Raw genomic sequence first — 72,089 nt, forward strand, 5'->3', positions numbered from 1 at the left:
GTAAACAAACTATTAAAAGGTAAATATAAGCCTTTTCTTTAAATAATTTTTATTGTGTTTTATTAGTGACAAATTTGGGGAGAGGATACATATTCCAAAACTGAAAATACAGTATGAGAATTAACTGCACAATTACTAGACATGTTTTCCTTGGATATTATACAATTTGCAAGCACAATTTGTGAAAAAATAAATAAAATGAGATGCTTCCAACTGTGAACTAATTTGGTAGAATATATATATATACATACATATTGCTCTTGCATTCTTTCTTGTGGCTCAGTGACACATCTGAATGAATGGCTCATTAAGTATGCGGGCCCCATTGTCTCCTCAGGTGCGAACCACTAAATATGCATGATGGTGTTGGATCGTTGACGCCCACTCGCATATTGCCTTTCCAAACAGAAAGTGTCTTGCAAAACTTAAATCAATGTATTGTTTTATGTGAATGATTAGGCAGGATGATTTTCAGATCATTTTGAAGAAAAAACTCTAGGCGACGACATCCATTAGTCAAAAGTCTTGTGGACACATATTTAGTATGTGTTTTGTGGCCTTATTTCAGAAACTTTAGTTTTTAGTATTTTCAATAACCATGCATAAACATTATTCTCTCAAAAATACAAACATGTACATACATGTTGCTCACATATTATGGTAGCCCTGTTCGTGCTAAATAGAGTGTAATTATACCTTTGCCATTAATATGTTTATAAGCAACTGAAAAAAGCACAAATGTCAGGGCATGTCAGAACATCTCAAGGACCCCAAAAACCCCTTAGACCCCAGAGGGTTAAGGGAGCAAACTGGCCGAAAATCTCAAAATTGACCACTGCATGAAAAAAACTATGTTTTCAGCTTTACAGTGATAATAGGAGATTACAGTAACAGAGATTGTTTAGGCTTTACAGCAGCTCTAGAATAATGTTATTGTCCAGCAAAAGTTAGTTTTGATTGATTCACTTCCGTTGCAAAGATCATTAGTTATTAACTTAGGGGCCGCTAACACGACACCGTTCTAACAGAAAACTCTTAATGCGCTCTGGCCATTCATTCGCACAACAACGGTGCCTGGTGGCTCGAGAACGCAAACTTTGAAATAGGTTCCAAGGTGCAAGCCTTGAATTTTTTTGAAAAAAAGATTATCCATGTGCAAACTTCAAAAACGCAAACCTGTGAGAACGCTGACAGCATGCACATGCGTATTATGTGTTTAGTCTATAGGTATGAGCGTTTGAATATATATGTGCGCAGGCATGTAGTCTTTCGTTACAAATTGACCTCAACAAATTACTTTGCATACATTGCATACACACTATCTAAAAAAAAAAAAAAAACCTTTCCCTTTAAAACCTCACTTATCGGGCTTATGCTACTCTGAATAATGCTTGAACTTCGTATTTTGAGCACTTCTTGCGTTGTTGTTGTTTTTGCCTCTTCATGATGACTCGCTTAATTTAGTCCTAATTTTTAAGTCGCTTTGGATAAAAGCGTCTGCTAAATGACTAAATGTAAATGTAAATGTAAATCTAACACCATCCCTGTGTGTGTTGAGGGTCTGAATGCATTTGTCTGGAAAACATTAGTGGGGTGACTCAGCAGAAGTGCCACATATCCTGAAAAACATGGGTGTGTGCTTAATTTCAATGCTGTAGACCAGTCTGGCCTTAAAAATGTATAATACAGAATTATTTATCGCTTCCACCTAGCCATGTGAACTGGAATAATTTTGACGTTTTATCTGTGCAGAGGTAAAGGGAAGGGAAGGAGGCCTTCACAGGGGAAAGACTAGATGATTGGTCCTTCATAAGATCTGGAGTGAGTGAGTGAGTGAGTGAGTGAGTGAGTGAGTGAGTGAGTGAGTGTGTGTGAGTGTCGAGGCGCAGGTCCTTCATCAGATCTGGATACGGCCTGGATCCGGCGGACTGCAGTAAACCTCGGGATAAACAGAGAGACTAATATTAGCGTAGACGCCATTCTTCTTATGATGTAACGAGTACATCAGGATTTAAGGGAAGTGTTCCCGGTTCCGGCTGACCTGATCTATGCAGCCTAACATTGAATTATAGAAGTCTATAATGTGTTATGTGTATGCTAGGCCAAAGAGATGTGTTTTTAGTCTAGCTTTAAACTGACAGAGTGTGTCTGCTTCCTGGACAATGTTAGGGAGATTGTTCCAAAGTTTTGGTGCTAAATAGGAGAAGGATCTACCACCTGCAGTCGATTTTGATATTCTAGGTATTATCAACTGGCCAGAATTTTGAGATTGCAATAGGCGTGAAGGACTATAATGCGTTAAGAGCTCACTCAAGTACTGGGGAGCTAAACCATTTAGTGCTTTGTAAGTAATCAGCAATATAATAAAATTTATACAATGTTTAATAGGGAGCCAATGCAGTGTTGATAGCTGTAGTTTGTTTATTAAGCGTGCAGAGCAATACAATAACCCATAAGAGCATTACAATAATCTAGTCTTGAGCTCATGAACGCATGAACTAAATGTTCCGCATTTGTCATTGAGAGCATATGACGTAATTGATTAAGTGATTTATTATCATTAAGACGTGTCTTTTCTCCAGAGCTGCTTTGAAACGATCTGTATTGTGAAACGCACTTTACAAATAAACGTGAGCTGACACGGATTTGCACTCTATGTCTGCATGTCTTCAGTCAGAAAATACACACAAAGTGGCTTTGGTAAAAAAAAAATTTTAAAAATCGAATGTCACGATCGATTAATTGTCGATAATACATTTAATCGATAAAACGCATCGATCATCGATTAAGCAGGTTCATGCGCGTGCGTGCTGCTCAACCGCAAACCATGTATAGCGAGCACGTTGGAGTTATGTTTGGGACCATTTTACACCTTCATCATGACTATAAGTTTGCGTGTGCATTCACAGCCTTTTGTTTTGTGCAAATGTAAGTTGTAATGTTGTGTTTATTTTGTGTAGGCCTAAAGTATCTATATCTGATTTATCTCATATAGGATGCATTTGGTTAAGAATTAATGTAGTAAAGCTTACGGTGATCGTCTTCAGTTTCAGCGCGCGCAGCTCAAACGGCAATGCACGACTAATAATGACTATTGGACTGTCATATTACATAACATTATAAAGAGACCAATATTGTAATAAAATATTGTGAATTATTTGGGTTTAGTTGCCATAGTCGCATTGCTCCAGAAATAGCGTGTCCACAACATGAGTCATTCTGAATGGTAACTTAGTTCAAGTTCACTTGTGCATTCGCTTCATTTTGTGCAGATATCATTTGTAATATTATGTTTATTTTGTATATATCTGATTAATTTCATATAGGATGCGTTTCTTTGAGTTAAATAACGCGCTAGCAAAGTGCTCCAGTTTAACGGTATTTATTTAGCGCGCAGCTCAAACAGCAATGCACGGTTAATAATAACTATGATTAGGACTGTCATATTACATAATATGAGAACACTGTTTTATTAAATTGTTGTGAATTCATTGGGTTTAGTTGCCATTTTCAGCGCGTTGTTCCAGGAAGAGCACGTCCACAACAGTCACATATTCCGAGCACGCATCTGAGGCGTTGGTGACACTTTTCATTAGTCGTTATATTCGATTATTAAATAATTAATTTAATTAAATGATCAATCACATTGAAACATTTTACAATCCTACTAGCCCTTTATTTAGATTAAAAACCATTCTCATTCATTTGGTGAGGAACATAGTGTTTTGTGCAGTATTTGCACACCCTGTCATGCTGTTGGCCATATGCCACTGCAGCAGACTCATAATGCAGTGTTACGGCTAACGATTAATCAATTAATTGATCGTTAATTTAAACGACGATTGATCATGGGAATTTGTTAAAATTGACATCCCTAATATATATATATATATATTAGGGATGTGACATTACACACACGCCACACACACACACACACAAAGACATCCTTTGTGTTTAACTTAGGATAGAAATATCTTTTTAATGTATGTAACTCAGACTTGTATCTGACCTTCCTGTATGCATGTTTGATTAGTGTTGTTTTGATCATATAGTTATGATCTTCGAGTGTTTGGCTCTGAAATGTATTTTTGAAGAATGTTTCTACCAGTGGAATCGCATCCCGTAACCCGATCTCATTGGCAGGTCATAAAGTTTGACCACCAAGCTTCAGCAGCTCATCCAGCTCCTCTGCAAGAGAGATAACGGGGAGCGCAACATTCCAACACACACACAAACGTTTCTTTACACTCATCATGTAAGTCATTACTAAGATGTATTTGATAGGTTTGTGCGCTGCATAGCTGGTTAGCCCTGTTATGCGATGGTTATGATTTTCTGATTTGTAACTTGGGACTGTTTCTCCTAGGTAATGTCTCAAATAGAATCATGGTCTTGTAACCCGACCCCCCTTCCTAGAGGATAACACTTTACAACCCCCTGGAGACTGAGAAGTCACACACACACACACACATTCCAAAACGCACATTAACACACACACACACACACACACAAACACCATCCATGGAACTTTTCAGAGAAAAGTACCTCTAAATGTTTTAAATGTATTCCTTTTTGTGTTTAGATGTCTTCACATGCCATACTGGAAGTACTGACAATTTTATCGTGTGTTAATCAAACTTTAAAATGTTTGTAAGATGCATATGAATGTAACTTTATGTTTCTCCTACTTGTACCTGCCATCCTTGGTATCTGTCTGACTGTCTTGTTTTGACTGAACCAGTCATACATAGGAGATTACAGTAAAATGTATTGTTCTGTGTGTACAATCTTTCTAGGTAGAAATGATGGAATTTTATACCATCATAAACTATGCAAATAAGTTCTCCTGACAAGACAAAGAATAGCTTTTCCCGCTCGAGATACTCTAAGATGATTGGTTCACGTACGCGAAGCAGGCGTGAGCCCATCCTCTCCATAAGAGACTGACACAGAACTTTCTCTGGAGCACTTTTTTCTGTGAGAGGTTTTTCAAGATTCATGGCTCCTTCGGGAGCTTTTCTCCGTTTCTCTTTTATTTTTCTTTAAGTATTTTCTTTATTTTCGTCTTCGGACTCTTCCTACGTTCAGTGAAGCGAACGTAGCCGGCAACTTCAACTCAAAGAAAAGAACTCTGTTGAAATTCCCGCGACCGCGCTCAGCTCTCTTAAGGAAACACACGCACGCTGCGCTTAAGGAAGCACGCCCGAGCACATGGCTCTTTAGGGAACTCTCATCTCCGTTTTCTTTTCTTTACCAAGTTTTATTTTCATATTCGCCTCTCCCACCACAAGGGAGATGAACTCTGAATTATTTCTTTGGTAACTTCACGTTCGGTGAACCTTTAAATCTTCCTGCGACCGCGCTCGCCCGGAAGACACGAGAGAACTAGCTCCAAGAAAACGACACACGCGCCTTCTTTCCTCAAGCAAATACAAAGAGAACCATACGCAAGTATTGATTTGATTTGATTGATGTGATTCCTTGTTGTCTCTCTCAAAAGGTTGCATATGTGAGTTTTGCCATTCCGTGATCTCTCTCGGATCGCAGATTCTCATTCTCATCCTCACTCACTCTTTCATCCTCTCTCTCTCTCATCTGTTATCTGTTATCTGTTTGTCTTGTATTGTTTTACTGTTTGTTTTGTTATGCGCATATTTACTCTGTGTGAATTGTAGTTATGTATTCATTAGTTCCACTATTAAATTCCATATATTCCTGATTGTCTCTGTTTTAAATGCTCATATAACCAAGTCAATGAGATGTTTCGATCTTAAGCTACATGCTTTATCTTGTTACGATTTCAGTAACCTAAATTTTATAAGGACAGGAGAGTTGTTTCAATGGCCAGAAACTATTCTTCCTGAAATTATAAGTGATAACTTTATTGAGAAGTTGATAAGTTAATCTTACGGCCGTTTTGCTGGACAAACAACTGTTTGATAATTATATTAATTTCCATTTAGGGTTCTCTCACATAAATCGATCTGAAATAAGACTATTGATATATGAATGAGGAATTATAATTCGTTGTAATTGATTATTCATATATACAATCGGATCTGTTTTCAAATTCGATAATTTAATGTAACTGTAATATGCAATATATTAAACATATTCTAGATTAATTATTAAAATTCCCTATAGATCATTTGAGCTAATGTTAACATACTACCCAGTGCGGCTACAATATATATATATATAATTATTGCAATGTGGAATGTAAATAAAATCAAAGAGGTGAATTAAAGAGTTTTGTAACCATGGAATTTTACCATGACAACTTTACCCATTTAAAAATGATATCAATCCACTTTCTGCAGCTATACACAAAATTACACACTGAAATCATGTTTGATTGTTCTGAATCTGTAATCCTGGATTGCCTTTTGTGTGCTAAAAAGTGGTTACACATTACTTATTTTGGTCACAAAAATAGAAGCTTTTCCAGAGGTTTATTGGTCTTAAAGCTGACGGATTGAAGTCTTCATTATGTACATTCAGAAACAGAAGGGCTTGCAGTATCAAACAACAGGGCTTTTATTAAAAACAATGAAATATACAAATGTTAAACATCTGTCAGCATCTGCACTCAACATCTCACACAAAAATAAACACTTCACAATAAACAGAAATATGATACACACAGTGGCCCTCATTTATCATTCTTGCGTAGAAACGGGCGTATATGTTGGCGTAAGATTATGCTTACACTCCTCTCACCGCCTGATTTATGAAGCTGTGCGTACCTTTGAAATCCAGGTGTACGCAATACCTGCCCTTGATAAATGCCGTGGCTGAAAACGATCGTCATTAGAATAACACACCCCTATATATTCAAGTCTCCGCTTCCCCCACGCCCTCATTTTACGCCATGGACACACGGAAGACGGCAAAGAAGAGAAACTTCTCCGACGTGGAGATCGAGACCATCACCAGGGAAGTGGAAAGAAACAAAATTGTTTTATTTGGGAGTTTAAAGAGTGGGATTAAAGGCGCCCACAAAAACAAAATATGAGAATTGGTGTACGGTGGAAATCCAGTTTAAATAGCTGTTTGGATGAGCAAATGACCTATCACAATGCATTATTTTACAGCACGTGTTTTGAAACAATTAGCATTTAATTTCGTATCACGTCACATGTATTGGGGTGTACAGTAGTGATGATGATGTGATGTGGAGTACCATTCATTCACATTAATAATTGCATGACAATTTGTAATATTCTTCTTATTATTATGATTTTTTAGAAGTTATGTTATTTAGAAGAAGAATGTCGTTATTATTATTATTTGTATTATTATTATTATTATTTAAAAGAAGAAGAATGTCATTTTTATTATTTTGTCAGTCTGAATTATTTTTTGGTCATTGAAAGCCTTTCATTACTGAACCCAGTGCGCACCTGCCGGGCCTAACCCTGAAACGTCAGGTAAACGCACAGGCTCGCAAATGAAGGAATACATATGCCTACAAATCAAATGCTTTAGTAAAGTCACACAAATTAAACATTGAAGTCCATGTTGCACAAAAATAAACACTGAAGTTTATAATTACTATGTTGTTGTTTTTTTACAGTGGGTCATAATATATCATATCTTTTAGTTTGTCAGTGCGTTTTGTGGTGTTAGGAATTGTTTTTCTGCGCATTTCCGCACTAACTCAAAACGTGCGTACATGTACACCACCTCCTGAGCTGGCGTAGGATTTGAGCGTGCCGTACGCCAACGTCCATATTGATAAATCTCAAAGTCACCGTGGTTTTGGGTGTACGCCAGGTGTACGCTGGAAATTTGGTGTATGCACTTTTGATAAATGAGGGCCAGTGTGTGTAAACCTCTAGTCTGTGAATCAGAGGATGAAATTAAGCATAATGAAGCTCTGAGATCAGCCAGCCTCCTCCGCAGAACAGTCAATGCCGGCGTAGGTGAACTTCTCATAGAGCGTCGTGTTGACGTACGTCTGGACCGAATGAGAGGAGAAGATCATCAGCAAAACAACATGTAATGATGCTCTTCATCAGAATTGGAAGAGTAATAATCCCCCATGATACCTTCCTCTCCTCCAGCATACGATTGAGTGACATCAGGATCTGAGCGAATGACGGCCTCTCGTACGGCTTCTCCTTCCAGCACTGTTTCATCAGCTCATACCTGTAGAGCGAGACAGAGAAAGAGTTCATTCCTTTTGCTCTCGCACATGTGTGGCTGACCGGCGCTTCACACTTACACCTCGTCATCACAGTTGAGTGGCTTCTCCAGCCGGAAGCCCAGCGGGAGTTTCTCGTAGAGCTCAGCGCACGTCAGACCGCAGTACGGTGTTCCTCCTGCCAATCAAGAGCCAACCAATCACATGTCAGCAGGAACACCGCAGACATGCAACCGACCTCCAATACTGTAGGTGTGTCCCAAATGATGCACTAAATGTTCTCTATACCATCTAGTGTACGAGTTTTATAGGGTTATTTAGTCATTCAGTATCAGAGTCTGATAGCATGTCTTCATATGCTAGGTTTAATTAAACCTGCGATCAGTGAGTGCATGAAGTGTCCAATTAACTTGATGATTCATCATCCAGGTTTTTGAAGTGCTTTTTAGAATTTTCTCATTACTCACACTATTTATGCTAACCAGTGCATAAGCACATGAATTGGGACGCACCTACAGTAATATTGAGAATATTGAATAACATCCAGTGAACACAGACCTAAGCTGACCACCTCCCAAAGCAACACGCCGTACGACCACCTGCACAGACACAACACACGTTACTCTCACGCAGACAACACACGTTACTCTCACGCAGACACAACACATGTTACTCTCACGCAGACAACACACGTTACTCTCACGCAGACACAACACACGTTACTCTCAGCGCAGACAACACACGTTACTCTCACGCAGACACAACACACGTTACTCTCAGCGCAGACACAACACACGTTACTCTCACGCAGACACAACACACGTTACTCTCACGCAGACACAACACACGTTACTCTCACGCAGACAACACACGTTACTCTCACGCAGACAACACACGTTACTCTCAGCGCAGACACAACACACGTTACTCTCAGCGCAGACACAACACACGTTACTCTCACGCAGACACAACACACGTTACTCTCAGCGCAGACACAACACACGTTACTCTCACGCAGACAACACACGTTACTCTCACGCAGACAACACACGTTACTCTCAGCGCAGACACAACACACGTTACTCTCACGCAGACACAACACACGTTACTCTCACGCAGACACAACACACGTTACTCTCACGCAGACAACACACGTTACTCTCACGCAGACACAACACACGTTACTCTCACGCAGACACAACACACGTTACTCTCACGCAGACAACACACGTTACTCTCACGCAGACACAACACACGTTACTCTCACGCAGACAACACACGTTACTCTCAGCGCAGACACAACACACGTTACTCTCACGCTCACACAACACGTTACTCTCACGCAGACAACACACGTTACTCTCACGCAGACACAACACACGTTACTCTCACGCAGACACAACACACGTTACTCTCAGCGCAGACACAACACACGTTACTCTCAGCGCAGACACAACACACGTTACTCTCAGCGCAGACACAACACACGTTACTCTCAGCGCAGACACAACACACGTTACTCTCAGCGCAGACACAACACACGTTACTCTCAGCGCAGACACAACACACGTTACTCTCAGCGCAGACACAACACACGTTACTCTCACGCAGACACAACACACGTTACTCTCAGCGCAGACACAACACACGTTACTCTCAGCGCAGACACACGCACATTTCTCTCAGCGCAGACAGAACACATGTTACTCTCACGCAGACACACGCACATTTCTCTCAGCGCAGACACACGCCACACAACACAACAGACTGGAAGACTCTTACACGTCACTGTTGGTGGTGTAAACACTGTAGTTGAGAGATTCTATGGCCATCCACCTCACCGGCAGACGGCCCTGCAGAGAAACACACGTTAAATCACACGTTCATTTACACATTCACACGTTCTCCTTCAGATCTTTACCATTGTCTTCTTCACGTAAACCTCCTGACCTCTGGACAGGCCGAAATCAGCAATCTTTGCCATAAAGTTTTCTCCTACCAGGATGTTTCTGGCTGCTAGATCTCTGTGAATAAACTGCAAAATAAAAATATTCAGAAATGTTAATTAAATGTGCAGCGGAACCAGCAACTAACCAAATAAATGCACAGTCAAGTTACCTACATTAATATAACGCTTTTTACAGTACAGATTGTTTCAAAGCAGCTTTCAGGGCCGTGCACAGACCTTTTGAGGGGCATGTGTTGAAACTGAAAAAGGGCACCCCCTCCCTTTTTTTTTTTTTTTTTTTTTTTTTTAATTAAGATTATTTAGTAAGCCTACATAAAAGGATGAAAGGGTCACATCTTCATGACAAATTCAATTCAAATTCAATAACACAAAATAATAGTCTTAAAAGCTTTAGATTTATTCACAATTAATAACAACCATAAAACATTTTTTTTATTTTTTTATTTTTTTTATTTGACAGGGACAATGCAAACAAACATAGTGTCAAAGCAAAGCTTGTCACTGAAGTGCTGCATAAAAAGTTTATAGCAAAAGCTAATTTTCAACTCCTGTCCCTGGTTGGGCTTCTAAACACAATAAAATTTACATACTTCACTATTTCAATTTAAAACAATATAAACAACTCCTGTTCCTGGTTGGACCTTTATACACAATAAAATTTACCCATAAAATTTACATACTACACTACCTCAAAAAAATAAATAAAATAAAATTTTATATATATATATATATATATATATATATATATATATAAACAAAGATATATATAAACATGATGTATAGACATGCATATCATATACAACTCTTACCTACTTACAATAATTAAAAATGAGTACACTTTTGGTTTGTTTTTAACCAGTTTATACCAGTTAAACCAGTTTATTTAACCAGTTTTTAACCAGTTTTTAACCAGTAATAATAATATAGATAATATAGATATACAGGGTTTTAGGGCTTCTTTAGCCCTAAAGGGCTAAGGCACTAAAGCCCCCAAAAAAACATGTTTTACTACATTTATATATGTGAAGACGAGCGGAGAGTAGCCTATAGCAGTGGTTCCCAAACCTGTCCTGGAGTACCCCCAGCACCGCACGTTTTCTTTGTCTCCCTAATCAAACACACCTGATTCAACTCATCAGCTCATTAACCCATGTGATAATGAGCTGATGAGTTGAATCAGGTGTATTTGATTAGGGAGACAAAGAAAATGTGCAGTGTTGGGGGTACTCCAGGGGCACGTTCAAGTTCAAAACGGTGCGCAACGTTTTGCTACGGTTTCCGGGTTGAACGTCATGTTTCCTGGAAACGGCGTGCACCGGTGTGCAACGGGGTTTGAGAGGCGTTTTCTCTTGTTTGGTGGGTGTGTCAGAACTGCAGTCCAATCAGCAGCAACATGTATATAAAGCACACGGTATTAAAGTGAACTCGCACAATGGGTTCAAGGAAAGTAATTTACAAATGTCTTCGATGCAGCTCGGTATACGCAACAACTGAGGATATTAGAAGACATGTTTGTTTTATTGTAAAAATATAGGTTATCAACATAATGATGTAGTTGCTTATATTTTTAGCTTCATTGCAAGTGTATGACATTTGGTATAGAAATAAACAATGGTAATTAAGTGCTTTTCCTAAAAAGGAGAAAGAAAATACAGGGTATTAAAACAGTATGAACTACAAATAAAGTCAGTATGTGAGGCTAAATAGATGCGTTTTAGTCTGAATTAGGTAAGATGTGTGCTTCCATTTCAGTTTCAGCAATCCCTTCACTCGATTGGGATGTTCTCTTTTGTTCTGGGCGGCAAGTGCAGTAACTGTAACATCGGGCATATTTTGTAGTATTAAACACATATTTATACCGACTTCATCAGGCTCCGAAAATTCTTCACAAAGAATAGCCTTCTCAGCTGCCATAGTTGCAACTCTTGCGTCATCAGAACAGTGTGTTCAACGCATCACCGTTTCTGTTTAAAAAACGTTGTGCAACGTTTTGTCGGGGCTGAACGCAGCCCAGGACAGGTTTGGGAACCACTGGCCTATAGAATACTATATATTCAAAAATGAGCTAGATAGCGAATACGTGCATAGTAACAGCCTTGAATTAACCATAATTTAATATTATTACCATAACATGATTAAATGTTAATAAATTAAGTGCATCAGCAATCATAAATCAAAGAATAAATTTCTTAGAAATATATGTTACATAGGTCAAGTCAAGTCATCTTCATTTATATAGCGCTTTTAACAATGTAGATTGTTCCAAAGCAGCTTTACAGAGATACAAGGATAGTTTAAAGTAACAGAGATTGTTTTGGCTTTATAGCAGTTCTTGAATAAAGTTATTTTCCAGCTAAAGTTAATATGATTGATTCACTTCGGTCGCAACGATCATTAGTTATTAAAGGGTTATTTCACCCAAAAATGAAAATTCTGTCATTACTCACCCTCATGTTGTTCCAACCCCGTAAGACCTTCGTTCATCTTCGGAACACAAATTAAGATATTTTTGATTAAATCTGAGAACTGGATAACTCCTCCATAGGCTTCTAAGACATTATAACTTGCTGGCCCAGAAAATGTATTAAAGACATCGTTAATATAGTCCAAGTGACTACAGTGGCTCAATCTTAAGTTTAGTTAAGTCAAAACAATTAAATGATTATTAGGCTGCATAAATTAGGTCAGCCGGTACCGGGAACACTTCCTATAACACCCGTGACCTGATGTACTTGTTACATCATAAGAAGAATGACATCTACGCTAATGTTAGTCTTTCTGCTTATTCCGAGGTTTACTGTAATCAGCTGGATCCAGACCGTATCCAGACCAGATGGAGGACCTCCACCTAGACACGACCACAACGCATCCCTGAAGTGTCAGCAGAGCTTGTGTCAACTAGACTCTCATCGACACGACAGCCATCAGCACTGATCCTCAACAAACCCGTCTCCATCCCAGTGTGATGACTCTGATCTTAAACCAGATGGAACTGGATAATATTCTGATTGTTCCAAACCAATCTGACTTCTGACCTATAATGCTGCCTGAATCATAGTCATACACTGTTTGTTCATTGGCCAGAGAAGAACTGGCCCCCTGACTATGCCTGCCTTCTCCCAAGGCTTTTTTCTCCATTCTGCTCTGATGGAGTTTTGGTTCCTTGCAACTGTCGCCTTTTCCACCTTTGTTGCCATTGGCTTGGCTTGCTTAGTTGGGACATTAAATTTAACATTTAATTTAATATTCAACAATAATATTGATATGCCTGCATTGACACTATTATACAAGAACTGAACTGAGCTGGACGATGACATCACGGTTTACTCCAGAGTGGCTATATATATGTAAATTAACTAAATTAATAACTTTTTTTAAACAAAAATGAAACATCACTGAACTTACTTAAGGTGGACTGTGATGCTATTTTCTTCTGGAAACAAACTTTTTTGCATTATTTTCCTGTTATCTCTGTAAAGCTGCTTTGAAACAATCTGTATTGTAAAAAGCGCAATATAAATAAATGTGACTTGACTTGACTTCAATGGGGTCCAACAGGTTGAAGATCTAAATTGCAGCTGCCGATGAATAAGTCAGTTGCACTACCTCTGTGAAGCACCACGTAATCACGTTGAAAGGTCACGCGTGACGTAGGCAGAAAATACAGGGTAGGGTGAAAAACTCCTCCAACTCATTTTCACCTCCAACTTCAAAATCGCCCAAAGTCGTTGTTTAACCTTTTATTTAGTTATTTATTTTTTGTAAAGGGCATTTCACTTTGTCTTTGCACGTTCGCTTTGTAAACACTAGGTCTGTACACGTGTCCTTTCAACGTGATTACGTAATGCGTGAAGTCGTGGTGGTGCAAGATGAGCATTTGTGGTTAAAAAGTAAAAAAATGTTAATTTTGTTATAAAATGGCTGATGTTTTGTCTAGATAAGACTCTTATTCCTCCACTGAGATCGTGTCGAGCCTTTGAAGCTGCACTGAAACTGCAGTTTGGACCTTCAACCTGTTGGACCCCATTGAAGTCACTATATGGAGAAAAATCCTGGAATGTTTCTAAGGAACTAATCCTGGAAATAATCCTATTGCAGAGACCTATTAGGACAGCATGTTTCTTGCACTCACCTGTTTCTGGCTCAGGTAGTCCATGCCTCGCGCCACGTCCGCAGCGAAGTGCAAGAGCTGCTGCGAGGAGAGCGTGGACGCGGTGCTGTTAGCGATGGCAAAGGCCGGGTCCGTCTCTAACACGCGGCTCTTACGCAGGAAGTCCAGTAGGTTTCCGTGAGGAGCGTATTCAATAGCCAGATACAGGTAACCTGCAGCACAAGCAAACAGTGCAAATGAGCTCTGCTATGCAGTAGTGCCCTATCGAGAAGATCATGCGGTTGAGCCGCATACCTCTGTGTTCACACGCTCCCAGGAGGTTAATGATGTTCGGATGGTGACCCAGCTTACACAAGACCTCCAGTTCGCCCGCAAAGTCTCTGTGGTCATCCTTAGATGCATATTCTATTGAGAAGACAGAGAATAAGACGTCATGAGAAAAACTGCAATCGCTAGCACACATAATGACTCTAATGATGAATTCCTCTCACCTTTCATTCTCTTGATGGCCGCATCCATCCTTAGCCCGTCTTTCTTAATGCGAGCTTTCAAGACCTGTCCAAAGTTTCCCTCTCCGATCACGTCCTGGAACTTTATGTCGCTCCAATCAAGGGCCGGATAGGCCACAGACTGGCTGGAGTTGGGAACTTTCTTCGGCATGTTTAGAGGCATGGAGCTAAACTGGACCACAGGCTCCTCTCTCTGTGCGCACGGGAAAGACAGATATTTACAGACTCTGTAGGTCCGGTCCAGCAGACCTGAAGCTGCTAATGAAGGTCTTCAGGATCACTGGAAACCCGGCTGTAAGGAGCGGGATTGAACAGCCCTGCTATACAGTGTAAGCTGTGACTGAATTCAGTTGAATTCAGTTGTTTTCTATTGTGATCTCACCACTATGTTGTGAAAGGCCTGCACCATGCGTCTCTGGAAGGTGGCTCTCTTAAGCTGCAATACGATGCAGAAGGCTAGCAGGATGGTAATGCACGTCATGCCAGCGGAGCCCAGTATGGCGTAGAAGAGCATGTTTCCATGAGCCGTGAATCCGTGCAGCTCTGAAACACAACAGACAGAATTACAGTCTAGAATACGGCTGTAAATCACATTCTATATTGCAGAACATTACCTGTCAAGTGTTAAATAATGTAACATGTTAAATAAATGTTAATAATGTTACATTAAGTAACATAATGTGAATTAAACAGTATCAGCATTTTTATTTATTTTTCGCACATTTGTACCCATTTTGCTCAATAATATACATTTACTTTCATTATATTTTGTTAATTTGTTTGAATTTATTTATTGTTAAAATGGTCAAAATTTATAATTTGTGCCTGGATCACATGGCGTTAAAGTATTTGTCTGGTACAACAAACGCTGTATTTCATTGTTTTTTTGTGTCATGCAGAAGAGAAATGACCACAGTTTGAGGCTTATGTTCATCATAGTTAAGGATAAGATGGCTGCCTCATGTGGAGCTCCCCAGTTCTTTTGCTGTTTTTGTTTGTTTGTTCTGTGTTAAGTCATTCTTTTCTTATCAGTTTCACAAAAGACAAACTACTGGACATAAGGCAACACACACCAGACAAAATTTTTCCAGGCTTTGATTATTCAGACGTTTTGTTGAACGGTTTAATCTGAGGAGCAGCGGTTCTGTTCAACCACGTGGTCAGTTTGAATGTGGCTGTCTAACTATAAGTATCCATCCAGCAAATCTTCGATGCCTTCCTAACAAAACAGGTGAACTACTTCTCCTTACCCGCACAAAGACTTTTCAAACTCTTCATATCACTCTGTCCCATGTTCAGATTTGGGGCTCTCTGATCATTGTCTAGTTCAGGGGTGTCAAACTCAGTTCCTGGAGGGCCACTGTCCTGCGGAGTTTAGCTCCAACCAGTTCCAAAAACACCTGCCTGGAAGTTTCTAGTAATCCTGAAGACCTTGATTAGCTGGATCAGGTGTGTTTAATTAGGGTTGAAGCTAAACTCTGCAGGGTTGTGGCCTTCCAGGAACTGAGTTTGACACCCCTGGTCTAGTTCATCTTATACCGACTTACAGTCAGAAACTTAAATCAGCTAACCTAACCAGGCCAGAAACAGACTAACGAAGGAGATCAGTGTGGCTAAAAGAAGCTAATCTGAGAAACTGAAAATCCAGTTCTCAGCCAGTGACCCAGCATCAGTCTAGAAGAGTATGATGAACATCACCAATTACAAGACATGAGAATCAACTACTGGCTGAGGATCTGAATGTGTTTTACTGCAGGTTTGAGAATCCTAGACTCACACCCGCTTTGATCTTCACTTCACACACTCACCAGCACCTCCTGCAACCTTCCTCCTCCTCCTGCCAACCTGCGCTTCAGGTGTGTGTGTGGAGGATGTGAGCCGGGCCTTCAGAAAACAGAAGACTAGGAAAGCTTCAGGCCCAGACGGCGTCTCAGCTGCTTGTTTAAAAGCCTGCGCTAACCAACTGACCCCAATCTTCACGCAGATCTTCAATAGATCACTGGAGCAGTGTGAAGTTCCCTGCTGCTTCAAACGCTTCACTATCATCCCGATCCCCAAAACCCCCCAAATCACTGGACTTAATAACCGACCTGTCGCTCTCAAGTCGTTTGAATGACTGGTGTTGGCCCACCAGAAGAGCATCACTGGACCCTTGCTGGATCTTCTTCAGTTGTCTACAGAGTAAGCAGGTCTGTGGATAATGCAGTCAACATTATATCCTGCAACATCTAGACAGACCTGGGACTTATGCAAGGATCTTATTTGTGGACTTCAGCTTGTCTTTCAACCACCATCTTCTATCATCAAACTGACCCAGTTTTTCCTGCCCACCCCAGTCTGTCAGTGGATCATCAGCTTTCTGACAGAGAGGCAGCAGCTACTGGGGAAACTCACATCCAGGACCCTCACTATCAGCGCTGGTGCTCCTCAGGTGTGTGTTCTCTCTCTCCACTGCTCTTCTCACTCTACACACATGACTGCACCAGTCTGCATTTAGAGAAGAGTTTGAACAACTGGCTGTCTGGTGCAGTCACAACAACCTGGATCTGAACAAACTCAGAACAGTGGAGATGATGGTGGAGCCCCTGCTCTCCTCCTCTCAGCATCATGAACAGCACTGTGGAGCAGTGGAGCCATTCAGGTTCCTGCTCACCACCATCTCTCCGGACCTGAAGTGGGACAATCACATTGACTCGGCCAAGCAGAGGTTATACTTCCTTCGCCAGCTGACACCACTCTACTCAGCTGTCATTGAGTCTATCTTGTGCACTTCTATAACTGGTGTGGTTCAGCCACCAAGTCAGACATCAGGAGAATACAAAAAGCTATTAAGTGGCTTTGAAACAATCTGTATTGTAAAAAAGTACTATATAAACAAAGGTGACTTAAAGGACAGGCCTGCGGAGAGGATTATTGGTATCTGCTCACCCTCCAGGACCTGTACTCTTCCAGAGTGAGGAAAAGAGCAGGTAAAATCTTCACAGACTCGCTCATCCCGGCCACAGCCTGTGATCACTGCGCACTAGAACATCTCGGCACAGAACAAGCTTCTTACCACAGGCTATTTCCCTCTTCAACAGTTAAATGCCTTCCAAGCGCAATACTCCACTGTATAGTGCAATATCATTGTAAATTAATTTAGTCCTATTTATTAATATTATTATTTAAAACAGTCACCTTTATTTATATAGCGCTTTTTACAATACAGATTGTTTCAAAGCAGCTTTACAGAGATAACAGGAAAATAATACAACAAAGTTTGTTTCTAGAAGAAAATAGCGTCACAGTCCAGTTATAATAAATATTAATAACAAATACTGTAAATATGTTCATTATCTGTAAATGTTTATCCTGACTAAACCTATATGTGTCTTATCCGTAAATGTTATTATGTGCCTTGTTATATTTATATGTGTAGACTGGAAGCTACAATACCAAGGTAAATTCCTTGTGTGTGCAATAAAGCTCTTTCTGATTCTGATTTATAAACATTAAGTGATCCATGCCTGTAGAGGGCAGTGTTACTCTCTCAGTGTGTACAGCCAGTCTCATCTGCCATTCTGTGGTTCAGAAGGCTGCTCACTTTAGTCAACCTACAGACTTAAAGGAAGACCCAGAAATTATCATTCTGCCATTTACTTCCCCTCATGACTTTCTTTCTCTGGAGCAAACAAACAAACAAACAAAAACAAAAACTTAAGAAAGCATTTCTCTAAATATTAAATTTTTCACAGTCAAATAAAAGTAAGGTTTGAAAGGACGAGTGAATCCCGTCGGAGTGATCGATCACTTTAAGTTCCCACCCGGCAGCAGTCCGAACAGAACGTAGCTGTTAACCACCACGCTAACCACGCTAATGCAGGCTTGGACAACCCCTGCTGACCAAAAGCAGTTAACTCAATCCATGACTCCTTTTGACGTGATTTATTACCGGGCGGCCCGGATTAGTAGAAAGAAACAATTACTAAGCACATATATCCACGCAGTACTCAAAAAAGAAGAGAAACAAAAGACAAAAAGTCCAGGACTCAGGACCCATGCTTACAATTTCTTTTGCCGACAAATCGAAAATGAAACATCTGTTGAGGTGGAAGAGCGCACACTGGATAAGCTGTGCCGGACAACTGGTTTGTGAATCAGAAATTGATTACAATTCTGGAATCAGATACTTAAGATCAGAAATCGGATACTTGTTCAGAAATAGGGTTAGGGTTAGGCCTATATTGATTCATATAGGCCTAGCGTGCAAATACGAATTCAATTAAGTTGAAGGGACAAATAAACACAAAATTATGTTTTGACTGAATAATTTTTGTAACTTTAATAAGGATTAATCTAGGCTATATTTTATTTATAAAAAGAAAACTGGTATTATTTTACATTTGATTTCTTTAACTGATCAGTTGTATTTATTTGTGGTTTTTCTAATTTCTTTGCTGGTTCTTATTTTATTACTGACTGTTTACTTGTCTTTATCAATGTTTGAATATATATTAAGTAGTTTTTGCTGATATTTTTGTCAAAAACATGGCCAAGTTCCTTGAGTAACTGTTCTTTAGGCTGCTGATTTTTGTTCATTTAGCTGAAATGTTTTGCAGAAAGACAGTATGTTTGATATCTAAATGTTTGCCTTTTTTAAGAAGACTTTTGCTCAAGCTAAAGCCAATAGTGTTAATTGATTATTGCTAAAATTACGATTTCTGATGAATCCAAAACTGTACCTTTGAGCAGAATGTAACGTCCTAACTTTGCTTAGGGCCCCCAAAATGAAATGGTTGTGAGTTTCCAGAATATTTTCACACATAAATACACTGATTCACTTGAATACCAGATTCTGACTCCAGTAGTGGAAGCTTTTTGAGATGCACTGGATGAAGACACATAGGAAGGTTGAATCTCAAACTCACGTTTGCTCTCCTGCGGGGTCAACGTCTGGAGGGTGACATGTGGCCGATCCACACTCTCTCCCATGTTGTTGAGGGTCCAGAGCTCTAGCTGGTAGGTGCTGTCGGCCCTCAGGCCCTGGAGCTGGAAGCTCATGCTGGTCTGGTCCGGCTGCACACCAAGCTCCACCTGCTGGCTGTAGTCCTGCTCTGTCCGCTGGTAGCGGATGACGGCTCTGGAGACGGAGTGACCCTCGGACACACACCAGGTGATGAAGGCTGAGCTGTCACTGATGTTACTGATGGAGATGTTGGCAGGAGGAGGAGGAAGCTCTGAAGGATCAACACATAACCAATGAATTACTCGCCACTAGTACAAGTGCTACTTGTGCACATACATACAATGCTATATATGCTTCATTGTTTGATCGCCTTCATTGTTTGATCGTAAGTGTAAACTATCCTATTGCACAACTCTAAACTGGTCATTGTGCTCAATGAGGCATCAGCTTCATGAATTTCTGTGAAGTCTCTATCAAACAGTGTGTAATGTGAACAGAACTGTAGAAATCAATTGGCGACACCCAGGTGGAGAGACATCAAGAGAGCTTTCAGAGGAGATATACACTACCGGTCAAAAGTTTTAGATCGGTAAGATTTTTAATGTTTTTAAAAGAAGTATCGTCTGCTCACCAAGGCTGCATTTTATGCATTTGATTAAAAATACAAACAAAAACAGTCATATTGTGAAATATTACAATTTAAAACAGCTGTTTTCTATGTGAATATATAGTGAAGTGTAATTTATTCCTGTGATCAAAGCTGAATTTTCAGCATCATTACTCCAGTCTTCAGTGTCACATGATCCTTCAAAAATCATTCTAATAGGATGATTTGATGCTCAAGAAAAATGTATGATTATTATCAATGTTGAAAACAGTTTTTTACATTTTTATTTCATGATGCTATGATGAACAGAAAGTTCAAAAGAACAGCATTTATCTGAAATGGAAAGCTTTTGTAACATTAAACACTACCCTTCAAAAGTTTGGGGTCAGTAAGAATTTTTATTTTATTTTTGGGGGAAAGAAATAAAATAAATCAATACTTTTATTCATCATTACTCAAGGATGAGTTAAACTGATCAAAAGTTACAGTAAACACATTTATAATGTTAGAAAATATTCTATTTTAAATAAATGTTGTTCTTTTGAACTTTCTATTTATCAAAGAATTTTGAAAAAAGAATTGTACACAACTGTTTTCAACATTGCGCATATATGCACATACATTCAAACGCACATAACTATAGAACCAATTCTTAATACGCATGTGAACACCATTAGCGTTTATCACAGGTTCGTGTTTAAATTCTATGTAGAGAGAATGGTGTCATCTTAGCGGCCCCTAATTTAATAACAAATGATCGTTGCGACGGAAGCGAATCAATCAAAACTAACTTTAGCTGGAAAATAACTTTATTAAAGAACCGCTATAAAGCCAAAACAAGCTCTGTTACCTTAAATGATATGCTTATCTCTGTGAAGCTGCTTTGAAACAATCTACATTGTTAAAAGCGCTATATAAATGAGGATGACTTGACTTGACTTAACATTGAAAATAATAATGAATGTTTATTGAGCATCAAATCATCATATTAGAATGATTTCTGAAGGATCATGTGACACTGAAGACTGGAGTAATGATGCTGAAAATTCAGCTTTCATCTGAGAAATAAATTACATTGTACAATATATTAAAATAGAAAACAGTCATTTTAAATGATCATAATATTTCACAATATTAATGTTTTTTTTATTGTTTTTTATCAAATAAATGCAGCCTTGGTAAGCAGAAAAGACTTCATTTAAAAACATATATACAAGTAGATATACAAGTTTAGGAAATATCCAGATAATCTTCTGTAACAGTAACAACAGGAATCCATATACATGAGGAGATATAACATCATGTTATGCGCATACCAATAGACTGAACTCGTAATACACATGTGCACGTCATCAGCGTTCTCACAGGTTTCGCGTTTAAAGTCTGTGTAGAGTTTCCTGTTAAAACGGTGTCGTGTTAGCGGCCCCTAAGTTAATAACTAATGATCGTTGCGACGGAAGTGAATCAATCAAATTAACTTTAGCTGGAAAATAACTATATTCAAGAACTGCTGTAAAGCCAAAACAATCTCCCTGTATCTCTGTAAAGCCGCTTTGGAACAATCTACATTGTTAAAAGTGCTATATAAACGGAGATGACTTGACTTGACTTGACATGCTTACGGTCGCTGAGCGTCCAGGTGCTGGCGGTGGGACAGGGCAGATCTGTGGCGCTGCTGGTCGTCGTCACCCTGCACTGGTATTTGTGTCTGGGTTTCAGCTCGCTCAGATGAAGACTGGAGGAGTTTGACGCGAGCTGGAATCTCCTCAAGATTCCTGAAGCTCCGACCTGCTGACACGTGACCTCGTAACTCCAGGTGTCGTCGGGAGGAGCTGGGTCCCACGACAGGACCAGCAAGGTCTGATTGACAGGCGTCAGTTTCACACCCACGAGCGGCTCTGAGGACAGAACACACACACTTTAATATCTCATCATTTGGTGAGGGTTAGGGTTAGGGTTAGGGTTAAGGAAGAGTTCTTACCGAGCATCTGTGTGTAGAAAGTGGATTCGGGCCCGTGTTGGCCGGCTCCTCCTGGTCCACGGCGACTGAGCTGCACCAGTGTAGTGTAGGGCATCATGGGAGAAAGATTATCCAGCTTTACCAGAGAGCCGTTCACTGTACAACACACAGACAAATGTGTCTCTTTTTAATTCATATCTGGGATCGACTCAAACATCCAGCAACAGATTTACAGACTTTCCACATATTGGGTATCAATTCCACGCAGCAAGAATAATGAGGAAAGACACAAATGTGTTCATGACAGTGACGTTTAGATTGTTTTCTTATTCAGAACTAAACAACACTCTTCCCAATGATCTTTGTGGGGTTTTGTTTTCTTCTTTTGGTAGTATCACTCTCTCACGCTCTCTCTCTCTCTCTCTGCTCTCACGCTCTCTCTCTCACTCTCTGTCTCTCTCTCTCTCTCTCGTGCGCATGTGCGGAGTGGCTGTGGGGAGCGTGTGAGCGGAAGAGTGTGTGGCGTTCTTGAGTGAATTTCAAACTTTTCCTTCTTTTCTGGGTTTATTCCTTTTGAATATTGCTTTGAATTAGAGGACAGAGAGTCGGAGTGCTGACTTCTGTCAGCATAGCTGATAGAGATGGGCTCAAACTCCGATGGTTTTTCCTGTTTGTCTGCTCGGCATGCGTTTAAGTGCATGCCGGCAGATGCATCAGTGTCCATTGAGAACTTTTTGCTTGCAATTGGCAGAGAAATAGGTGCACAAAACATCATGTCTGCTTCTAGAATGAATAAAGCAATGGTTGTTTTTCTGAAAGAAGTTGAAATGGTCAATCATTTAGTGGAGTGTGGTTTGACTGTTCATGATGTTTTTATTCCTGTATTACCCTTGTCTAACCTCTCGAAAAAGGTAATGTTGTCAAACGTACCCCCGTTTATCTCTGATAAAGCGCTTGAGGGTATTTTAGCTCGTTATGGAAAATTGGTTGGGATGATTAAGATGATTCCTCTGGGTTTGAAAACCCCAGAGTTGAAACATGTCGTCATTCAGACGTCAGGCTGTTATGATACTGAGTGCTGAATTCGCAACACTTGAAGTGTTGGTTAAACTAATGGTGCTTGGAAAAGATTACACGATTTTTATCAGCACTGAGTCCATGAAATGTTTTGTTTGTGGAAAATATGGTCACATTAAAACAGCCTGTCCTCTGGTTAAAGAGGCTCAAATGGCAAGAAATGGAGTTGAATCTAATTCAGGGCAGATTTTGAATGCTCCAGAGAGTAGCGATCCGGCTGAAGTAACTGGTGAAAGCGCAGCGCCTGATCCGAGCGCGGAAAGGCCTGCGCTTACTGACATCGGAGAGCAGTTGCATCAAGGTTGTAGTAGTATTGATATCACTGAGACTGTTGCTAAAATAGCTGATGCTGGACAGAGTGAAACCAACGACAGTGGGCAGGTTATTGTTGAGTTAGAGAAATCTAGAGAACAAGATCTGCCTAAAGTGAGTGATGGCTTGAATGAGATGCAGGCATTAAGTAGTAACGTGTCTGACATTGTCGCAAGTACTTCAAAATCGCAAGTAATGGATAGTGATTCGGACAGTGATTGTTCAGAGTCGATTGCTGATGAATTGTCTGAAGCTAATTCACAGGAAAGTACTGTTGGGAAATTTGCAAAGTCTCAATATTATACTGTGGAACAACTTAATGACTTTTTAGATGCCACAAAAAATCAGAGAAAGTCAGAGATTGAAATGTTCTTTGTTGATTTAAGGCTTTTTGTTGAGTCCTCGCTAATTGCTATGAAAAAAGCCACTTTAGAGGAACTAGATCAGCCTAGGCGCTACCGACTTAAGTTTGTGAGTGCTGTCAGAAAAAGACTAAAAAAAGCCCTTAAAGAGTCATGATGAACAGGAAATATTGGATTATGTATCTTTTCTCTTTTTTAATCCTGATGGCATCCTTTAACATCGGATCTTTAAATATAAATGGCTGTAGGGATGTACAAAAGAGAACTACTTTAAGTATTTACACCTTAAAAAAGCAGATGTAACTATGTTACAGGAGACACATACCGATGCCTGTAATGAAGTTGACTGGACAAACGAATGGTCGGGGAACATTGGCCATAGTCATGGCACAAATCTAAGTGCTGGTGTTGCGTTTTTAATTTCAAAACGTGTAAAAAATTATCCAGATTTTCTAGAAATAATACCTGGCCGCCTATTGCGTGCTGATATAACAATAGACAATAATAGTTTTTCATTTTTTAATATTTAAAAATAATAGGAAGTGAACGAAGTGGTGTTTTTTGGAAAACTTTCTGAAGAATTATTGAAATGTCCTCAGGAAAACATTGTTATAATAGGTGGTGATTTCAATTGTACTGTAGATCACAAATTAGATAGAAACCATGAGGAACCTCATCCTAGTTCAGCGGGTGTTTTTAAATCTTTAATTAATAGACACAATCTGGTAGATTTGTGGAGAGAGGCTTACCCTCATGTTAAACAGTACACTTGGTTGAAAATGAATTCAAATAAGGTCTCTGCTGCCAGACTGGATCGTTTTTATGTTGAAAAGGGTAGCAAAGGAAGATTTTATGGCAGTTGTATCTCACCAACATCTATGTCAGATCACCATTTTATTTCTATGTCTATGTCTGTTCTGTTGTCTAAACCCTATCAGACACACTGGCACTTTAATAGCAGATTACTGCACGATCACATCTTTGTGCACTCTTTTGATCTCTTGTGGAAATCTTGGAGGGAAGAGAGATTTAGCTATACATCTTTAAATCAGTGGTGGGACTTGGGAAAGGTGCAGCTAAAAAACTTTTGCCAACAAAATACACTGCACAGACAATTTGAAAATGAAAATGAAGATTTTGGAACAAGAAATTCTTCAGCAAAGCTACATCAACGAAGGAGGCAGATTATTGTCAGCTGACATCATTACAGCGAATAAAAGCCTTTTGAAGAATTCTTTGGATGAACAGGAGAAGGAAACTCTTGTGAGAACAAGATATTTAAAGCACAATGAAATGGATGCTCCAACTGCCTTCTTTTTTGGACTAGAGAAAAAGCCAAAAGAGCAGACATTTTTCCATAAGCTGAAACTTTCTAATGGCAGTGAAACTACTGACCAGCGAGAAATTATAGCTTCTGCTATGTCTTTTTATGAGAACCTCTATCAGTCAGAACACTGTGAGGAAGCAGCAGTTGAAGAACTTCTTCAAGGTCTTCCACAGTTGTCAACGACTGAGAAGGAGCTGGAGGGATTTCCGACTTTTGCTGAGCTGTCGAGTGCTGTGCTGGGGCTGAACAGTGGCAAATCACCTGGACTGGATGGTCTGTCTGCAGAGTTCTACAAAGGGTTTTGGAATGTGCTTGGACAAGACTTGTATCATGTTTTTCTGGAGTCCTTTAAACAAGGTATTTTACCCTTGAGCTGTCGAAGAGAGGTGCTGACATTAATACCCAAAAAAGGAGATCTTGGATACTTGAAGAATTGGCGTCCTGTTTCATTACTGTGTACTGATTTTAAAATACTGTCAAAAGCTATAACCAATTGTGGTGTTGTAGGATGTAAAAGAATGAAAACAAAAAGCTAACTCCGAACATCTGTATTTAATGTAGCAAACATCAGTCAACAGGGCATTATCTTCAACCACTTTCACTTCTTCATCGTCTCACTCACTCACTCAGTTCCTTTATTAGGATTTCACTGCCCTCTAGCGAACATACTCAGTATCAGAATGATTCACAGAACAAAACATATTCCCTCTCTTTTAAGAACACTGCTTGAGTAAATAACCACTTTTCATATTATAAGATTATTGCAATAAAGGCGGCAACAGTAGTTACATAAGAAGGTGCAGTTTGAATTAACATAACTAACATCTGGCAGTCGAAAGTCTTTAACAAAATTCCTTACCACTCAAATTAAATGATTCCACCTTCATGAACTCAAAACACTTTTAAAGATGATTTCTTTCACAGTTTGGTTCAACCAAAAACTTAACCCTCCCAATCTTGATCAGTTACATTACATAGTCTTTGTGCCACTTAGGTCTGGATCTAAGACGTGGCTGTTTTGAAGTACCCTGAATGGGTTGTGTGTATGTTAGTGTACCATCTTGACCTCTACTCTCAGGCACAGAATGAGAGCGAGCCAAGTGTGTGTCATTCCATCTCTTCCCATCACTTAGCAGAAAGGTGTTTGGACTCACACGCTTTTCCACTGTTAACGAACCAGAGAGCCTGGGGTGTGCTTTAGGGACTAAGCGAGGAATTCTGACCCTCACTCTCTCCCCTTGAGCAAAAGATGGAATACATGCATGCCGCTTAATGTCTGTGTTTCATCTTGGCTTGTTTCCTCTCCACAGTGTCATGGACAGATGAATTCAACATAGGAGCAATTGGCAAAATGTCCAGTCTGGTACGCAGTTCGTAGGGTGAGGTTGAGGTAGTGGCATGGGGTGTCGCGCGATACACTTGAAGCCAGTTGGTCACAGCGTCCTTCCACGGCTGCGACTGCAGAATGGCTGTCTGTATGCAGCCCTTCAGAGCATGGTGAAACCTCTCAATAGCTCCATTGGCTGCAGGGTAGTACACAGATGTCTTGTTATGGTATAGCGAAGGCGGCTGATGTGAACTGTGTCCCATTATCAGTGACAATGCTTTCAGGATTGCCATGACGGCTGAAAACGGTGTTCAGAAAATCTAAGACACTGTCCGTTGTGGCAGATGGACAAAAGGCAAGTTCAGGCCACTTTGAAAAGTAGTCGGTCAATGTCACAGCATACCGACAGGCAGGAATGGCAGTCTCAAATGGCCTAACAATATCAAGGCCTAATTTTTTCCAGGGTCCATCATGGAGTGGAACAGGTTGTAAAGGAGCCGGATGAGTGCGAGCTGTTTTGTCGTTAGACTGACAAGGGGCACGGGCAGATATGTAGGTCTGAACCTGAGCGTCCATACCAGGCCACCAGTAAAGGTCACGCAGACGCTGTTTAGTGCGTACAATCCCCTGGTGGCTTTCATGGGCCAGGGTGATCAGTGTGTGACGCAGTGAAACAGGCACCAGCAATCTGGAACCACGGAAGATGTAATGGCCCAGAACTGAGAGCTCATCCCTCACTTTGTAATAGGGCGTTAGATTCTGGGCAACGGCCCGTATAGACGGAGGCCAGCCACGGCTAATTTGTTCACGAAGAGCTACCATTTCCAAACACAAGGAACAAGCACTCTCGAAGTCAGGAACTGGAAGGGAACTCAAAGTGGAAGAAATCAGAGCCACAAGTTCAGGTTCCCCATCTGTAGAAGGATCCGCTGGCACATGCAGAGGGAGACGTGAAAGGCAGTCTGCTGTATAGTTCTGTGAACCTGGCTTGTAAATGACATCAAAGTCAAAACAAAGCAGACGTGCCGACCAGCGGGCAATCCAGCCCTATTCATCCCTTTGGTAGTGAGTAAGGTTATGAGTGCCTGGTGATCTGTGCGCAAAGTAAAGCGTCGGCCCCACAAATACGTGCAACACTTTTCTGTAGCCCATAAGCATGCAAGAGCTTCTTTTTCCACAATTGAGTATTTACGCTCTGCCATTGTAAGTGTGCGTGAAGCAAACGCCACCAGTTTCTCTGTACCATCCGGCTGAATTTGTGTGAACACAGCACCCAGTCCATAATCACAGGCATTGGTCGAGATCACTGAGCGAAGGGAGGGGTCGTACAGGGCTAAGGCAGAGCTGGACACTAAGAGCTGCTTGACTTCATCAAAACTGGTCTGGGCCGATTCAGACCATGTGAAAGTCTCTTTATCCTTGACACATTCGCGCATGGGAGCTACCACTGTTGCAAAATTCGGAATAAACTTTGAGTACCATGAGGCAAGGCCCAAGAAGGATCGTAAGGCAGCAGCGTCAGATGGTGCTGGAGCTTTCAGTATGGCATTAACATGCTCTTGGTCAGGCAAAATACCATCTGCAGCAATGACATGGCCAAGATAGAGCAGTGTGGTCTTTCTGAAATGGCACTTTTCATTGTTCAGAACCAGTCCAGCCTCTTTCAGTTTTTGCAGGACAGTATGGAGTGTCTGATCGTGTTCGGCAGTAGTGGCACCGTAAACTATTAGATCATCTAGGTAGTTCTGGACACCAGGTACTCCTTCCAGAATAGTTGCCATCATCTTTTGAAATGCTAATGGGGCCAATGCCAGCACATATGGAACCCGGCAAAATCGAAATAGGCCCTTATGTGTAATGAAGGCCGTAATGTCTCTACTGTCCTTGTGGAGGGGCACCTGGTAGTACGCATTGGCCAGGTCGATAGTGGAGAAAAGAGTAGCACCTCGCAGGCTGGAGAAAAGCTCATCGACGTGTGGCAAAGGGTAGCAGTCAGTGATCACAGCCTTGTTTGGTTCATGAAGGTCAGTGCACATCCGTATGCCTCCATTCTTTTTTTTCGTAACAACAATGGGAGAAACTCAAGCAGAAGCATCGATTTCTTCTATAATGCCAGCCAGCAGCAGATGATCGAGTTCGGCCGAAACAGCATCCCTAACTGCGAATGGCAAACGCCGCAGTTTCTGCCGCACCGGTTGAACTGTAGGATAAATTTTGACCTTGTGCACAAACTGTTTCACACACCCTATCTCAGGTAGGGGGGCAGTGAGAGGTTCAGCAGTGGTTGTGGACAGAACAGGAGTAGCTGGCATTGCATCTGAGGTGGTAACCGTATCAGCATTAATACAGAGATGCAAGTTCCTGATTAAGTCCATACCGAGCAATGCAGTGCCGTCCTCTACTACGAAGAATGTGCCAGAAGTGCTCGAATTTGCTACACACACCTGGGCATGGAGACATCCAAGTACTGGAATGTGTGTTTGTGTGTAGGTCACCAGTCTAGCGGAAGGTGGAGACAAGGCAGTGGAGCTAAAATATTGTTTATAGACATGGTGTGGTAGTATAGAGACCGCAGAACCTGTATCTACAGTAAGTTGTATCTCCTTGGCAGCAGAGGCAGGTGTGTGGTGGCATTGCAACCACAAAAATATTTCCAAATATTTTTTCAATTAATACTGTTTTGCAATGGTGGCATTGCAAAACAGTCTCTTTGGAGCATGCTCATCAATATTGCCTGTATACAATATAGTCACATCAGGCAACTGCACCTCATGTACTTTACTGGTTGGAGCAGAACGACATACGCAAGCAAAATGACCCCTCTTGTTACAAGACTTGCATTGGGCATTTACAGCAGGGCATTGAGAGGAGTTGGCTAGATGCTTGTCAGAACCACACCTAAAGGTCTACGTGGAGAAGAAGTGGCCGTAGCATGTGGCTTAGCTGAGCGGTAGTGCTGTTTGTTTGTGGTTTTGTGCGATTTAGAGTGCACAGTCTGTGCTGGAATTCCTTTATCCAGAACACCTCTGTCTGAAATAAATTTTTTTGCTTGATCAGCAGCAGCTTCCATCTGTATTGCAAGAGTTACGGCTGTGTCCAGTGTTAGGTCTGACTCCAGTAACAACCTTTCTCTAATACTGTCACTCAACAAGCGTTCCAGTAGTTGATCACGTATCATGTCATCTGATTTGTCATCAAAACCACAGGTGGCTGCAAGAGCACGCAAGGCAGCTACATATTGCACAATAGTCTCATGTGGAAATTGAGCTCACTTCCTGAATGCATAGCGTTCGACAACAACGTTGACTTTGGGCGTAAAATGTTTCTCTAGTGCACTAACAGCAGAGGCATAAGTGTCACCTGTTTCTGGTAGGGCGTAAAATATCCGCTGTCCCTCCGGTCCTAGACAATGGAGTAATGTGGCTCTTTTGCGGATGTCTGGCCAAGCATATCCCCCCTCGCATTAATCACCAGCAGGTAGCTATTAAACATACGCAGCCACATATCAAAAGGCATCAATGGTTCTCCCGGACAGGGCAAAAACATCGCTGGCACAGGAACATTAACAGACATCCTCGTTGCCAATTTGTGGTGTTGTAGGATGTAAAAGAATGAAAACAAAAAGCTAACTCCAAACGTCTGTATTTAATGTAGCAAACATCAGTCAACAGGGCATTATCTTCAACCACTTCACTTCTTCATCATCTCACTCACTCACTCAGTTCCTTTATTAGGATTTCACTGCCCTCTAGCGAACATACTCAGTATCACAATGATTCACAGAACACAACACCAATAGGTTGAAGAAATGTATGGCAACTATAATTCATGAGGATCAGTCATACTGTATCCCCAAAAGAACAATTTTCGACAACCTATTTTTTATTACAGTTGCCAAAACACATCAAGTTGATATTGGACTCTTATCTCTAGATCAAGAGAAAGCTTTTGACAGAGTGGACCATTTATACTTACTAAAGACTTTGAAGGCTTTTGGCTTTGGTCCACAATTTATCTCCTGTGTTAAATTATTATATAGTGAAACATCTAGTATGCTTAGAATTAATGGTTGCCTGACTAGACATTTTGCAGTAACTAGAGGCATACGGCAAGGATGCCCTCTTTCCGGACTTTTGTACTCAATTTCTATTGAACCTTTTCTGTCATCTTTAAGGAAACGATTGCATGGACTTGTTCCTAGGTTTCCAGGAATTCCACCTGTAAAACTCACAGCATATGCAGATGATGTAACTATGTATCAGAAACAATGATGATATATCTGCTTTGATTTCTAGCTTGGAAATATTTCAAAAAGCAACATCTGCTAAAATTAATTGGGATCAGTGTACATCCATGCTACTAGGTGAGTGGCAAAATATAGACCCTCCTCGGCTTCCACAACAATGTAAATGGATTAAGGATGGTTTTAAGGTTCTTGGGGTATATTTGGGAACTGACCTTTACATGAAAAAGAATTGGGAAAGTCTAGCTGATAAAGTTACGGGTAGACTACAAAAGTGGAGGTGGATCCTTCCGAAGTTATCTTATAGAGGGACATGTTTAATTGTCAATAACTTGGCAGCCTCAATGTTGTGGCACCGGTTTACAGTGTTGGATCCTCCTGAAGAGCTACTTGTTACAATTCAAAAAAGTTTTGTAAATTTTTTCTGGGATGGGTTTCATTGGCTTCCTCCTGGGGTTTTATATCTCCCAGTGATTGAAGGAGGACAAGGACTCATAGATTTAGAAGCAAGAATTAAAACAATGAGACTTCAAACATTACAGAAATTGCTATACTGTTCAGATAAGATTTCCTGGATTGCATATAGCTTGTCTATTCTACAAGATATAGGAGGAATCGGAATAGATAAGCAGTTGTTCTTAATTGAAAAATCGTTTGTCTCAAAAGTAAGTTGTTGTCTTTTAAAGTTTTATGAGTCTGTGTTCAAAGCTTGGCAATTGTTAAAGAAGGTTAGAATGGAGAGTGAACATTATGGGGTTTTGGAACCATTATTCTTTAATTCTCTTTTTAAAATAAACTCATCGATTTCAAGTACAGTAGTTGATATGTTTTTAAAGACTGGAATAGCTACTGTAATGGACTTAATTGACTCTACAAAAGGTCAATGGCCTGCGACTGTTTCAATAGCTGATCAGGTTAGGCTTAGATCAGAAAGATATGTTGAAGGGTTAGTGGAGGATCTTAAAAAATCTTTTCCTCAATCTTTCTTGACCTTTGTAAAAACATTTTTTTGAAAATGGTGAAAAGTCTCTGACCTTTCCAGATCTTAGAGTAGAAAAAGGACTTGACTTGGATGAAGATTTAAATAATACTTTGTTATTAAAGGGATTTAAAGATGCATTGTTTCAGAATGTGGAAAAAAAGATGTTGTATGGAATGTGTGTGAAATCTTTGTTTTATGCTCAATTGAAAAGACGTACTGATACTAAATGGAGAGAATACTTATCAGTTTCTTCAGAACTAACTCCATCATGGAGGTGTTTGTATAAACCCCCTATTCCTAAGAGATCTGGAGATTTTCAATTTCAATAATGTTCTTGATACTGTTTTTCATTTTTTTCTGATTGTTTTAGATTAATTCCTTTGTTTGAACTGTTGGAAATATTCACTGAACTTTGGTTTATTTTTTACCAAAATCTGTTTATTTTGGGCTTGAAATACAAGAAGGAATGGAAAGCACAGGGCACTCTGGGTAACTTTCTATTAGGGCAGGCAAAGTTGGCAATTCTAAAATCCCACACATGTAAAAATGAGGGGGAAAATATTGATTTGGTTGGAATGTTCAAATCATTAGTAAAGTACCGGGTCGCTGTAGAATATGCCTATTGTAAATTAACAAATAAAATGGATTTTTTTGATGCAAGGTGGAGTGTGAAAAATGCTCTTGTGGTGAGAAATGTTTTTGGAGAGTTATGGTTTAATTGGTAAAATTGTGATTTACTATCATTATTACTATTTAATTTATTTCTTTTTTTTCTTTTTGTGTGGTGCAAATACTGTTTTTAAACTAGTTGTTTGATTAAAAGTTTTAAAAGTCAAAAAAAGTCTCTCTCTCTCTCTCTCACACACACACACACACTTTGTATACTGTATTTATATTCAATACATATCTGCAAAGATTATTTTCCAGTCCCTTCTATTTGCATTCTTTTCACCTTTGGAAATGACAAACTTATGACACTAGTTGCACTGTCCTTCTGTTTGTGCCAACACCAATAAACACATTTAGCTCCCCCTACATGTAGTGAAACACAAACATCAGATGCGGTCAGTGATTCTGGCCTTTTCCTCCAATCTGAAATGAAAGGGTCTTTCCGGAGCAATGACTTCACCCTCATTCTTCTGACTAGTCATAATAAGTTCTGTATATGACAACCATCAGAAATATGTTCAGCTCATCAGATTTCCATCATCTTTTTGTAATCTATTGCACAATGGAAATATTTATTACACTAGACAGTTTGCCAAGAGCAACACAGTCACCTATAACCTCGGATATGAAATGTTCCAGCTGTTTTACACAGAAACAGACCACACAAAAACACACACATTGAGAAACTCCGAGCACATTAAGCTCTGTTACCCTCAACGCTTCTCCATGTGGACTCGCCGGCCCGCCGGTAGACGAGCTTGACCGAGGTGATCGGTCCATCTCCCGTGAAGGGATCTTTATTGACCAGCAGAATCAGGTGATGTGGACCCCTGCCGCTCAGGACGGGCTGATTCTGAGCCTGCGGTGGAACTGACACAAGACAAGACTTATGATTTACATATGAAACGGCCTGTTAGTTGGCTTGCTCTGGAAATTAATGAATTAACTACTGCAGAAGTAAAATAAATATATTTTCCTCTCTCTTGATATTGCTTGTTTTATGCCAGTGATCTCCTGCTTTAGACTGCACACACGTTCTACATTAGAGGTCACTAATTATCAGACCTCAGATCCAGTCCCAAAGTCCGGGCTGCAATTCATATATTTATAAATTCACAGAATTACAAACTTTGGGCACTGATAGCTAAGCCATCTTAACATAATGAAGGACCCAGAAGTCACATTTACCATGACAAAGTGTGTTTACAAAGACTTTTTATTGTGGGACAGAGACGGCAAACATTATTTTAATCACAGTCACTAATCACTAAATGCCATGAAAATATTGTATTTGCACATTATGCAGTTAGTGCTCTATGTGACTGTGTATGTTAACAGCATCTCAGACACAGTAGAACCGCAGCAGGAATAGATTTACATGAACGTCAGAGCATTTGTGTTTTACAGTATTAGCCTTAGGAAAACATTGATTTCTGTCTGTCCAGTCGCTCAGGTTCTAAGCCAGTCAGAGCCATTTTTAACACCAGTGTGAAAGCACACATACTCATTATTATAACCTAATTCCCTCTCTCGGTTTAGTATTTTTTTATGTTCTACATGCAAACTGTAAAAGAAAACCCAGCAATCTTGGGGAGACTGTTTTGACTACTTATTGTTATTTACTTTAATATTAGCTTATATTAGCTTATAACGCTAGTATATGTGGCATAGAATAAGTAAAAGTAAATCGCTAGTTAATACCACTAACAAGGCTCAAAATAGCCTCACACTAACACGGTAGCATAATGAGGGTCCCTACATGCAAACCGAAGCATTGAGAACTTTGTAAGTGTACAGACAGTTTAATAAGAAGATACTTTATAAAGACAGTACATTACGCGTATAAAGGCAGGAGCCATCTTGGAAAACAGTCTCGACTAGTCGAGCCACGAACGCCGTGCTAAGTGAGATGAACTGTGACTTGGAATCTCATATGGTCCGTTGTTTCCGGAAGAAAGCACTAAACGCAACAGAGAAAATAAATAAATAAATAAAAATAATTATAAAAAATAATTTAAAAAACGTAATTCCTATCGACCAGCTCACTTAGCACGGCGTTCGTGACTCGACTAGTCGAGACTGTTTTCCAAGATGGATCCTGTCTGTAAACGCGTAATGTACTGTCTTTATAAAGTCTCTTCTTATTAAACTGTCTGTACACTTACAAAGTTCTCATTGCTTCGGTTTGCATGTAGGGATTATGCTACCCTCATTATGCTACCGTGTTATTTTGAGCCTTGTTAGTGGTATTAACTAGCGATTTACTTTTACTTATTCTATGCCCTATATACTAGCGTTATAAGCTAATCTGTTTTTAGACATAAAACTCTTTACATTCGCTTATCATGAAAACGCATCCCAGAGAACGATCGACTCGGTAACCATGTGTTAATTACCCCTAGGTTAATTTTTCACCGGAATTGTCCTTTAATATTCCCACAATGGACATTGTTAATTTCAAAGCCATGCAACATTTTGGCTTTTGAAACACTCTGTTATGATTGTTTGGAACTTTGCTGGGAAAGAAACGGAGAAGGTTGAATAATCTCACCTTTGACATTCACCATAAATTCCTTCTCCTCCTGAAAGTTTTTGGTTTTCACTTGACACAACCAGCGGCCAGCGGCAGATAAAGTGGTTTTCTCCAAACTGAATGTGGACGTTGTTTGATTGTTTTCTGTCTGTGTGTCCACTGCCTGAGAAAAACAAAAGAGACTATCAGATTTCTCAGAGATTAGAGGACAGAAACTCACGCTGAAACACTGTAATGATGATGTCACTGCGATACAACTCACATAGAGCGAGGATTTGTCGGGTTTGACCAGGGTTATTTCCCCGTGTAAAGGAGTGGGCTGGCCTGACGCAGAGCAGTTGATCGTGTGTGTGATGCCAGAGTTGAGCTCGATGTCTCTCAGACTGCTCATGATCACAGGTCTCATGTCTTTAGAAGAAACCACATGCAGACATGGATTGAGCCCGGAAATCTCCCAGAAACACAGGACAGTTTCACTCGCTTTGAATTAAAATGATTTTCACCTGGTGTCTCACAGCGAGCTCCATGCATGCCTGCACACACACACCCTCGGAATCGATTGCATTCGCCCCGTTCACACACACATTTCTGTTTACAGTCGGCGCCATAATAACCAGACGGACAAGCTGAAATCAGAAGACGTGTCCTCAATATATCTGATATATATATATTTTAAGTCATCATAATAATTCAGAAATATCACTTCTTAACTGATTAGGGTTGTAATAAAATACAATTCACATTTTATTTCATTAAAATAAAAAATAAAAAATATATATACTGTATATATATATATTTGAACTGTGTTTATTTTCATTGCACATAGCATTTCACTTCAGAACATCTTCAACAAAACTAGTTTACAGTACTACCATTATTAACACCCTTTATCCAGTAAAATGAGGGATATTAAACATCTGGTGTGTGTTAGACTCACCCTCGCTGCAGTTCAGGCCCTTCCATCCAGACGCACATGAGCAGCCGTACGGGTCCCTGAGGCAGAAGACCAGCGATCGGCACAGACCGTCTGCACAACGCTCCTTACAGCTGGGGCCAAAGCGGCCCTCACTACACACTGACACGAGAGAACACACACACACAAATGAGAGAACACACACACACACACACACACGAGAGAACACACAACGCTCCTTACAGCTGGGGCCAAAGCGGCCCTCACCACACACTGACACGAGAGAACACACACACACACAAATGAGAGAACACACACACACACACACGAGAGAACACACAACGCTCCTTACAGCTGGGGCCAAAGCGGCCCTCGCCACACACTGACACGAGAGAACACACACACACACATGAGAGAACACACACACCGCACATGAGAGAACACACACACACACACACACACACACACACACGAGAGAACACACACACACACCGCACATGAGAGAACACAGAACGCTCCTTACAACTGGGGCCAAAGCGGCCCTCACCACACACTGACACAAGAGAACACACACACACACACACAAGAGAACACACACCGCACATGAGAGAACACACACACACGAGAGAACATACACACACACACGAGGAACACACACTGACACGAGAGAACACACACACACCGCACATGAGAGAACACAAAACGCTCCTTACAGCTGGGGCCAAAGCGGCCCTCGCCACACACTGACACGAGAGAACACATACACACACACACACACACACACACACGAGAGAACACATACACACACATGAGAGAACACACACAACATACATGAGAGAACACACACACACGAGGGAACACACACAGCGCACATGAGAGAACACACACACACACACATGAGAGAACACACACACCGCACATGAGAGAACACACGACACTCCTTACAGCTGGGGCCAAAGCGGCCCTCGCCACACACTGACACGAGAGAACACACACACACACACACACATGAGAGAACACACACACACACACGAGAGAACACACACATACATGAGAGAACACACAACGCTCCTTACAGCTGCGGCCAAAGCGGCCCTCACCACACACAGACACGAGAGACACACACACACACACACACACACACACACGAGAGAACACACACACACATGAGAGAACACACACACACACGAGAGAACACAGACAGACACGAGAGAACACACACACAAACGAGAGAACACACACACACACAGACACGAGAGAACACACACACACACACACACGAGAGAACACAAAGCGCTCCTTACAGCTGGGGCCAAAGCGGCCCTCGCCACACACTGACACGAGAGAACACACACACACACGAGAGAACACACACACACACACACGAGAGAACACAACACACACGAGAGAACACAGACAGACACGAGAGAACACACACACACACGAGAGAACACACACACACACGAGAGAGCACACACACACAAGAGATTCATTTCTTGATTGCCGTTTTGACAGTGTCCACCTGGACATTTTAGTCATATTGGCTAATTCTCCTTAATTATTGCCTTGTTTTGATCTGTTTTCCTGGAAAAATTATTTATTTTTTATTTTAATTTATCATCGTTTATTTTGTTTTAAGGAGATACAAATTGTGCTTATATCAACTTTGAATGACATGGTAATGAAATTATATCACATTATTTTGGCAGTAAAATTTTGGGCGGTTTTTTCTTGTAGTGGGCGGGTTTTGGTGAGCTTTTGGGCTGGAAATCATCTTCCCAATCTGGCAACACTGCTCGCGTGACAGACAGATGAACTTCAGGTTTAAAGCAGCCGGGAGGGCTGACTGACATGAGTACAAGGTAGTTAAATTCACTACCTAAGTACCAATCTGCTATAGTTGACATATTTATTAGGCGTGTTACATAGGCGTAATTTGCGGGTGGGAAATGTCCCCACCACTTTTTAAAACATCTTGCGGCACGAATGTACCAATTCTACACATAAATTAAACATCTCCAGTTAACTAGCAGAGCATTCATTTCGTTCATTTGTTAAATAAGAGACGATCTAGGGCTGAAATGGGTTTTTTAAATCAAGTGATGAAAGTGCTCGTTGCCGCTGCGATCAGTGGCGCGATACAGTGTTCTCTCGTGTGGCTCGCGCACACGCCGCACTGTCTTCACTCGGACGCGCGCTTCAATCCGTTGCGGATACTCTATCTTCGTTCTGGTGAAATCACACATCATAATGCACACATGTCCCTCCTTGATATACAACCACTGATGAACATAATCAGTTTTGATGAGAAAAAAAAACTATACTGGTGCGGATTAGATTCCACAACCTCTGACACTGTTGGCGAAAGTTCTACCATTGGACCATTTAGGTGTACGTTGTTCGAATAGGCGAATCTATGTATTTTAGTCACACAAAAATTGTCAGCACTGACAACATATATTAGGCTACATCTCATTAAACGACAAATTAAACACCATGTAGCCTACTATTTAAATCGATTGCTGGACATCGTAATGTTATTGTACAATGTACATATATCTAATTTAGCAAAGTTACGCCACTGGGCGTGTATATAAGCTTAAAAAACCGAGGCCCCCCCGTATATTCACCAGGCCCACCTATTAATGACATTCTGTATCCACCACTGACACTGACACAAGAGAACACACACACTCCACACGAGAGAACAGACACACTCCACACGAGATAACACACACACTCTACACGAGAGAACACACACACTCCACACGAGAGAACACAACACTAAACACCATGGGATATTTGAGAACCTAGCCATAAAAACCTGTCAAAATAGGGTCTGATTCATAGACCGATCATGTAAACATTAGAGCTAAATATGTCCCTTGTAATAAACCGCTCTCTCTGAGTATACTGGCAAAGAATATGAGTGTTACCGGTTTGACAGGTGGGTCCTTTAAAGCCTGGAGGGCAGATGCATTCTCCCGTCCCGTCGTGACACACGCCTCCATTAGTGCAGGGCAGACACGGTTTCGTACAATTCACGCCCCATAAACCAGCCTTACAATCTGTTAGCATAACAACTGACCGTTACACAACATAAGCTTACATTCTGCTGGGATGTAACAGGAACTTCAATTGAAAGGGGAAGATAATATGAACATGATACTTTTCTGCACATTCAGCCAACGGTTTAAACTTTAAAGCAAAATAATTGTGCTGGAGTGTCCAGACAAATGTATTAGGGCTCCTCCCACACACTCCTAAAGAAATACTTAACCAATTGGATGGCCAATAAAGACATTTTATAGTGCATATTACAGTGAGGAGCAGTATCATGAATCTTTATGATCATGACACATTCAATCTCAAATATTTCAGTCATCGCTTGTAAATTAAATGTCAAGTGTGTACTTTTTGCCCCATTACTAGAGAGTGTGTTCAATTATTGTGGCGTTTCATAAGAAAGCATGAACTGAAGGACTTACTCCTGACAATCAGTCGGGTCATTGCTGAGCTGAACAGAGCTTTAGAAATGTAATGGATGAAATATAATCCAGCATGACTTTGAGCTTTTGCATTGGTTATTGGGAAATTAATTATATCCATAATGTCTTCTTTGGGTGTTGTGTGTTGATAACATTCTGAAAAACAAACAAAAAAACAACAGCTAGAACCACAAAAACATGCTTTTCAAAACCCTCTCTCATCTTAATCCTCCTCCTCATCCATCAGCCCTAACAGCGGGCGACTGCTGCCACATTCTTCATAAAACAACCATCATCTGCAAATGTTTCAGACCACAAACTGACACACACATCTTAACAGCAAAGACACACAGGGCCCTATTTTAATGATTTTTTTAATGTTTTGGGATTTACGTGCATTAAACCAATCAGAGTCTCGTCTCCCATTCCCTTTAAATGCCAGTTGCGCTTGCGCCATGGCGGATTCGCTATTTACATGACGGAGTTTGATAGTGGAAAGACCGAATGTGTCTCCAGAGCGCAAACGGAACTGCTCGCAGAACATCTACGGGACATGCCGGATTCACCATATCTTTCTGTACACAATAATAATCTTTTACATTGTAATCCTTTTATTTTAAATATTTGGTATGTTTGTGTGCTGCTGTTCCCCACATCTTTTTGTCAACATTTGACCTATTAAGACTAGGGCTGGGACGGTATGGATTTTTTCTTACCGCGGTTGAAAAGCAAGAAATTCCCGCGGTATAGCGGTAAACCGCTTTAAACCTCAACCCCCCTCCCCCAGTTTTTTTTTCTGCGACGTCGCGCTGGAACAACAAACACAAAGTGTGGCGATGATAATCTCAGGTACTGTTTATGTGCTTTATTTAATGTTAAAAGCGTGTAATGTGACTTTGAATATCATTTAGTGCTCCAGCTTTGCAGCTGTAAAAGCAACAACGCGGTCTTCATGTGAGAGAATTGTGTTAAATAAGCACATGCAATTAAAAGCTGAGGTCCTGCTTTTGGGGCTTCAAATTATAGGCTATAAGACATCTGCAATATAATTGGGAGTCTGCACAGGGTGTTTATTTTGAAATTGACTTTTTTCTTTCCTTTTTTCTCTTTTTTTTGTATTTACGGTGCGGCTTGGACGCGGCGTCCATCGAAAATAGACTAGGTGCCTGTCTTTAGCGAAGCGGCGTGGAGAGACGCTTCTGAAACGCGCCGCGTTGACTAGAGTGGGCACGATCAGCTCCGGTAGCCGCGTCGCAGCCATAACGCGCCACAGAGTGTAAATAAGGGGTTATAGTCAATAGCCTACGAATGGAATGTTATTATGTGTCATGGAACATTGCGCTCCCCAACTTGCGAAAGGTCGGATTTGCTCCATCTTTTGATGATAAGTTTTGTTTAGAAAACCTTGAATCCATGTAAGACACAATGTTATTAGACACAATCCATGTCATTAGAATCAATGAATCCATGTCATTAGACACAACGTGAACACATGTGAAGGCCAGTGTTTATTTATTTTATTTTTATTTATTTTTTGCGGTGATGACGGTGACGAGCTCAGACCCGCGGTAGGCATCACGTTACCGCGGTATTTCGGTAATGCGGTAACCGTCCCAGCCCTAATTAAGACTAACACTTACTATTCAATATATCTACTAAAACATTTTTTTTAAACTTGCTACGTGTCCTGTGCTGTCCTATTTGCTGTTATCTTTGTACTGCTTTGAAAAAATCTGTATTGTAAAAAGCGCCATAGAAATACAGGTGACTGGACTAACTGGGACTCGTCACAACACTTGCATATTGTTGCCCTACTGTTGGTTTGATTGCTTTTATTGCTCTTCTCGTTTGTAAGTAACTTTGAAAAAAAACATCTGCTAAATGATTAAATGTAAATATAATTTCTCAAGGCACGTCACAATAAAACAATACACAGATGTTTGTTCATGAGTGTTCAGAGTTCCTACCGTTTTTATAGATGACTATGTCCTCTTGTAAATATTTCTTTGTCGTGAAAGAGAGTTTAACGTCTTCACCTTTGTTAACAGTGACTGTCAGAGATTCAGGGTAGAAGTCAGCTGAAGAAAAAGGAAACAGTTAAAAACAACATATGATCAGTTTACAAGTGCCGTGTGTGTCTTTATTCTGGCCTGTGCCATTACAAATAAGTATTTCCTTTCAAAGAAGATTCATTACCTTCATGGAGCATCTTGTAGGTGTAGATTTTACTCCCGTTGGAGTTTTTGACTTGGCAGTAAAAAGCTCCAAAGGTGTGATTGCGGGAAATCCACATGACTTTTGCGGCAGAGTGGAGGCTTTGGTCCGGTTCAGTGCTCAAAACATGAGCGTCCACATCAGGATACTCATGGCCCAAACTCAGCGAACTGGTGCCAGAAGCGGTCCAGTCACTGCTCGCACACAGGAGTGACGGCAGGTTCGCCGAAGACACAACTGGGTCTGGATTTATCAGAGTCACGTCTGAGATGTCAAGAGCGCTGCCTGCAGAAACAGGACAGGAATGATCATTATTTGATCTGAAAGGAAAACTCTTGAATGAGGTCTGCTGACTGCTATAGTATATGTACATTCAAATATATGTTACCCTTACAAACCCCTTGATGTTACGTTTCAGTTTGTTTTGTCTGCATATCCCTGCATATTAACTCATCTCTACATTTACTCCTCATATTATTGTATTTGTTTTATTCTGTAAATGTGATCTTCTGCTGTAATTCTTTGTCTAGATAGATTAATAAAATAAGCCAATAAAACTCTTTTTAAAATTTATTTATAATTATGTTTATTGAATTTTTCATTATAATACAAATATAACAAGACCGCAAAAAAACAAAAAAACAAACAAATAAAGGAACACCAATAGCTCAGATTTATAGATAAAACAGGACTACACCATAATAATACAGGTTAGAGAATAAAAACAAAACAATAACATATTTCAAAAAGATGCAGAAGAGGATAAAGGTTCAATGCCCAGAGAGTTATACAATTACAAAATTCCTTGTAATATAATAGGGTGAAGATAAGTTTCCAAATAGTCCAGATATGGGATCCAGACTTTATAAAACTGGCATGTTTTTTTATGTAATGCATAGGTAAGACGCTCCAGGGGAATCAACTCAAAAATAACCTCCTGCCAACCTTTAAGAGATGGAGATTTATCGCTGATCCAATTAAGTAAAATATTTTTTCTGACAGCAAAGGATAGAATATTATACAATTTCTTATTAGCAGATGAAACAATGCGTTCATTAGGTATACCCAACATCCGTGACACTGGGTCAAAATCCAACTAAATATTAAAGATCTTTTCCATTTCCCCCAGAACCAAACACCGTTGCAGTCTGTTACATGACCACAGACAATGTGTTTAAAGTACCTATTTCAGTTTTACATTTTAAACACATAGACAATAGAGAAGGGTTCAAATGTATGATTTTAAATTGCATTTGTCTCGTACGTGTAAACAGATATTTTCTTAGCATAAGACCAAATGTCATCCCATGTTTCATCATCAATGTCAGTAGCTAACTCTTCTTCCCATTTAGTTTCAATACTCTGAGCAGAAGAGATTGAACACAAAGAACCATAAAACGTACCCAGAGACATTTTTTCCTGATGATAAAATATTTCATAATTCCTAACAAGTATTGTGTTATTAGTAATATAATGTCTCAATTGGAGGAAACCAAAAAAACCTTGTTTGAATAACTGATACTTCTGAGTTAAGTCCATAAATATCCCCAAGCCTAATAAGTCCCAAGTTACACCAACGTTTAAAACCATCATCCAAAATTCCTAGGGTGAAATCAGGGTTATTTAACATTGGGGTAAAGAAAGAAGTCAATTTAGATACACTGTAGATTTAGATCTACTGTGTTAACTATAATTTGATTATCATAAATTCCTTTTTTTTTTTTTTTTTTTTTTTAAAGGAAATTGTGAAAAGGAGGATTCAATATCTATCCAAGTAGAGGAAGAATAATTACTAACCCACTTTGCAATGTATCTCAGGTGAAAACCTAACTGATAGATCTTAATATTGGGAAACCCTCTATAGCCATCCAAATAAAAGCAGTGATGGGGGAAACCCTGCCTGGTGCCTCTATGTATAGGAAAATAATCAGATCTAAAGCCATTCGTCAACACAGCAAAGCATGGGTCCGTATACAGCACTCTGATCCATTGCACAAAATGTTCACCTAAACCAAATTTTTACAAAACAACGAAAAGAAATAAGAAAAATTAAAATAAGAGAGATATTAGCTTCTCTAAGGGTCTTTGGTAATTCTTTAACCACAAACGAGTAGTTAAACATATTAAGTAATGGGTCTACAAGCAACTCTTGAAACTCCTTAAAGAACTTTCCACAAAACCCATCTGGCCCAGGTGATTTACTGTTCTTTAGAGCATTAATAGCATTAATAACCTCCTGTCTAGTAATAGGGCCATTGAGAGATTATTTTTGTGTAACTGAAACAGTTATAAAAAACAGTTATTAATGTTCTTATTATCATAGAAAATATCATCTGAGTCAACAATAGTAGCAATAAACTGAGATGCTGCACATTGTTTTGCAATATATGCTAGAAATTTCCAAGGTTTATCTCCATGCTCATAAAATCTTTGTTTTGAGTATCTTATTTTGTTCTCTGCATCCACAGTAAGGGGACAGTCCTAGAGCCGATCTAATTGCTTGTAACTCTTTTAATAAAAAAGGAAAAAAAGTCGGCACACCATGGCTCCAAAAATGTGAAAAATGTAATAATAGACTGGTGGTAACGTTTCAAGCACGTAGGCTCTTCGTCAGGCTCTGAACGCCTTACTGTATGTTTCTTAATCACCATCGCAGAATAATCATTGAAGTATGAAATCCTCGGACCAGCGTCAGCGCTCCTTTCGGGATCCGTGCCAACATGGCGAGCTGCGTTCAACACACGCTGCTTGTCCGTAAAGTTATGGAACTTTATGATGACAGGCCTGGGTCATTGCTTAGGACCTGGTGATGGTGCCAAAAAGAGCGATGAGCACAATCAAGCTTGATCCGTCCTGCTTTCTTTGCCATCTTTAAAAAATCAGGCAGCTACTTCTCAAAGAACTGGACCGGATCACTCCCTTCCGTTCCCTCAGGCAAACCGACTAGACGCAAATTACACCTGCGCCCGCGATTCTCCAGATCGTCGATGTGCGCTGAAATTTCGTCCACTTTTTTGTGAAGATCAGCCACCGTAGCCGGCAGCAGTTCTGCAGCAGTTCGCTCCTCCGCCTGGCCCACTCGCTCCACTAAGGCCTGGAACGGAACTGTTTGATCGTTTATCGCAGCTAGCACAGTATTCACTTTCTCCTCTATTACCTTCGTAATGTTATCAGTAAGTTTGTCTAAAGCTTAAGCAAAGTTGGAGTTGGAACTTTCCTCCTCGCGACTCTTCATGCTCATGTCGTCCATAACATCGTGCTCGTCGCCGCTGACTGTAGAACTTTTCTGCACAATCTTCTTTGCTTTGGGAATTCTGTCAGATCCTTTTAAAAAATATTGATCTAAAGACATGGCACAATAACCATCTAACCAAGTAGAATGATTTCACTGAGTGAAAATATAAATTAAGCGAATATTTGAACTAATGTTACGGGAGCTTGCCAAAAGACGTGTATGCTCCACAACGACATCTTCCTTCGTCAATAAAACTCTTTCTAATTTAGTAACACAGCTGATGCGATTCTGAATCAAACAAATCAACATCAACAACAGTTCTCAATAATTTTTTCAGGTAATGTGCAAACAATTCATTATGCCATTAAAACGAGGAGATCATGTGCCTGTTTTATGTGGCATGAACATAATGAGACTCAAACCGACTCTAACTTCCTGTTGCATAACACTCCACGTCTCAAACACTTCAGCAATTCAACTCTGACTATTGATCTATGACAGAGACACAAATACAGCCGACTTAAGGCTCAGAAACAGAAACACACATAAGGTGTGTTTTAATCACTAGCCGTGTTTCCACTGTCGGGCAGAAGCGAGTGCTAATGCTGCCAGGGCCCGTCGCGTTTCCACTTTCTCGTCCAGGCCTCGATCAGGCTTCACTGAAGCTTCTCGAAAAACCTTCTCACTTCTCTCACACTCATCTTCACAGTTGAAAACATTACAGACATACAGAAGTCAAGGTCAGCTAAACTCACTGGTGACGGTGTTACTCATGGTGTTGGAAATCGATTTTTGTTTGAGAAGGGTTTTGAAAACTTCACCCTGCGATTGTTACTGTACACCTAAAATCACTGTGGGTGCAGTTGAGATATTGTATCTGGATTGATGGGCTATAAATAAGACAAACTAATTAGGGCGGGAAAAGAATCTGTGTGCCTGTGTGAGTGTAAAGGGTGTTGGGCTTTTAAACCAACTCTTTAAACAGGCAGCCAAATAAGGCTGTCAAGATGAATAATGACTTTTCTTATCTTTGAGTGTAGTAGTACAACACTAGCTTGATATTATTGTTCTGCTTTACTGATTAGTGAGGGAACATGAACATACGCGTCTCTCTTCATGTCTGATATCCCTTTATCCTCTACGCAGACCCGATGGCCAGCTTCGACTCCCCCAACACATGCTGGCGTACTGTATCCCAATCTTCACGCATAAAGAACTGAATAAAATATTCTGAATGTCATCAGTCTACAATTTGACTAGTGATACAGCCAGGAATTAAACCACATCATGTTGGTTCTTCAGCGACTGAGTCTGGTTTCTCACAAGGGTTTTCCTCTATTCTGTCACTGATGTCTGTGTTCGCGCCGCTGTCGCCTCTGGCTTCATTAGTTGTGGACTAGGGGTGGAACGGTACATGTATTCGTATTGAACCGAAACGGTACGGGCATCACGGTTCGGTGCATAAATTTACACGGAGAATACACGGTATAAAAATAAATAAAACTCGCGTGCACATTAATTAATGTAATGCGGAACTACTGTTAGATGCGCGGGTTCTTTAGGGACACCTAATCTGTAGCCCCGCCTTAGCTCTGAAGCAGGCTGCGATGTAAAGATTGCAATTTGCAATGCTGGAATAGGCTATGTTGTGTGTGTGTGTGAGAGAGAGAGAGAGAGAGAGAGAGAGAGAGAGAGAAGAGAGGGGCGCGGTCATTATCGAAAAGTCGCAAAGTGCTTAATTATATTTGTGTGTGTGTGTGTGTGTGTGTGTGTGTGTGTGTTTGTGTGTGTGAAGCGCGCGATCGAACAGTGTAAACATAAAAACATACTCCGTCATTTTGTTTATGCAGGACATCATTCAAACTGCAAAGTGTTTAAGTTACTGTTAATTAAAATTTTAAGGAAAGCAAATATATGGATCTGAAATATAGCAAATTCATTCATTCAGGCACAATTACCAAACATATTTCAAGGTCTTTTTGTCTTTATAGTAATTTAATTAATAAACTAATTATATAAAACTGCCAGTGCACTACAAATAAACTGAGAAAAATACAAGGCTTAAGTAATTTATTTTCCTTTGGTGGTCCAGCCTGAGACATGCACAAGCCCTCTGCATTTTTGTTTTGCTTTTCCCTCCATTGTACCGAACTCGTACCGAACCGTGACTTCTGTGTACTGTTCCACCTCTATTGTGGACATTTAATATTCAACAGTATTATTGATCTGACTGCACTGATGTACAAGAACTGAACTGAGCTGATGATGACATCACTCTTTTCTCCAGACCTGCTTTATAGATGAAATTAACTAATTTAATAATTGATGATCTTTATAACAGAACTGAATCAACACTGAACTGACTTCAGCTGAACAACAGATGAAATCCAAAATTTCCGTTTATCACTGTAAAGCTGCTTTGAAACAATCGTTATTGTATAAAGAGCTAAATAAATAAAGGCGACAACTTTATTCTACATATATATGCCTTGCACTTTACATCACTGTGTAATATTTAAGGATTGAGCAGCGATGGCGTGTAGCTCAAATTCTGTTTGATCATTTTCGTATTACTTCTTTCTCTGCCACCATCAGCTGAAACAATCTGCATAAATCTGGCAATTTCAGCTCTTTTCATGTTCATTTTCAAAGCACTTTCATCATATTTGTCTCATGTGTCGGTCAGGCTCACTCTCTTGCACTACTTCATATGTTCATATTACTGTTGATGGGAATATTTTTGCCAAAGGCAGTGAAGATTTGTCAGTGTAATGATGGGTTGTGGAGAAAGGAGGAAGATCTAGTGGGGATCACTGACTGAAACTTACATTATTCTTATTTATTTATTTAAGCTGGAGCAAGCAGAGTATTAAATCATTGTACTGTACCCTTTCCACTTCCGTAGTATCATGATACAGAAACTTATACAGAAACTCAATCAACCAAAACAATACATCAATGATCTAAATTTAAACATAATATTACCTGCCTAACTTTCTGTTATTTACATGTTTAATTACGGCAAAGTGTACGGCGATATTCCTGCAAAATAATTTTTCATCTTTTGAAAACATGATATTAGAAGTTTTGACTATTGTTACATGGGATCTTTCTTTCATCTTAATGATCAGAGCCACCAATACAACAAATACAGACAAACCACAAACCCCTGGAGTCCCATAGAGCAGAAACCAGAGAGACAGAGTGAATGAAGCCCAGCGTTACCTGTGAGCAAGCAGCCAATCAGACACAGCGTGACGGAGGACATGTGACTCATGGTCCCCGCGAGACACAGCCAACCAGTTCGTGCACATCCACAGAGAAGAACGTTCAGTCCCAGAGACTGTCTGTCAGAAACTCCCGTCCGCACACATCTCTCGATCCTGACTCAAATGAACTCTCCCTTTCTTTTCCTCCAGTGTCTCCACCCCTCTCTCTGTTCAGGCACAGGGAGTTGGAGTTCCTTTTCCTGTTTCCTCTCTGTGTGCTGAGGATGGGAAAGGCCACAGCTTAAACAATCGCGTGTCATTAATTGCGGCTCCTGAAGGGAGGCTCCCACTTTGAGACAAGAGAGATATTCCGCCAGCAGCCCTTCCTGAGAGAATAAATCAAACCTCCTAATCTGGCATTTCATACACTTTTTCGGTAACACTTTACAATAAGGTTCATTAGTTAACTACATTAGTTAACATTAACTAATAATGAACTGCACTTATACAGCATTTGTTCATCTTTGTTAATGTTAATTTCAACATTTACTAATACTTTATTAAAATCTTGTTAACATTAGGTAATGCACTGTGAACTAACATGAACAAACAATGAACAGCTTTATTTTCATTAACTAACATTAACAAAGATTGACAAAAACAGTAGTAAATGTATTGCTCATTGTTAGTTCATGTTAGTTAATACATTTACTAATGTTTAATAAAGGAACCTTATTGTAAAGTGTTACCACTTTTTCATTGTGCTGATTTTGTTCACGACCAACTAAACGTCCAAGTCTCGCTGTTGAGCACATGTGTTTTACTTTGTGATTTATTTGAACGTTTGATGAAATTTACTTCCATTGAAAGAGCTTCTATTGTCCTCCACTATCGGCATAATAAAAATGGCTGACATCAGAATAGCAGCAATGCCTTATTTTTAGATTATATATGAACTGCATGAATTGTGTCGATGGGTTTCCACTCATATGCTGTAGAAGAAAATAAGAAAAAGTAATGGACAGACCGTATGCAGCCAAATCTCAGTTCAAATATACATTTTGCTGGTGAGAAGTTGTCACAAGTGCACCGATCCTCGCTCACTACTTGCACTCCCTCACACACATTAAGCAAAGGTAATCATGTGCGTTTGATCTGATATAACTGGAGTTTGAGGTAATAAGATGAATTATGTGAATGCTTAAGATGCGTCTGTAATCTAGATTTAAACTGGGAGAGCGAGTCTGAGTCCCGGACATTATCAGGAAGGCTATTCCAGAGTTTAGCAGCCAAATGTGGAAACGCTCTCCCTCCTTTAGAGGACTTAGATATTCTAGGAATTACCAGAAGCCCAGAGTTGTGTGAGTTTAAAGAGCGTGATGGATTGTAAGGCGATAGAATATCAGTTAAATACACATGAGCTAACGCATTTAGGGCCTTATAGGTCAGTAGGAACACTTTTGTTACTGATACGGAACTTAATAGGGAACCAATGTAGAGATGATACAATTGGTGTTATAGGCAAGGCAAGGCAAGGCAAGTTTTTATTTTCTTATGATCTTATATGATCTTATTACACAGCTCTGTGGAATACTTGATTCTGATTGGTCAATCGCGCCATCCAGCGTTATGTTATTCCCAGATAACAACCACTCAAAGCAGATAACGCAGGCTCATCCGGGTCACTGAAGTCAGCAGCGCTTGTTAGGAACGTTTATTCTTCGTAGAAATTTTGCATTTGGTGAGCTAATAAATTATTAAAACTCAGTCAAATCAATGTTTTGTGTACAGTTATTTAATTATGCCATCCAGTATAAGAGATGGGTTTTCAGCTGTCTTTTGAATGTTGTCAGGGATTCTGCATTTCGGATGAGGGTGGGGAGAGCGTTCCACCAGCATGGAACTGTGAATGAGAATGTTCTGGAAAGTGATTTTGTGGCTTTCTGTGATGGAACCACGAGACGTCGCTCTTTGACCGATCGTAGGCTTCTGGTAGGGATGTAGACTCGTAGGAGTGAGTGAAAGTAGGAGGGAGCTGAGCCTGTGATAGATCTGTAAGTAAGCGTCAATGCCTTGAACTTGATGCGAGCAGCGAGAGGTAGCCAGTGCAGAGAGATGAACAGAGGAGTGACGTGGGCCCTCTTGGGCTCGTTGAAGACAGAGACGAGCTGCAGCATTCTGAATCATTTGTAGAGGTTTAGTTGCACATGATGGAAGTCCGGCCAGAAGAGCATTGCAGTAGTCAAGCCTAGAAATGACCAGGGCCTGGACGAGAAGTTGTGTTGCATGCTCAGTAAGGAAAGGCCTGATCTTCCTGATGTTGTGCAGTGCAAACCTGCATGATCGAGCTGTCTTTGAAATGTGATCTGTGAAGGTCAGCTGGTCATCAAACATTACTCCAAGATTTCTGACCGACCTTGATGGGGTGATTGATGATGATTCTGGCTGGATAGTGAAGTTGTGCTGTAGAAACGGATTGGCAGGGAGGACGAGAAGCTCAGTCTTTGCCAGGTTGAGCTGCAGGTGATGTTCCTTCATCCATGTCGAGATGTCCGCCAGACAGCTTGAGATCCGTGCAGCTACTGTGGGATCATCTGGTTGAAATGAGAGGAAGAGCTGTGTGTCATCAGCATAGCAGTGGTAGGAGAAACCGTGTGCCTGTATGATGTGACCCAGTGATGTGGTGTAGATGGAGAAGAGGAGGGGACCAAGAACTGAACCCTGGGGAACCCCTGTGGTCAGTTGATGTGCTCTGGATACCTCGCCTCTCCATGCGACCCTGAAGGACCTACCTGTGAGATAGGACTCAAACCAGTGGAGTGAAGTTCCTGTGATGCCCAGTGATGAGAGGCTGGACATAAGGATCTGATGATTCACAGTGTCGAAGGCAGCAAGTCAAGTCAAGTCAAGTCTATTTATATAGCGCTTTTCACAATACAGATTGTATCAAAGCAGCTTCACAGTATTAAATTAAAATAATACATCAATGTTTGTTTCTAGTGGAACACGTCCACGTTTGGTAATGCTGATCAATAGTATTGTTGATTGATTAATTAAATTAAATATCCCCAACTGAGCAAGCCAAAGGCAACAGTGGCAAGGAACCGAAAAACTCCATTAGGTGACCTAATGGAGAAAAAAAAAAAAACCTTGGGAGAACCCAGGCTCAGTCGGGGGCCAGTTCTCCTCTGGCGTTTATGAACTAGAGGTCGGATTTAACTGTAAGATTAAAAGTATTATATGAATGCCTGGCTGAAGAGATGCGTCTTTAATCTAGTTTTAAACTGGGAGAGCGAGTCTGAGCAACGAACAGTATCAGGAAGGCTATTCCAGAGTTTTGGAGCTAAATGTGAAAATGCTCTCCCTCCTTTGGTGGACCTAGATATCCTAGGTAAAACCAGAAGCCTCGAATTTAGTGATCTTAAAGAGCGCGATGGATTATAGGGCGATAGAAGGAATGTATTGAAAGCACATGTTGCGTAAGGTGAAAAATAAAATAAAAAGTGGGAAGGGAAAGGAAAAAGGAGATACTTAAGTGCCTTTCTGGTGTCCTTGCTCGGTGGAGTCGCGCAGGTAGAGTCGCTACCCGAGTCGGTCTTCACACGAGGAGGCTGAACACGAGAGCTGAACGCTTCCGCTGACGCTTCCGCGACAGCGCGCAAATTACATAGATATAGATATAATGCTATCACTGCTTGAGTGAGGACAGCTGTCTCGGTCCGGCAATTAAGTCAATAAAGCGAAAATGGGCCAAATTGAAACTAGCTAGGAGCCAATACTTAAGTGCAATTAAACTGCAATAATAATTTTCACACGCGGCTGTTTATTAATGTAGCAATGCGTCTAAATAAAATACAGAATTATGTGAAGTTAAAAATGAAAAATAAGCAGAGAATCGAAGATATGCTTACCTTAAGTCAAATACAACACTGAAATAACAGGAGAACTGAGTATTCTGAAAAACCACTTGCGCGCTCTTGCCGTGCGTTCTCTATGCTGACCACTGGTCCTGAAGTAATGACCTGAAACCACATATTCAAACATTTTGCTTCTGTGTGTGAAAGAACATATAACATCTTTTAGAGATAATTTATTTTACATTACAATATAAAGAATTTCTCCATAAAGTTTAACAAAATTTCATTCTTTTTATTTTTAATTAACTTTAACGACTTCTTTAGCGATTCCATCTCGATTAAGAATAAATTACATTTAGATATGCATTTTGCAATTTTTTGTTTATGGATGTAATATTTACCATGCAAGATGTAGAAGTTCACCACATATTCAAACATTTTGCTTCTGTGTGTGAAAGAACAAAACATCTTTTAGAGATAATTTATAATTCACCTTTCTTGGGGTGAAAAGAACTAACATCAGACCAAAATTTTAAAGAAATCACAGTTGTAAAACAAATGACCCCACTATAGAAACAGGCAGATTCAAACTTTGGTAAATCGCATTAAAAAAAGACGCCACTCGTCTTTAGGGTTGGGAATCGTAAGACATTTTCCGGTTCCGGTTCCGGTTCCGGTTCCGATTCCGGTTCCGCAAAACGATTCCGGTTTCGGTTCCGGTTCCCATTCAATACAAATTATTAAAACAACTAATAAAAAAATATTTATTTCTTATACTTGTCAAATGAGTTTAACAGACTGGTAATGTCAACAAATTCAACATATTATTTAGCAATTTTTGCAAAAATAATTAATTTTTCTGAAGGAAAATAAATATTTCTGCATTCTCTAGGATAATTTGGGACCTCTCCTATAGCTTAAGCCTTATTGTATCTCCAGCAGTGGAGAATACCCTCTCAGAAGGGGTAGAATATGATTGAACACACATGTAAGATCTAGACAGGTGAAACATAATATTTCGATTTGAATGATTGATTCATAAAGACTTCACTTCATTACTGGATGAATCAGCGCTCTAGCAGTTAAATAAACAGAACGTTTTGCGGAAGAACATTGTAGCCGGAGCTACTTCTCTATGTTTATTTCTATGATGCGGGTGAGTCACTCAGGCACTGTGCTACTCCGCAGCGGTCCCGGTGTAAAGTAGTCCGAGTATAAACGCTTATTACAGTCTTGCTGTAGTGATTCAGGATAAGACAAAAACACGGTTTGAAAAAAGGCATTCATGATGTACTCGCTCATTATATACATTTAAATTCTGAAGCGTATTTTCGCTATTTGAAGCGACTTTCAAAAGGTGATTTACTCAGTTTTGGTTGCTACCGTAGATATCAGTGTTTATTCTCGAACTATAAACTTTTATTTCAGTACTTCTGTGATCATTTGAATATTTGTAACAGAAATACCGATAGTGTTGTTGAAAAGATTGTGAAAGTAAAGCTGTTTCATATTGACATCTGCTCTCTCAGCGACAGCGCAAACAGATTTGAATAATGTTCCAGTGTGAAGTTTTTGTCATTTAGGAATAAGATCGTGTGAGTGTTTGAATCGAGATCGTCTCTCTCTCTCTCTCAAAATGTATATGAGTAGCGCGAGTGCTTTCATTACTATTTTAATATTCATGAGGTGAGTGTGAGACGTCGCTGAAGGATAAGCTCCCAGCACTTCGCCCCAGAACCGTTTTTGGAACCGAAACTTAGGAATTTCGCACGGTTCCGGTATTTTTCAAAAAACGCTACCGGTTCTGGATAAGAACCGGTTTTCGGTTCCCAACCCTACTCGTCTTACTCTTCCCAGCAGTGCTCCTGTCATCAGACAAGTAGTTAGTCTGGCTCAGTCAGTGGTGTGAGGAGCTGGTGTGAATAGCCTGTGCCAACAAGGTGCCAAATGTACTTGGTGTAAATAGACACTGTTGAAGGATAGGGAAAAAAAATAAAAAATAATGTTATGTAATGATTTAGTACATTTTTCTGTACATAATGTTAAATGGTAAACTATTCCTGGACTTGAAAATTAGCAAATTAAAAAACCTGATCTGATGGTCAATGCATCACAGACTAAATATCAATAATGCGATTAATTTGAGCTGGTAGATCTGATATTTTACATCAATAGTCATTGTTGTGGTGTGTCATTGTGAAGGACACATACTTAATTTGTAGTATAACAGCACAGTATGGATTTATGATTTTATTGCAGTGTTACAACCCTGGCTCTAGGGATACAACAAAGGACACAAAACAGAAATCTGACAATCAAAATAAAGTTTATTTAATATTAAAGAAAAATGGGACTGTGGAAGCAGAAACACTACTGCTGCAGTGCTGGCTGCAAGACGAGAGAGCGCATGTGTCCAAGACTTTAAGTGGCCCCCTTCAAGTGGCACCAATTAACCCATTGATTGCAGGTGAGCTACCAGGGAAACTGCAAGGAAACAGATTAGAACACTCCCACCCTTAAAACATTGCTATAGAATAACCTATGGCAAAGTCAACAAGTACATTAAACAGACAAACACTTATGACCTTGACAAAGCATCCGCCAAACGAATTCCCACGAATGTGGCAGACTGAAAGGTCATATCCCTGCAAAAACAGGCTCCATCACATTAACCTATGCCACTAACCACTAACCATCTATATGGGTGTTGCTTAATAGGGTTAGCTTGGGCTACATCAATGTCATACTCTAGCACATTGGTACAAGGAACATCAGAAAACAAGGCCAAATATTGACCAATTAACTGAATAAGAGCGCTCAGAGATTTAGATATGACAAATGAATGTCTAAATCAGCCAAGATTTTAAAATTTGGCAATCTACTCTGAGCAATCTCAGAGACAGCAACACCTTCTACGGTCTCAGTAGATGGAACATTCAGTGCAGCCAAGGCCTTGACCACTGTAGAGCCTGTTTGATTACAGTCAAAGTAAGGTTTGAGTAAATTCACACGGCACATGCGGGCTTTCTCTTTACGATCCAGAGTCTTAACCAAGTAGTTACACTCACCAACTTTCCGATCAATGGTACATGGACCACTATATTGAGCCTGCGATGCAGAACCCGGTATTGGTAAGAGCACCAACACTTGGTCTCCTGAACAAAACACACGATGTTTAGCCTTCCGATCATACCAAGTCTCCATCCTCTCCTGAGCTGCTTTCAAATTCTCTTTGGCCAGTTCACAAGCTCTACTAAGCCTAAAACGAAAATTAGACACAAAGTCCAAGAGGTTAGTAGGAGTAGAATGCTCAACATCTAACCATTTCTCCTTTACCAATTTCAAGGGCCCCCTCACAGTGTGGCCAAACACAAGTTCAGCTGGACTGAAACCAAGGGATTCCTGAACCACCTCTCTAACTGTGAAGAGTAGTGGAACGCCATCATCCCAGTCTCTCAAACTCTTTGCAGCAAGTCTTCAGCATAGTCTTGAGAGTTTGATGGAATCTCTCAAGTGCACCTTGAGACTCTGGATGATACGCAGATGAAGTGTTATGCTGAATAGACATATGCTTTAACACCTGGGAGAAAAGGCGAGACATAAAATTAGACCCTTGATCAGACTGAACAACTCTTGGTAGTCCAAACACTGTGAAAAACTTAAGGGCTTTGGAAATGGCAGGGGCTGTGACCTTGCGCAAAGGAACAGCTTCCGGAAATCTTGTAGCAGCACACATAATTGTGAGAAGATATTGATTACCTGACTTGGTACGAGGAAGAGGTCCAACACAATCAATCAAAACATGTTCAAATGGCTCTCTGTTTTATCGTGCTTTTATTGAATCGGTTTTATCTTTCTGTATAGCTGCCTGGTTTGGAAGCCTCTCCCTGTCAAATAAAAACAGACTTGGTAGTCTGGTCAAAGTGGCAAGTAAGATTTCCAGGAGAAGTCAGGCTCAACCAAGGGAGTTATACATAAAACAGGTCCAGAGGAAAGTTAGTTATAGCTCATTCACAGGATCATCCCCTTAGAACAGAGTTTGAGCTTTTGCCCTCTGAGCGGCACTATCGAGTTCCTAGCTGCAGAACAAAGAGGATGCATATATCTTTTATTCCGTCAGCTGTGAGGCACCTTAATGGCACTTAGCACTTTATATTAACTTGCACAAGTTGCATTTATTATACATTATGTACATTGGGCTTTAATGTGAATTCCTTCTCTGCTGGTTGGCTTTGTTGGTGAGTGTTGTTGTATGTTTATACATGATGTACATTGGGCTTTAATGTGAATTCCTTCTCTGCTGGTGGGCTTTGTTGGTGAGTGTTTATGCGTTTATGCGTTTATGCGTTTATGCGTTTATGCGTTTATGCGTTTATGCGTTTATGCGTTTATGCGTTTATGCGTTTATGCGTTTATGCGTTTATGCGTTTATGCGGAGCATTGCTGCAAATCCAATTTCCCTTGTGGGACAATAAAGGTACTTTGACTTTTGACTTTGACCAATGGGATGTAATGGAGCTGCAGGAATAGACTGGTTGGGTTTGCCTACAACCTGACAAACATGACATGATCTACAATACTGAGCCACATCGGACCTCACGCCAGGCCAGAAAAAAAAAAATGCCTTAACACACGATCCAAAGTTTTCCTGACCCCCAAGTGACCAGACAGACGGGCAAGATACAATGTCAGATCGATAAACTTCTGGAACCACCACTTGAAACACTACTCCAGTCATCCTCACATGGTATTTTTGGATCTGTCCACTTTCTCATCAAAACACAATCACTAACAAAATAGCCAGAAGCAACATTTGATAGTACTTCATCAGACACTAAATCTTCAAACATGGGTGACAAAGTGGGGTCTTGTTTTTGCTCAAGTATTAACGGTTCACAAGATGGAAACATCTTTCCACTCCCTGCCAAGTTCAGGTCACCTTGGGCCATGAAAGTATCATAAAGTGGTATCACCGATTGACTGTTGGAAGATTTGTCTTCAACTTGCCTCTTAGCAGACATAGCACGAGTAGTTGCACAAACAGGAAAAGTTTCTGGAAATACCAATTCAAGTTCGTCTGGACCATCTGACTTAAGGACAATAGAGGTTACCTCAGGGACAGCTAGCACTTTCCCACCAGCTAAAACATTCCCTAGAATAAAGGACACACCATCTATGGGAATCTGGGAACAAAGTGCCACAACATCACCAGAGATTAAATCTGATTGGAGATTAATGCTATGTAAAGGCATAGACAAAAATCCTCCACCAAAACCTTTAACAATTACCTCTGAACCTTGAGCTGACTTTTCATTGAAGGACAAGACATCACGTAAAATCACAGATTGAAAAGCTCCTGTATCTCTCCAGATCTTGATAGCTTGCCTGTGTTCAGGGTCAGAAGGACAGATACACAAAACCATCCATCAGAAATGAGCCAGCTAACTCACCTTTCTTGCATAAAACATTAGCAACTGAAGATGTCAAAGGAAGGCTTGGCACAGGGCTTACAAAGGCTACAGTCTTTGCGGATTTCTGTTTCTTACTTAGAACAGGACAATCTGCGATGAGATGGCCTGGTCTCTTACAATAAAAACAAGCCCTTTCTGAAATCAACCCATCATTAGTCATTTTATTGGCAGGTGATGAGGCAAAGGGCACAGACTTTACAAACCGAGACCTATTGTGCTTAATCTGGACCTGAACCTCAGCTTGTTTATCACCAAACTTTACCTTATGGGTTAAGACAAACTCATCTGCCAAGATTGCAGCTTGTTCTAAAGTCACTGCCTTCTGCTCATTCAAATAAACAGACAACCTCAGGCAGACAGTTTTTAAATTCCTCAAACAAAATGAGTTGTCTAAGAGGTTCCTTACTTTCCACCCTCTAAGATGTATGCCACCGATCAAACAGATTCTCCTTCTGTTTTGCAAACTCAACAAAAGTGTCGTGAGCAAGTTTTGTACAACCTCGAAAGCGCTGGCGGTAAGCTTAAGGAACCAGCTCATATGCCTTCAATATAACTGCTTTAACCTCATCATAATTAGCACTCTTCTCAAGGCTTAGAGCGGAATAAGCTTCCTGAGCTTTACCTACCAAGATACTTTGTAAAAGCAAAGTCCACATAGTTCTAGGCCACTTTGACGTGGTTGCCACCCGTTCAAAACGAGAAAAATCTCTCAACATCTTTCTCAGAAAAGGGTGGTACTAACTTAATATGTCTACCAACATCAAATGGAGAAACATCACCTCTTGGAGTTAAAGCAGCAGTTTTTAATTCCAACTCTTTAAGAGACCGTTCATGTGCAAGAAGCATTTCTCTCTCTTAATTTTGTATTAACCTCGAGCTGTTTCTCCTGGAAAGCTAGCTCTCTGAGTATAAAATCAATTGCAGCTTCAGACAAAAGAGCAGTCATGGATTGTGGGGAAACCTGCTTAACTTTCAAAATACCACTGTCAATCAAAACACTTCTAATGATTTCCTTCACACTATCCTTCAGTCGCTTCTCACTACTTGTGATGGGAATATCATAATGAGAGGACAACTGCAAAAGTTGATCCTTTGTGAAAAACTCAAGTAACTCTTCTGAAGGTTCCTTTAGGAAGTCTTCTAAAGAAGCCATTACTAAACTCAACACTAACTACACTTAAGTAGTAACACTACTTCCTACACAGAAGTTCAGCCAACACAACAGGTCCAATAGCACACAGCTACAAAAATGACAAATAGCAGCAAAAATGCTCTCAAACAAAGCTTTTAAAGCCTTAAACAGAAGTAGAACTAACCCAACCACAGAAGATTACTCAACCCAAGCAATCATGAATATCTAAAGGCAATACTGGGCATTAGTATACACTAAAGTCCACAAAGGAACTTCACACAAACACTGCTAACACACTAAAGTTAGGATCATGGACCAAATAAACACTACAGTACCTCAAAAAAAGTTTAACTCACCTAACTTAAGTATTCCTCTTTCACTTCCATCAAAAAAGTGAGCATGGTTGCTGAGCTCAAACACGATACAAAACACATGAGATACACCCGGATACCTGCCTAACACTTCTAACTCCTATCCATCTTCTGAGGTGTACCGGGCACAAGGCGACTTTAAAAGCAAAAACTCAGCAACTGTGAGCCATTTAATCAAAGGTCACAGTTCTGAAATGCTTACCCCCGACAGAGACAGTCTCCACCCAGAATAACCTCGAAAACAAAAAAGGAAAAATAACAAAAGAGTGAACCGATGGAAGGATCGAATAATCAACCCAGCTGGAACTCTCACCCTTCCTAACTGGGAAAACTCATGCATACATTCAAAAATACTCAAACAACTATACTCACCAAATGATCTCAATCAAAGGGAATAAACAAATACAGTCCCCAAAATATCAAAAGAAACAAATGTTTTTTACCAACCAAATTGGACGAGCCCCCATTATATGTTACAACCCTGGCTCTAGGGATGCAACAAAGGACACAAAACAGAAATCTGACAATCAAAATAAAGTTTATTTAATATTAAAGAAAAAGGGGACTGTAGAAGCAGAAACACTACTGCTGCAGGGCTGGCTGCAAGACGAGAGAGAGTGAGAGCATGTGTCCAAGACTTTAAGTGGCTCCCTTCAGGTGGCACCAATTAACCCATTGATTGCAGGTGAGCTACCAGGGAAACTGCAACGAAACACAGATTATAACACTCCCACATAATAGCAGTTATTGTAGTTGTGCAACATATTATTTGACACCACAACAACCCATTGCTTCTCTCCTCTCTTCTCAACATGATTCTCTTCACCAGTTCTTAAATCAAGGTTGGGTCTTAAATTGATTCCCATGATTGTAGAAATACCAACATCTCTTCCTCCTGGTCCGACTCTGTGGGCTGACAGCTCATGTGCATCAGGGCTCTTAATGGATACATGTAGAAAATAAAATATAAACTCTAAATGTCTTGAGTGGAGGCATAGTGGCCATGACAACACACACACACACACACACACACACACTAGTGATCATGCCAACACATCACTCATCTTCAGTTCTACTTGATAACACTGACCTCAGACAACAGCAAGCTTTAACAAAGAAGACGGTCCAGAGGTGTGTTGTGTTCCTGCAAACCGCGATCTACAGCGACGCTTGAAGCGCTCGACATTTCCTATCCATGTCTGAGACATCTTTCTGGCGGCGGCACGTCATAACTCTATGCCCTTATGGCTCATAATAAGGCATTTCCCAACAGTTTAGTGTAATCTCCAGGGTAACTGAAGGGTCTCCGGCAACTACACAAAAGGAGGATATTCTTCAAAAGAGATATGTTCTGTAAATCTGTTATATTTAAGCAAAAATCCGTGTGTGTGTTTATCGACTTCAGACACTGTGTGGTTTAGATTCAGGACTGTCTATTTGTTCAGGTTAAATGATTCTGCTTACTTTGGTTTGGCTTGTGAAGTGTGAAGCTGAAGATCCTGCGGTACCGAAAAGAGTAAAGATCAGACAAACCTCTCAGTGTGTGTTTGTGTTGAAATGACCTTCAGTAAGATTGATTTAATTAATTTAGGAGCTGCCATAATCACACTGAGTGGATGTGTTCGTGGATGCCATCCGACTGCACTATGAATCCTACAGCTAAATCAAACTGTATGTATATCAAAAACATAAAATTCTAATGGCATTAAACGTCAGGGTGGAAGTAATGAAAGCAAACGAAGGCAAGAGCAAGTGTGACTGCAGGAACGCTCTGATTAAAACTTCTGAAGAAGGTTCTGCATATGTGGAGAACATCAGCGTGTCTGAGCTTCATACGATTGGTGACATATTCAACTATCAATCAGCTCAGCCCAGAAGAGAGTGTGTGTGTGTGTGTCTGGTGTAGGGGTGGGTGTGTGTGTGTGTGTGTGTGTGTGTGTGTGAGTGTGAGTGTGAGTGTGTGTCTGGTGTAGGTGTGTGTGTGTGTGTGTGTGAGTGTGTGTCTGGTGTAGGTGTGTATCCATTCTGGCGTGAGCCTATATACAGTATCATAGAATAGTTCAATAATAATATTATTTATTTTCTTCCCTGGAGCACTGACAGATAATATTTTGAAGAATATTCAGCGGCCAGAATACTCTTTCCCATATAATTATTGAAGGAAAATGGGATGGGGATCTGTCAAGAACCACACACACACACACACACACACACACAGACACACTCCACCCGGTGTTCACGCGGAGGGTTAGGTAGATATCCGCTTCATGCCTGTTTGAACACTGAGACTTTGATTTCATGCTTTGAAGGAGCCATTGGAAGACACTGTCTGTGGAGGTCAGAGATGTGGACTCCAGGGACAGGATCTGTAACCTCTGACCTCATCCATCACGCGGTGATTGACATGGGAAGCTGAAGAGTGACAGAGCAGGGCATCAGAGAAGGTCGGCTGGACATATGGGACCTGTGCTTTACCAGCGCACTGCTTCTGTGTGAGCAAATGACTTGATCACACACACCATGACGGCTGCAGACGAGCCCAGAGAAACACCGCGATCAGCAGAAACAGTGGAAACGCATGTTTTTGGGAGGAATGACCCTGATGTTGTGAGAGGTGTCAGTCATAAGTGATGTCTGATCAGACTTCCTCTCTCAGTCTAGACACGCTCGTCTTCTGCTGGTGTGTGTCTAACGCTGGTGAGAGTTCAGTGTTGGAAGTTCAGCAGCACTGCTTCCCGTTTCTGCAGCCAGAGCACACTAGGAAAACACGGATTCACTCACTTCTGCTTTACAAAAACAGCAGACTGTGTTTCTGAGTTGGGTTATTTCCATTGTCGAGAAGAAGCACTGTGCTTTTACTTTTCATTTTGAAGTGATCATATCGACAGTAACAAATCCTCTGCTTTTCACCTCTAGCTTGTTTGCTAATATAGTTTATGCTAAACCTGGAATTGTGTACATTATTGGATCTAGGACACATTGCTGGGATGTTCTTCATTTTTAGGTTGCTTTAGATATAAAGGAGTTACTATAGTAAATGTCACCAATCTGCTTCCATGTTCTTAGTCACTCAGAAATACTCCACAATACTAGAAAACTAGAAACATTTTCTCATTTCTGAAGCTGAATGTTTCCTGTCATGTGGAAAGTGGGATTTATAATGAGATGCAGTGTTGGTTTCAATGACAAATCATTTTTCTTAATAACTTTCAGATAAAAAAAAAAAAAATCTCACTGACAAAAATGAGACAATTACTAAATAAATGAAATAAAAACTATGATGAAAATTCATCAACATTTTCTTGAACGGTCAGAAAAAAAGAGAGTAAAATGTTAGGGAGGGATTAGGGAAGAGATCCGGTCAGAACTGGGGCCCGTTCTTCGTACGTCGCTAACTCAGTTAGTTGGATTTGATTGTTGGCGATTTGGCATGATCTTGGATTGGTTCTTCGACGCTCATCCTGGACTTGCTGTCATAGCAACAGGTGCGCAAGCTTAAACCTGCTCGGGAGCAGCTTATTTCATGTAAACAGGATTAGATCCCGGCTTTATAAGCGGAGGTGATACGGGAAGTCCAGCGCAGCGCGATAGTGCACTTTCTGAGATATATATTTTTTCTCGTGACTCTTGAGATTGTCGTTTACATTATTAATTTGTTGGAAAAGCACATTTATTTTCGACTTGTCGGAGTCGGGCTTTAACTACAGCACAAACTGTTTGCATTGCCCTAAGATTATTTGCGAGTGGCTCTTTCCTTTACACTATTGGAGATGCGGAGAACTTGATGGAAAGTGCTATCTGTCGTGTCATTCGGAGTTTACCTGGCGCTTTTAGGTTTAAAAAACAGTTTTAGTTTTTTTTGTGGCATTTCCAAGCCACTGAAGACCCAATGTTGTAAAGCAGTTTTTTTTTTTTTTAGGCTATCATAATTTTTTATGAAGATCATGCAATCATGACCATGCCGATTACAGTATATGTCACTCAGGCTTCACTAACGTGATTGGCTAGACTATAGCTAGACCATAGACTGCCATCAAGGCCTCAATGAAGGGGATTATGTGAACAGAAAGGGGGTTCACAATGTAAATGTGCAGCCCAGTTACTATTGTGATTCTTAATATTCCAGATTAGTAATATATCAAATTAAAAAAAAAGGCAGTTGACTAAAATCTTCCATATCACAAATGTGAAAGCAAAATGGCCAGGATCTGTGCATGACTTAAGAATTTTCAGAGATTCACATTTATGCACATTATTTGAAAGTGGTAAGGAAAGTTCCACAATTAAATATCAAGCTCACTGTCTTACATACACTTATGCTGATCCTAACAGAACTGCATTTTTTCATAGGTGATTATGACATGTTCCTGCAGACAGGTGTTTTATGACCCCATTCCCTGACAGTGCAGCTCTAGCCAGGACAAGGACACACAATGAAATGAACTTTGGCTAACTAAAGGGAAGATTTCAGTGTCTGAAAAGTCTGAGGGTTGCACACCTGACAGGGCCTTTGACATTGTTGCATGTGCCATATTACACAACATTGCCAAACATTGACATTAAATGTTAAATAAAAGACAAATATGCTTAGTTCCTTGAGTTTTATTTCAATTGTTCTTTGTAAAGAAAAGCCAGTGGTCAAGTGCCTGCAACAAGAGATATTAGACACATGCCTCATGCTACAAATAAAAAGGAAAAGTTGGCTATACACTGCCCACCTGTAGGCCTATGTCTCCTCTGTCTGTGCAGACTCTTCTGTAGGCCTTTCTGTAGATGTGGAAACCTGCAACTTATATTGCAGCCATAAAGCATACAAGTATAAATTAAGTAAAGTTATTTATGCACTTGCAGGTAGGCTAGTTCCTCCATATGACAGTTATCTGAGAGGGGTTATTCACTGTCCAGTGCAATGGAAACAAATGGACTTTACAAAGTCTTATACTTTCTTTCCTTTGGAAAGTTAGAAAATGTCCACTTACTGCACATATTTCAGCCACCACTTTCTTGGGAACAGATACAAGTGTTGGTGTATTATGTAAAAGTGCACAAAAGAAGAAAACACAATGTCATTACAATGAACTACACTCGGGAAAAATGTGATCAATAACTGGCAAAATATTTTTTTTAACATTAACATAAGTTTATCAGTTTTCACTTTCACAAGTCAAAGCAATTCATCATTACTCAAGATTTAACAGTTGAAATGACTATACGGCCTTAATTTAATGCAGCAAAAATTAGGCTACTAAGATCTTTTCTTTCTTTTTTTTTTTTGGTTGCTTTTATAAACAGACAACCATTTATTTAACAGTGCCTTTTATAAAAGAGACTATAATATAACTAAAAATTACCATTATATGTAGAATATTTTTGTACTTCACTTTTATTTGTTCCCATGTTCTAGTGTGGTGACTCTGACATTACAATGAACAAAGTAATTATGCAATTATTAAAATACAAATATATAGGCTATTAAGTGATAAAAACATCTAACATGGCCACTTCTAACGGATTTAAATTGTCTGCTACTTTTTGCCAGCCCTCTCTCCTGGCTTTTGCAGACTGTGAGGTGTTCCCTGGCGTTTAGATTAAACATTAAAATTCCGAATAAACTTCGACTATTAGTTCTTGCTCTGCTGAGGAGAAAAACTGAGCCTGCTCTTCGGCCATGCTGAGCAGCCAATAGCAGCGTTGCTGATCAATGTTTCTACTATCGATACATATCCCCTTTTCAACCAGCGCATGAACGCGCAGTTATCTCAGATAACTCAATCCAGCGATACTAATCCGGCAGGTGTGTTCGAAGAACCTAATTAGCCAGATCATGATTAGCACAATGATATCATCTTGGATGTGTAATTTGATCTCGGATGTTTTAAGCAACGTACGAAGAACGGGCCCCTGATCTAGTGTCTCATTGTTTATTCAAAAATATCAGATGAATATAACAAGATTTGCTAAATAAATGTTTAAAATGAAAAAATGTAGAGAAATTTCATAGCATCTAAAGTGTTCACCAGCACTCAGATATTAGTTTAGTCATAGGCACAGCATGACTAAACTAAAGCCCCTAATTTTAGTTTAGTCATAAACTAAAATTATAAATCCCCTATTTTAATAACAAATGATCGTTGTGACAGAAGCGAATCAATCAAAACTAACTTTAGCTGGAAAATAACTTTATTAAAGAACCAGTATAAAACCAAAACAATCTCTATTACCTTAAATTATACGTTTATCTCTGTAAAGCTGCTTTGAAACAATCTACATTGTTAAAAGCGCTGTATAAATAAAGATGACTTGACTAAATGCTGTAGTAAGCACAGCCCTTTGACTGTAGGCAGTAACAGCTTAAGGAACGAATGTATAGAGAAGAGGTTAGTTTTTGTGTGTGTGTGTGTGTGTGTGTGAGAGAGAGAGTGTGTGTGTGAGTGAATCAACATGCAGTTACAACTCAGTTTGCAGTTTGCAGTTGCAGTGCTTTTGAGAGGGTTTTAATTGTACAGATCACACACTCCCCTGTGCATTCATTCCTCTTATCAGTGTGTAACAGTGAGCAGCGTGTGTTCAGTGATAGGAAACTAGAAACTGACATGCAAGCACTGAGGAAATAAATGAGGATAAAGGAGATTCTTCAGGCTGTCTGAGGTCAGAAACTGGAGCAGGGAGGACTTCCTCTCTGAGGCCTCACACCCAGACCGGCTCAGACCAGACCAGACCAGACCCATAAAAGACCAGACCAGACCGGGCTCAGACCAGACCGGTTCAGACCAGACCGGCTCAGACCAGACCGGGCTCAGACCCAGACCCAGAACTGACCAGACCAGACCGGGCCCAGCAAACATTGGTCCGACGGCAACGTCGTGTCCCTGGCCAAAAATAGTCGCGGTATGACGGCATAAATCGGTAAAAATATGTAACACCGAACATTTCCTAAAAATGCATTCAGATACATTTGTACATGTCTACAGTTCTCTGGGGTTGCATGTATAATTGTTATTTTGACTTTTAGCTACGTGTAGTTCAATAAATAGTGTATCGGGTGAGAGGACGTCACCTGGCGACGTCTTTTACACGTGCATTTATAGTCCATCATGACCCTCTATGAAATCCTTGTTAAATATGCAAAAGCTGTGCTTAATCCTTGCATGGTTAATACTGCAATAATTAATTTAATTGCCCAATTAGATTTTAAGAGGTTGTGAAGACGTCCAATGACGTCCTTTACACGTCTAGCAAGACAGAAAAAAACAGGAATTATCTTTATATGAAATACACTATTTGTATACAAAGTAAATATATTTACTTTATCTTGTTTAAATAAATTATAATCACAAAGTGCCCAGTGTGGTTAAGTGATTGCAAAGCCACTGCATTTTAGTCGTTTTAAGTGGACGTCCAGTAGGTGACGTCCTTTACACGTGCATTTATAGTCCATCATGACCCTCTATGAAATCCTTATGAAATATGCAATTATGCTTACACTGGTTGATACTGCAATAATTAATTTAAGTGCCCCAAGTAGTTTTAAGAGGTTCGAAAATACGTACACTGACTTGCTTTACAGGTCAAAACTGTGCCACCGAGATGTTGTAGCAAATCTCGCGATATTGCAAAATCCAACGATATGATATATTATCTCGCGATAAAGCAGCCATTTTCCCGTTTTTCTACAACCACCAGACGGGCTCTGCAACCACGCATAGCAACCACGAGGCGAGCAGGATTTGAGGGTGCATTGTTGTGTTGCCGAATTACTAAAAATCTGCTGTTGGGTAAGTACATTTTGTATTATAAATGTAACATTAGACATTCTCTGCTTCAACAGAGTATCCGCCTTCAATGAAGTTAACGCTTGTCAATGGAGAGGGGACAGACTCTTTACAAAGAGTTTACAAGTACAAATTAAATGTACGAGAGTCTGGTAGAACCAGGCTAATTTTTTTCTGCCGGTGAGACCAAATTTTGTTATAGGTCGCGCTGGCGCAACATTTGCCCAGCAGCGAATGGTAAAAAAAAAAGAAAGAAAGTGGAACGAAACTGCGCTACTCGTTTGTGCTAACGGACCGTTTATTAGTTCGGATCATTTCGGATATTTCATGAGTCAGGAGGTGTTTTGCATAAATGTTAACATAATATCCCAAAACGTTTCTGTGAATTACTGTGTTTATATCTTACACTACCATAAAATCAAATATTTGTGCAGGTGAGGTTAATGCACAATGAAAATAGCCAAGTATCAGGAAGGAGACTAACTTTACCTGATTCCTCACCTATGGCCTCAGCTTTAAATACTTAAGTAATGCTTTATGGCCGTGCCTTTTTGCATAATGAATATAAATCCTGTCTGTATGCAAAGAACGAATCTTCTGTTTTTGATCATATTTGGAATGTATTGTGAGAGTATTATTGTCACTTGGAGGGCAGTTTAATGTGCTCTCTATATTAAGGCAGTTAATGGCTCAGGTTTGCTCTGTTACAAAGTTGCTCTATAACCATACTCTAAGATTACCAATTTTGTAATCACTTAAGTGAAATTTTTAAAACGTGATTTTGTTTGTTGTACTTGACGAAATTACATTAAGTTTTCATTTTTCTTTCAGGGTCACATAACGAACAGCCATCTGTCAGACGTAGAATTCAGGAATCCTTCTCCAGGCCATCTGGCAGAACCAAAGAGACATTGCATTTGTTTCTTGTTTAATGTCCTTCATAAAGGTGTGTTTTGTTGTTGTTGTTTTTTTGCCATATAGTTATGGTGTTTATTGATTAAAGTGTCCTTTCTTACCTTAAATATTTTTCACCCATTTGTTTTTATTGTCTCCAGCATTATCATCCCAGTCCCAGAGGACACCCCATTTTATGTGAGAATCTTGCGATTTGCATCTTATTTTATACACAATATACCTTAAATACAAACATACATTTTTCTAAATAATTGTTCATACAGTTACAAATATAGAGCCTATAATGTCTGTCATTACTCAAGGAAAAAGCTAAAGTACAGCCAGCTAATTTTATAGTAACTAATGCAGTATTACACTGTGAAGTGTATATTTGAACAGCAGTCTTATCACTTCACAATTTAAAATATGTAGACCAGGTGTAGCCAACCCTGGTCCTCCAGAGCCACTGCCCTGCTTGTTTTCCAACTATTCCTGCCCTTCCAGCTTCTGACTGACAGCACACCTGATCCATTATTAGTCAGCAGGAAGTAGGGCAGGGATAGTTTGGAAACAAGCAGGAGAGTGGCTCTGGAGGACCAGGGTTGGCTACCTTGGATTTAGTCATTGTGAATGATTATTATATGGCTACAATAGTTGACTATGTCCAATTGGATTACAAGAAGTCTAAATCTTTGCTACATCCACAAAGTAGTTCAAATAAAACAATATTGTTTACTGTTTTTATTTAACTACCCTCTTATTTAAGTTTGTGTGTGTTTTGTTCCCTTTCGTAGGGAACTCGCACTGCGTCGTTGAAAACGACACTTTGGGGACGCTCCCTTAACGTGCGCCTCTGAAGTATGAATGAAACTAATCCAATCCTGATTGGTGTTGCGTCATGACGTAACATGTGACGGCATAACCGGATGCATAAAAGTGACGCTGGCACACACACACATTAGCTTTTGCTCTTCAGCAAGCGTTCTCTGTGAAACTGTCTGTCTTATTTGGTGTTGTTTGTCTGTTGAAAACCACTATATTATGCGAGTGGAAGATACACTAAGTGTGTGCACCCCTGCCCTATATTTCTCACGGGTGGGGACACGCATCAGTTGTGTGTACACTGTTTAGGAGCGCAGCACGCACAGGCAGCTCTCGAGGGGGCTGCCTGTGAACATTGTGAAAGTACTCCCGATTAGAGTGCTGCACTCCCGTTTGGTTTCTGATAAAGGCCAGGCTCGCGATCCCCGCGGTTCGGGCCCCGCGTCCGTTGAGGCGGCGCGGCGGCTTAGATCGTGGGGATCGCAGAAGGATCTCGCGGATGAGAACGAGACTGCCAAGGCACTTTCTCGTTCATCATCCGCAGATTCTATAACGCTCGCTCACGACGCAGAAGCCCGCGATGTGATTTCTTCTGCCCGTGACGAGTGCCCGATGCTCGAGCTATTTGCTTCTGAGGAAGTGATGTGCTCAGCATCGGGATCGAGGAACATGAGTCACACTCGCCGGTGTTGTTTGTAACCCAAAAATAAGAATTGTCCCACTGCATTGCAATACAGAATCTATAGTAGATAATAACAATAAGATTTTGTGTGGGTGCAAGGCATGCACAGTCAGCTCCTGAGGGTGCTGGCTGCGTGTTCATTGAGAAATATCTTGACGCACACAGCCGTGCGTTTCGGGTGTTTCAGCCTCGCGCCCGTTGACTTTCTTCTCGAGAGATGAAAGCCAAATATATTGTGAACGACTCGAATCTCGCGTTTGCCAAGGCAGCGCGTAGATTACGAGTCTGCAATAAAAGGGGACACACGCGATCTGTGAAATAATACTGTTTGTGTGCGAGGCATTCACAATCAGCTCCTGAGGGTGCTGGCAGTGTTCATTGAGAAATATCTCGGGCGCGCGTGCTAAATTCCGTGCACTTTTGGATGTTTCAACCTCGCACCTGATGACTTTCTTCTCGAGGGATGAAAGCCAAATATTATAACGGCTCGAATCTCGCGTTTGCCGAGGCAGCGTGTAGATTACGAGACCGTATAAATAAATATTAAAACAGTATTGTCTGGTGATTATGGCTGCATTTAATTCTATGGATTAAAATGATGGAATTGAAATGATGGAATATATTATCTGACTTTAAGAAGTTAGATATTTTAATTCAGCCTACCATCTAGACCGTGTTTCACTTATCCAGTGTTGTTGGCTGCATTTAATTCTGAGGAATTAAAATGATGAGCAGCGAGCGTCGAAAATCGTTTTCGATTTTTTCCCTGCCGGTCCTCCGCATCAGGGTATCGAAAACGAGACGGAGATGGCTGTCCCCCCCGTGGAGGGACGAGCGAGAATCGCTCCTCCGCGGAGCCCTCAGGAAATCGATGTTTGTATCCAGTGTCAACTGCGCTTCAGGACGCATCGGTTTTCAGCGAATGCACGCTGTAGTGCCCGTCCAAAAAGGCTTGCGGCCAGGCAGTGTTCCTGTCCGCATATCGGAAACTGTTTTCGATTATTCCCTGCCGGTCCTCCGCTTCAGGGTGTCGAGAACGAAACCGAAAGAGCTTCCCCTCTGGGGGAGCCCTCAGGAAATCGATGTCTGTATCCTGCCATAAAGTGCGCTTCAGGCCACATCGCTTTCCAGCGAACGCACACCGTGGCGTTCGCCCCAAAAGCTTGCAACAGGGCACCGACGGTCACAAAATCTTTCTCGACTTTTTCCTGTCGGTCCTCCGCTTCAGGAGGTCGAGAATAGTGCTCGGAAATCACCCGAGGTCAGTCTCGAGGGGCTGGTTCCCTTAGTAGATTTTGTGGAAGAATGGCAACGCCTTCCGAATATATCTATATGGGTCCTGAATATTATAAAATATGGGTACAGACTGCAGTTCGGTCACCGACCTCCCAAGTTTGCTGGGGTGGTACCGACTGCAGTGGTTCCAGAACAGGCTCGGGTTATGGAACAAGAGGTACAGACTCTACTGGTCAAAGGGGCCATAGAAATTGTTCCTCTACCAGACAGGGAGTCCGGGTTTTTACAGCCGGTACTTTATAGTTCCAAAGAAGGATGGCGGGCTGAGGCCGATTTTAGATTTGAGGCAGTTGAATCGTTCTCTGAGGAGATTCAGGTTCAAGATGCTCACTATTCCCATCATCGTGAATCAAATCAGATCCGAGGATTGGTTTGTCACGATAGATCTAAAAGACGCCTGTTTTCATGTCTCCATCCTTCCATGTCACAGGAGGTTCCTGAGGTTTGCTTTTGGGGGCGAAGCGTACCAATATCGGGTTCTTCCGTTCGGCCTAGCACTCTCTCCCCGCACATTCACTAAGTGTATGGATGCAGCTCTGGCTCCACTGAGGCTTCAGGGCATCCGTATTCTGAATTATATCGATGACTGGCTCATATTGGCCCAGTCTCGAGAAATGGCAGTTCGGCATCGAGATGTCGTTCTTGGCCACATTCAGAAATTGGGGTTGAGACTCAACACTAAGAAAAGTGTGTTAGAACCAGCTTAGAAAACTACTTTTCTGGGCGTGGTATGGAATTCGGTTACGATGCAGGCACGTATGTCTTAGTATTCCAAGTATTACCTTGAGAGGTCCTCTTCTTGGAGGAGGTCGGACTTACTGCAGTGTGTTTTGGATCACCTAATAGGGGCTCCCGGCTAAACAAACCATAAGTAGGCCTACAAGGTGCGCAATTTGCCTTCACCTTTGGCCGTAAGGGCTCATTCTACTAGAGGCATGGTGTCCTCTAGAGCCCTCCTCTCGGGAGTGCCCCTCCAGGAGATCTGTGAGGCAGCCGGTTGGGCTACCCCGCACATTTTATCAGGTTTTATAGTCTGCACCTCCCCTAGTACGCCTGGTGCACGTATGCTCTAGTCCTAGCTGAGTGTCTGAGATCAGTTTCACTCTAGGGCAGGCCTTTTTCGGTGCGTGGCCTAGTGGGCATTCATTCCCCAAAGTGTCGTTTTCAACGACGCAGTGCGAGTTCCCTACGAAAGGGAACGTCTCAGGTTACGACTGTAACCCTTGTTCCCTGAGGAGGGAACGAGACACTGCGTCGTCTTGCCACGCCCCTCGATGCCTAGGAGCGGCTTGCTTCATCGCGAGGCTAATGTGTGTGTGTGCCAGCGTCACTTTTATGCATCCGGTTATGCCGTCACATGTTATGTCATGACGCAACACCAATCAGGATTGGATTAGTTTCATTCATACTTCAGAGGCGCACGCTAATGGAGCGTCCCCAAAGTGTCGTTTTCAACGACGCAGTGTCTCGTTCCCTCCTCAGGGAACAAGGGTTACAGTCGTAACCTGAGACGTTTTCATTAACAGAATTTCCAAATGTTGTCTTGCCTCTTGACCGCTGCATTCGGGAGAGAGCACAGAAGTGACGGTGTGTGTGTTAATGGTCTTTTCCAGCCATGGGGTTGTCCTATCCAAAATTGAATTTACATTTTACA

At 40.6% G+C, this 72,089-nt stretch overlaps 1 protein-coding gene and 1 long non-coding RNA gene across 3 annotated transcripts in view; one reads left to right on the plus strand and one right to left on the minus strand.

The window, feature by feature from the left end:
* Positions 1 to 7,344: 7,344 nt before the first annotated feature.
* tek (TEK tyrosine kinase, endothelial) lies at positions 7,345 to 48,353 on the minus strand. 2 transcript variants are annotated; one of them, XM_084114632.1, is made up of 23 exons: positions 48,155 to 48,353; positions 41,677 to 41,979; positions 41,448 to 41,558; positions 39,481 to 39,636; positions 38,929 to 39,060; positions 36,017 to 36,154; positions 35,583 to 35,705; positions 35,342 to 35,487; positions 35,098 to 35,242; positions 33,258 to 33,416; positions 22,269 to 22,403; positions 21,910 to 22,185; positions 19,643 to 19,951; positions 15,118 to 15,278; positions 14,718 to 14,928; positions 14,521 to 14,631; positions 14,248 to 14,438; positions 10,068 to 10,181; positions 9,929 to 9,999; positions 8,705 to 8,745; positions 8,228 to 8,324; positions 8,052 to 8,151; positions 7,345 to 7,960 (listed from the first exon to the last, which is right to left on the minus strand). In XM_084114632.1, exons 1-23 carry the CDS (start codon positions 48,204 to 48,206, stop codon positions 7,886 to 7,888), a joined length of 3,357 nt encoding a protein of 1,118 aa, XP_083970758.1. In that variant the 5' UTR covers positions 48,207 to 48,353; the 3' UTR covers positions 7,345 to 7,885. The 2 variants fall into 2 exon arrangements, 1 of the variants encoding a protein (XP_083970758.1); XR_014606255.1 differs by lacking the exons at positions 7,345 to 7,960; positions 8,705 to 8,745.
* Positions 48,354 to 66,532: 18,179 nt separating this feature from the next.
* The window catches only part of LOC311082875, a 5,708-nt gene continuing 151 nt past the window's right edge, over positions 66,533 to 72,089 (plus strand). The window contains exons 1-4 of the long non-coding RNA XR_014606167.1: positions 66,533 to 66,744; positions 67,573 to 67,687; positions 67,797 to 67,833; positions 71,962 to 72,089. The exon at positions 71,962 to 72,089 is cut by the window's right edge and continues 151 nt beyond it. This is a non-coding gene — a long non-coding RNA (uncharacterized lncRNA). The remainder of the gene's footprint in view (positions 66,745 to 67,572; positions 67,688 to 67,796; positions 67,834 to 71,961) is intronic.

The sequence above is a fragment of the Abramis brama genome (assembly GCF_963993115.1).
Source record: "Abramis brama genome assembly, chromosome: 5".
NCBI lineage: Eukaryota > Metazoa > Chordata > Actinopteri > Cypriniformes > Leuciscidae > Abramis > Abramis brama.

What these genes read in the sequence shown, in the direction of transcription:
- tek (XM_084114632.1), bottom strand. Translation starts at nt 48,206, where the DNA reads ATGAGTCACATGTCCTCCGTCACGCTGTGTCTGATTGGCTGCTTGCTC. An exon ending in ACTACCTGAGCCAGAAACAG is followed by an intron (nt 10,182 to 14,247) that starts GTGAGTGCAAGA and finishes TTTATTTTGCAG; the next exon opens with TTTATTCACAGAGATCTAGC. An exon ending in TTTACGTGAAGAAGACAATG is followed by an intron (nt 10,000 to 10,067) that starts GTAAAGATCTGA and finishes GTTTCTCTGCAG; the next exon opens with GGCCGTCTGCCGGTGAGGTG.